Source organism: Poromitra crassiceps (genome assembly GCF_964638095.1).
Source record: "Poromitra crassiceps genome assembly, chromosome: 9".
NCBI lineage: Eukaryota > Metazoa > Chordata > Actinopteri > Beryciformes > Melamphaidae > Poromitra > Poromitra crassiceps.
The window spans coordinates 25,096,949-25,168,277 of NC_139630.1; the positions used below are offsets into that span (position 1 = coordinate 25,096,949).

A 71,329-nucleotide genomic window follows, 5' to 3' on the forward strand; every position below is an offset into this window, starting at 1 on the left:
CGTGACATCTTTCACACCTGGAGTGTTGCCGGCCCGCGACCTTGTGGGCGAGACAGGGGAGGTTTGAATGTGTCTCATTCCTCGCTCTCTTTTCTTTCCGCGCGTAACCCAACACCTCTACCAGTCCTATTGTCTTATCTCAGATTGAAGAGGGGGGAAAACTGGCAGGTGTTCTCGCCTTCGGGCTACAGACTTCACAAAATGAGCAAAATAGAGGGTGGGAGTTGGAATGAAAGGGAACACGCTTGCATGGGTGTATACACACACACACACACACACACACACACACACGGTGTGACACACACACACAACACCAACACACACAAGCACATACTTTGACACACACATGTCTGAGTGTGTCGCAAGATCACACAGCCCCGTGCTGTTACATGCAGTGTAAACATGTCTGAGGGTGTGTATTAAATAGTCATTACAGAGGACTGGGTAAGCTCTGGGAGAGACCGGGGGAGAAAACAAACAAACCCACAGGGTTTGCCGAGAGGGGGGCCGAGGAGGGGGGAGGGCCTCTCCCAGTGTGATTCAAGTTCAATAACTGACCCTTGACCTCCCTCTCACTCGGGTTACACCGTTTCTGGTGAGACAGATTATTAGGCACAGTTACCTCACAGCTGTGGATACTGATACACCTCTACAGAAGCTTGACACACGCACACACACGCACGCACGCACGCGCACGCACACACACACGCACACACGCGCACGCACACACGCGCATGCACGCACGCGCACGCAGACACACGTGCACGCTCACACACGCGCATGCACACACACACACACGCGCGCGCACGCATGCGCACACACACGCGCACACACACACACACACACACACACACACACACACACACACACACACACACACACACACACACACACACACACACACACACACCCAGCAGTACCAAAATGAAAAGACAAAGGTTGATTCCTAATGTCAATAATCAGCATGCTTGAATATCCAATAACAACATGGATGACAGGTTCCTCCTGATGTGACTGTGTGTGCTCCTGGTTATGATGTAAAGAAACTGCAGGACCACACAGAGCCCTTTCACTAGCAGGAAGAGGAAGACGACACTCACCTGTGCAGAGCTGCAGCTGGGCCGGTTTCACTGTGAGCTCATTACCTGCACGTCAGTCTGATCAGAGGAGGAAAAACATTGAGCCACTCCAAACCACTGACTGAACACACTGAGCCACTCCAAACCACTGACTGAACACACTGAGCCACTCCAAACCACTGACTGAACACACTGAGCCACTCCAAACCACTGACTGAATACACTGAGCCACTCCAAACCACTGACTGAATACACTGAGCCACTCCAAACCACTGACTGAACACACTGTGAACACACTGAGCCACTCCAAACCACAGACTGAACACACTGTGAAAACACTGAGCCACTCCAAACCACTGACTGAACACACTGTGAACACACTGAGCCACTCCAAACCACTGACTGAACACACTGTGAACACACTGAGCCACTCCAAACCACTGACTGAACACACTGTGAACACACTGAGCCACTCCAAACCACCGACTGAACACACTGAGCCACTCCAAACCACTGACTGAACACACTGAGCCACTCCAAACCACTGACTGAACACACTGAGCCACTCCAAACCACTGACTGAACACACTGAGCCACTCCAAACCACTGACTGAATACACTGAGCCACTCCAAACCACTGACTGAACACACTGAGCCACTCCAAACCACTGACTGAATACACTGAGCCACTCCAAACCACTGACTGAATACACTGAGCCACTCCAAACCACTGACTGAACACACTGTGAACACACTGAGCCACTCCAAACCACTGACTGAACACACTGTGAACACACTGAGCCACTCCAAACCACTGACTGAACACACTGTGAACACACTGAGCCACTCCAAACCACTGACTGAACACACTGTGAAAACACTGAGCCACTCCAAACCACTGACTGAACACACTGTGAAAACACTGAGCCACTCCAAACCACTGACTGAACACACTGCGATCGCTCATTTTTGCACTTTACGCAGACACGGAGCGACCGCAGGACATATCAGCGTGGCACTACTAGACGAACTCGTCGGCCGGCTATTCTGCAGAACAGATGAAACTTTGACCGTGCAAGAAGAAGTAGTGTGGCGGCGCTGCCTCACTTTCTGAGTGAACGGTTGGCCATTTTCACGTTGTCATTTCCGTGGCTAGCGCTCGGAAATATGGGGAAGTCCAAGAAATATGCAAATACCAAAACAATCACAAAAGCTGTATTATAAAATTGGACATGACTAACAGTCTTGTTACCAAAACAAAAGATTCCTGTTTTTCTGCGTTCAGGGGTTCATATTGACTTAGAGATATCCCTGCGCCACATGGATCCAGCTTCTCCAGCTTCCAGATGAGGCTGGTGGAAGGCTTTTGCACCAGATGCCACAGTTGTGGCCGCAGCCTAAAAATGGTTCCCATCCCTCCATGCTGTGTTAGCATAACCACGGTCACGTGTTTGAGGCAGAGAGAGGGAGCGAGCGAGCCGAGGAGGAAGCATGGAGCTGCTGAATGCTAGCTCTGTTTGCAGCGTTAACAACACATGACAAACGATAAGAGAAATGTCTGGCCAAAATCAGCCCTACACTTTCACCACTTTTTTTTTTTTTTTTCAGCGGGGGTTCCTATCTGGAGGAAACCCCCCAGGGGAGCACATGCAAACTCCACACAGAAGGGCCCTTTTTTTGACGAGCCCACCTGGGCCGTAGTAGGTGAGGCACTGAGGACACGGGAATGGGGACACACCATCGGCGCCCCCCCCCCCACACACACACAGCGTCCCGGGGCGGGAATCGAACCCAGGACCTTCTGGACAGTGCCACCGCTGTTCCACCGTGCCCCCACTTGAACCACTTCCCCCCCTTGTTGCTTATTGCTTTCGTTGGCAGATAAGAGGTTTGCCCCCAGACGTCTGCACCTCTGGCCATCTGTTGCTCCTATCGTGTTCCACAACAGTAGATGGGGCTGCAGGTCTGCAACACTACAACAGAGAGAGCGAGGCTATTTAACCCTATACTCTCTCTCTCTCTCTCTCTCTCTTCTCTTTTTCTTTCACCAGTCCCTACGGACATAATATTTATGGATGGGTGAAGCCAACAGGGAACGGAGGGAGTTGACCAACATATCAAGTGTCGAGTGTCAAGGTCTCGTCAGAACGGCCCTAAATGTGCATCATTACGACGCGTCCTCTGGGGAGCTGCATGGCGTTGGCTAATTCAAACCATCTCCACACAGCTGGAGGAGCAGAGGAGAAGAAGTGGCTTCTCTGACCGGGCGGCGGGGGGAGGAAATCAAATGTTTCATGTCTCCTCAGCAGCCATTTATTGTTTTCAGAGTTATAGCTTGCATATGACACCCCCCCCCCCCCCACCCCCTCCCCGTCATCTTTACACAATGTCCAATTGTCATTCATTAAAATAACAAAAAATGTCTTGAGAATCTTGAGACAAAGCAAAAGGCATCATTGTATCGAAATGAAAAGCAGGATTTATCAGACCCCTCCCCCACTGTGACTTTGCCATTTAGTGTGTTTGTTATGAGTAGATCTGCCAATCAGCGATGCACAAAGCGTCTATTGTCCACGGCAGCGCTATGGCACAGTTCCAGAGAGGGCGTAAAAACCCCTGTCTGCTCTGATAGCAATCTAGTAGCAAGCTAAAGCCCCTCTCCAAATCCCTACACGCTGCAACAACCCCGCTGCTGACTAAGCCCGGCCCGCGCGCTGAGATGCTGATCTCAGGTCAGTTTGGTCCCCCGCAAATGGTTTTAAGCACAAGATTAGGATGGAGGTAGGTGGATTAGGTGGAGGTAAGCCGGGCCATCGGTCCGCGCCTGAGGCCAGGTGGTGGAGGTCGGGGGATCTCAGGGCTCTGGTGCTGTGGTAGAGCCAGGTGGTGGAGGTCGGGGGATCTCAGGGCTCTGTGCTGTGGTAGAGCCGTTTCCCTTCAGCCCAAAATCCATTTAAGAAGGAAAATGTTGATGTTTACATCCTGGCTGTGACCCCCTCTTGGCCCCTCTCCTCTGCAGCATTCCTGTCAGAGCTGTGACATCTAGCTAAGCTTCAGGACACCAGGAGCACAGAGACAACAACACCACAGGGCACCTCCACCATGACAAAGCAACCCCTTAACCCCTCTGTGTGTGTGTGTGTGTGTGTGTGTGTGTGTGTTTGTGTGTGTTCCTTGGTGCATGTATATGTGTGTGCGTGTGTTTGTGTGTGTTCCTTGGTGCATGTATATGTGTGCATGTGTGTGTGTGTGTGTGTGTGTGTGTGTGTGTGTTTGTGTGTGTTCCTTGGTGCATGTATATGTGTGCGTGTGCGTGTGTGTGTGTGTGTGCGTGCGGCCGTGCGCGTGCGTGTTTGTGTGTGTTCCTTGGTGCATGTATCTATGTGGGTGTGTGTGTGTGTGTGTGTGTATGTGTGTGTGTGTGTTCCTTGGTGCATGTATGTATGCGTGTGTGTGCGTGTGTGTGTGCGTGTGTGTGTGTGTGTGTGCGCGTGCTATCTGAAACCACCCCTTAACCCGTGGATTCAGGGGCCACTGCATGTTAATTCATGTGTGTGTGTGTGTGTGTGTGTGTGTCACCTGCTTAAGAAACCCACTCAGATAATAGGGAGTAATTTCAGACATATTTACTGTCCACCAGGAGGGGGGATTCCCAACACTTGTTGATCTCATCTGCACTGAGCCCTGAGCGGAGCTGTCAAAAGCCACAACGCAGCCGAGGTCACGCGGCGGCCAACAAGTCACAGAGCCAGAGTCACCAGCAGGACGTCCAGTTGGGTTGATTAGCCTACTTGTAGGTTATTACATAGTCTTACCACTTGGGGGACAATAAAGACCAATATTGGTCATGTTCTTCTTCCAACGAAAACAAGCGCAAATTTGCAATAGCGGCGAGTCGGCGACCACATAATGTGAATTTCTGAAATGCAGGATGGCAGGGGCAGTCCACCCAGGATGGCAGAGGCAGTCCACCCTACTCCGCCTCTGCCACCCTGCATTTAGAACCCCCCCCCCCACCCACCCACCGCCCCCTTTTAGCTAATTGGCATGAACACAGACACACGCCTTTACACACACACTTGACCTCCATGCCAAATTTTTGCCTCCTAGGGTGAAAACTGTGGGTGGTGAACCTTTTGCGGACCAACCAACCAACCAACCGACCAACCGACCGACCAACCGACCGACCAACCGACCCGACCAACCAACCGACCAACCGACCAACCAACCGTCCATCCAACGAACCCATCTACCCACAAAGCAATCAAGTAAACCACTGAGACTTCAGTTTAATTAGTTGGTTAACAATGTTCTACCATAAAAAAAAATCAATTGAACAAATGAGCTCAAATCTAGACATGTGGGTGAATATCACTCCACCCATTCGCTGTCATCCTCTGTCAATGCATAGGAACGGAACAGTTGAGAGACAAATGTCTTCATGAGTGCGTTCAAGAGTCTAGTGAATCTTGTTTTGTTGGTGGCTGGCTGATGCTGCAAGGCAGGCAGGGCTCTGGCTGTGGACTGCTGAGCCTGAGGAGACAGGTCAACGCAGGTCAACCAAGTCCAGCTAAACAAACACGCGCTATCAAAGAGGAAATTTCCTGTCCAAATCTGCGAGCTTTTCCTTCACAGTCAGCGAACAACATTCACCCGTACGATCCCCCAGGGACGAGACGTGAGGTGGTGCGCTCAGTCCCACTCTCCATACTAAACAACACTCAACTATTGCTCATCTAATTATATATGTCCACGCTGGTCTCCAGAGAGCAACAATGTCAACAGCGAACAGAGCAAATTAAACACCTCAAAGCAAATCCAAAAGCCTCTCAACTTTGAATCCCAGTTTGCTGTTTTGAATGATACAGTTTAGACCACACCGTTGGTGTTGTTGAGACATTTTGCGTAGGGCAAAAAAACCATTTCGTAGATGCACAGTTTTATATTCAAAAATCTATGCAAATATAAAAAATAAAAAAAACGTATCACATTTTCATTTCATGCAAACCTACACAGAGCAAGAGCAAACTGTGGCTGTGTCCCATAGCAATTAAGCGCCAGTCAGGGTTTGGCTGAGGAGCCTCTTTGCAACGTTTCAAATTGCTTCCCAGCCATAATTCAACCATCCTCTCTGACTCAATTACCTGTCACCTCGGCAGACAAAGGACACACTATGGTGGGCTATTTCTTATGCACACATACACATGCATATATGCAAGCACTCAAAACTCTAACACACACACACACACACACACACATGCACGCGCACACACACACACACAGGAATAACACAATAGTTCTTGTGGTTGCTAGGCGCTGTAGTAATTTATGGCAGGATAGGGTTGCAGTCTTGATGCTGCGTCAATGTCTTCCAAGCGGGTGATGAGCGTTTGCTGACGAGGCGTTAATTCGCCTTCTAACCAACCAGAGGAGAGAGACTCAGGATAACACACGGCAGAGGAAAAGACACGTCAGGAGGATCATTCGCTGACCATTTTGAATATAAACAGGAAGCAATGAAATTTGATAAACAAGACAATGGCTAGTGTTTTTCCGCGCAGTCGGAGGCCACATTTTCGGGGCTAAGCCAGATTTTGAGTGGTATATATAATGGAAATGGCATGGAGAAGGTGCCAAATGAACTACAGCGCCTTAAATCCCCAAATTTAGCTCCATTCCAGAATTGACAGTAAACAGAGCTTGCCAACAGTATCACATATTTTTAGTGACTGTCAAAACTCAGACATGGTAGCTTTTTTCTTTTGTGCATAATTTTCAACTGTGCAAAAACAGACTTCCTCAATCTGTTCTGTATATAGAAGATACTAAAAGATGATCCTTTGAGGGTTTCTGTCAAACTTCATAACAGTGTGTGCAGTGGGTTTGATCAAATACTACTTGTCGTGAATCATTGTAGCTATAGTAATGGATAACATTTGTAAACTGCTGTTAAACCCGGCTGCTGCTATTTTTTTATGGCGTGGCCAAAGGCCAAGTCGTCTACAACAGGGTTTGTCTGTGTCTGTCTGTATGTCCCCACAAAAGTAGACCAATCACAGCTCACGCTGCTACGTGCAGCTGTATCCCGACGCCCCGATGTATGGGTCGGAGCTATTATGCGATTTTCAGCTGACTAGATGTTGCACTAGAGCAGCTGCATCAGACATAAACCAGATGCACGCTCAAAACCGAAGGCTAGGGAATGCTTTGCAACATGGGTAGCTGAGCTAACACTGCAAGTCCGTAAATGTCAATATCTTCGCAAAAAAAAACATCCAAGAATGACAAAAAAACAACATCTAAGGCCGTGTCCATCTAGCGTCTTTTTCCAACCGTTAAATGCTGGAAGTACGCTGGGGAGCGCTGATCTCAGCGCACACTATGCACGGAAGTAATCTGAAAGTAACGTTAGCTCAGTGCGGTAGCTAGCTTGATAGCTGACAGCTAACATTAGCTAACAACACACGTACAGTGATTTAGCTCAACACTCACCAGAAATATTAAGTGTCTAGCCAATCTGCTCCCACAATTGACCCTATCTGTCTCTGTTGCGATAGTTTCTCCATATGATTAGTTGCCAGAGAAGGAGCACCCGACACCAGCGTCTTTTTGAAAAGTTCAAATATTTTCAGGTGGAAGCGCTGGGAGTCGGGCGCACAAAAACGCCGGAGCGCTGTGAAAATAGACGCTGGGCGCAGCGCACTTTCTCTAGACGTCCGTGTGCGCCCGCATACGCTCGCTCCTCATTGGAAACAACTGAAAAAAGACACCGGAGCTGACGAAAAGACGCTAGGTCGACACAGGCCCTTAAATTAAACGTACATTCAAAGGAATATCGTTTAAAAGCAGCTCTTTATAACACATCAGAAAAATCGGTGGCCGCAGGCGCACAGATGACAGTCGCGCTGGGAGCAGCGTGGTTGCTCTCTAGCCGTCTCTCTTAGCTGCTTCCCGGGCTGAAGCTTCCCAGGCTGAAGCGTGAGATGGTGTTACAGCTTCCAGCCAGGCGGCCAGCCGGCCAGCCAGCCATGCGGCCAGCTATGCAGGCAGGCAGCGGCCGCAGCTCCACCCCACAGCCCCGGCTGAGAAGCAGCGAGCTCTGCCAGGCAGGGGGCGCACTGTCCCTGGTGAGAGCCGATGCCCTCGCTACTGCAGCTCTATTGAAATGTGTACATATTATAACGACACTCCTTTGCATCTACATTAAGCTAAGATATGTATTTTTTTCCCGTAATTTTTGCATGGTTATTTGTGAAGATTAGTTTATTTATAGACAAACGCGCGCGCGCGCGCAGGGGGGGTGCAGGAGGGACTCACATGAAGGCCACACACGCCACATGCATGAACGAGCGGACGGACGGACTGAACGGCTGAAAACGATGTACTTATGTTTAACATCGTGAAAACAATAAATACACTAAACGCTATACTTTCTCTGGCACTCAACCTGGTCAAATGAATATACAGTACATACAGTACGTCTTTAAAGGAGAATTTTCTTTTTTTTTTTAACCTGGAGCACTCTCCTCACATTAATTATTATAGTTAATTATTATATTATAGTTTTATTATATTATAGTTTATTATAGTCCCGCGAGACTTTCCTGCCGCTGGCCTGTGGACTGACTTGACGAGAGTTGTGTCTCACTGACCCGACAGGCGAAAATGGGATGCCTGTAACTACCGCTGAAAAGAGCCCGGGGGAGAATAGCAGTCTGATCGTTGTTTAGGGATCAGTTTATGACGATATGCGTCGAAAACGGGAATAAAACTGTCTATTTACATGGATGAAAAGCACGCTGCCACGTGGCCCCCACGGAGCTCCATTCTAGGACTGGCGGACAAAAATGCTGCGGAGATCACTGGGTGAGTCGTCAGATAATAATTAATGTGAGGAGAGGGCTCCAGGTAAAAAAAAACGAAATTCTCCTTTAAGCTGTCTATCACTGTGGAAGTGAAGAGATTGTATTGAGATTGTGTGCGTGTGCCCACGTGTGAAGCTAACTGCACCTAGTAACTTGCTATCAGTGTTGGGGGTAACTCATTACAAAAGTAACATATTGCATGTAATATATTACTTTTAGCAGTAACTCAGTAATATAACTTATTACTTTTAGGATTTCAGTAATATTATACCAGTTACTTTGTCAAGTAACACAAGTTACAAATTAAGTTACATTTTTTCCCCATCAAAGCACATAATAAAATAAAGATACAATCATTTCCTAATCAAATTGTGTGTTCTTATGCAAATAACCACTATACATGACAATAGCAAAGGAAAGGATAACATTTACAATTTTGGATTGTTTACACTGACTTCAAGACGGTTGAAATTATTTCTCAGGATGGTTCCGGGGCGGCGATGTCATTCTGCTACTGCTGTTGTTTTGGTGAAAGTAATGCAAAAGTAGTGTAATAAGTAACAAGTTACTCTACACAGACAGTAATATTGTAAAGTAACGTATTAGTTTCAAATGAAAGTAACTAGTAAAATGTAGTATATTACATTTTGAAAGTAACTTGCCCAACACTGCTTGCTATATGGCTAAAGATTGCACAAGGAAGCCACGCCGTTATTAGACTCTGTCTTTTCTTCTTCGTCTTCTTCTTTTTATGACACTATGAACCACAAATGTTGTCGTTACAACAAACATTTGGCAGGAATATGGAAAACAACTCAGGCGTATCAACATTGTTGTCAACATTGCTATTTCAGTGTGCAATCCCTTCTGCTCCAGCTGTGAAACACTACTCTTGTAAAAGTCAAACAATTCCTCCAGAGCGTGTGTATACTGCATGTGTGTGTGTGTGTGTGTGCACGCACGTGTGTGTGTTTGTGTGCGTAATGCTGTGTGTGTAGTGTAGCATATGTGCGAATGTCTTCATCCTGTCTCAATGTACGGCTGCATAATTGTATATATGTGTGCGGTGTGTGTGTGTGTGTGCGCATGTGCGTGTCTGCGTGCGTGCGTGTGTGTCACTGAGTGTGGACCTCCCCCGCCATACTGCAGAGATTTTTCATCACATGAAAGCCAACAGGGGGTGGTATGCACGCAGGGCGAGTCGCTTCCATCTTGCCCTGTCCACTTAAATTAGTGGGGCCTCGCATCCAGCAGCATCTGGTTCCAATATGGAGCCGGGCGGAAGGGTGGGTGCCTCAGTGTGCGGCGGAAAATACAGCCTACTGTACCTTTAAATAGCCCTCAGGAGGCGAGGGACGGATGCCGGGCCCTATCGGGCCGGTCCCGAGATTCTTTGTATCTGGCCTAACACTTCTTCTTCCCTTTGAAACGGGACAAATGTACAATTAGGCAGGAATGCCTGCAATGCTGTCTTCCAAGCGCGTGCGCGCGTGCGTGCGTGCGTGCGTGTGTGTGTGTGTGTGTTCACAGCGCCGGGCTCCAGCCAAAAAATGGCCGATCGGGACTGGTGGTGCGAGGCTACCCGACGACAAACCTCTCCCCGCTCCGCGGTGAGATGCACCGCCTGACCCGGGCCCGGTGCTGCTGCTGCTGGTCCGTGTTTGGGTTAGACTCTTGTTGTTCTGGTTCTTTAGTGTAGCTACGCTGACGACGAGCCAAGGTCTCCGTCAACACTCCTCCATGGCACAAGTCTGTGAAGATCCCCCCACCCCCCTGGACGAGAGGCACTACCGAGCTCACCCATAATTCAGAGGTTTCCATCATAATTCACACAGCGCACTGCCCTAACTAAAGGGGCTGTCTGTAGCTACGCTGATTGCATGTTTGTCGACCAAATTGTCAGTGCAGCAGACTCAGGAGGAGGAAGAGAGGAGAGCCAGGAACATGAGGATGATGACACGCTCACACAGAGGAACGTGCACCGTAGTGTCCTCTCAAGGCAGTGGTTCCCACACAGGGGGTATGCGTACCCCTAGGTAGGGGGTATGTGGAGGTGTAGGGGGTACTTGAGATAAAAGGGGGGGGGGGGGGTGGAAAAATGTAAGAATGAATCATGAAAATTTATGAAATGTTACAATAGATCTGCTCGGGAGGCACTAATTGCAACTCTTTCACTCCATTCCTTATTTTGTAATGTTATATATTATTCAAAAGGTGGGTTATCATTCATTCATTGCATCATTATGCTATAGTTTTCCTCTTGCAGTTTTCCAAGCAAAATGTTGTAGTTGGGTAAAGGGGGTACCTGGATTCAGAAATGAGGGAAAGGGGGGTACTGAAGCCAAAAGTGTTTGAGAAACACTGCTCTAAGCCTTATATTATATAAAGGAGGAGATAAGACACCAACGGACACACGCATACATGCACTGAAACGTCCTGTGTTTGCACAGAGAGACGGCAATCGAGGAGATGTTAGCTGCTGCAGGTTAGGTGGTAGTTCCAGTGTGAAGGAGGTTGAGGGAGGTCAAACTGGTCGTCAGGAAGGTCCAATCTTCCACACACCATACCATGAGGGGACCAGCTTTTTTTTTTTAAATATCATTACAATGTCGGCAGTATATGCAGATGGACAGTGTTGACCTCACCTCCACGTTTCCTGCACCGAGAAGATCCACGTTCCTCTGCTGGTTAATGTTCTCGATGTGATTCCCCCGTGGATGCGCACATACAAAATAAATCAAAGTAAAAGAAAAATCAGTAGTTTGAACAACAGCCCTCGAGCAGAATGTCTGTTCACTGCATCGCCAAATGACGTAAAATAATGTCATCTGGAGATGGAAGTGCCTGCGAATGAACTGGAATCTTCTCGGTGCCGGCTAGATCGAGGGAAGCTACATTGTTAAAGCAGCTACGAGCAACTTTTTCGATTGTTATTAAACAGTATAATTACAATATTGATGCATCACATCTTACCTATAATAGTAGCTGAGACCAAAGCCATGTGAATTGGAGATTGCTCCCTTGGATGATTATTAAGTCTGTGTCTGTCTAAACTCGCGTCAACAGGGGGCTCTCTCTCTCTCTCTCCTTACCGCCGGCCCGGCTACCCGGAAGTGAAACGCGGAAGTGAAACCCGGAAGAGAAACGCAGCTGCCTGCCTCGCCGTTCGCGCTGCCTAGCAACATAACATAAACAATGTGAACGCCACGCATACTCTCGCGAACATCTCTCGTTATATTCTAACAGGTTTTTTGGAAGTTATTTTGTGGTTATGGCCGAAGTGGCTGCTGCAAACCGTTTCATTTCACTTCCTGATCTTCCCTGGCCACAGACAGACTACACTGGCCGATTCACTCAGGGCTCAAGCGAGACTACTCTGTGTTGGTCTCGTCGACTATTAGAGGTAAGATGTGATGCATTGATATTAAATTTATACTGTTTAATAACAATTGAAAAAGTTGCTCGTAGCTGCTTTAATTTGCACATAATGGTGAATAGCCTGCATTTATATAGCGCTTTTATCCAAAGCGATTTACAATGAGTATGTACATTGATTCACCCATTCACATATTCATACACCGATGGCTGCGCCAGCTAGGTGCTGGCGCAGCCATCGGGGGCAATTTGGAGTTCAGTATCTCGCCCCGAGGACACTTCGTGCGGTGCTTTTTCATGCACAAGTGCGCAACGCAACAGCTGACTGTTAAAAGCTGTTAAATGCTAGAATGGATTGGCTGGAGGGATGGGAAGAGTGATGATTGGTTAGGTTTAGGCATGAGGAGTTGGTTCAGGCCAATCAGCCGATCCCATCGTAGCACCAACTTTCATAGAGACAGTCGGCATGTGTGGGAATGCCCACAAAATGTTATACGGCTGGCGCGCGAGTGGGGTAAAACCGCCCATATATCTCAATGGGCTGACTCACCAAAGGACTGTGCTGCGGCTCTGAACTACAGGTTTGGGGATTCTAGAGCAGAACACAAGATTTCTGCTCAGACGTGCGTTTACTGCGGTGGTTAAATCTCCGATCGTGTCTGCCTGGGCTGGGCTAGCAGCTAAATTCCAACTTTGCTGAATGGATAGAACAGGGGATTTACCCCACCCTGACCACGCCCCCAGCCAGGCTGAGCCAGCTAACCCAGCGTCTATGACGAGACATCGCCTCAACCTATAGGAGTTCGAGGCAGATGGGGGGGAATGGCAGCGCGGTCTGCAACTTTTGAGGGGTGGAGATATGCACATTACATCTCGGCCGAAGTAATGTAACAAGTAGTGTAACAAATTACTTACTCCATGGAGTAATTAAGTAAAGTAGGGCATTACTATTTTTAAGTCATAATGTAAATGTGTAATAAATAACCGATACATGTTTCAAAGGTTTACAGTTGTAGTCAACTAAGCAGATGAATTGCAGCCATTATCCATCCTTCTGCATCGTGTCTTCATATATTCTATTTACTGAAAATATAGTAAGAGTCTAACTCAAATAAAATAAAATCTAACTTGTCTACTTAACAGCTGAAACGTCTCTTCCTGTTCAAAGTGAATTGTTGAATAATGATTAAAGGTCCAGAAGGATAGCTTTGAAGTGAGAAATATGACATGACAAACACTACATACAGTATTGTGTTAACATGTGACAACATTGAGGTGGCCGCTGCCGCCACAGGACATGTCATATGTCATACTGTCATGTCTGTGACTTGGTGTCATGAGCACAAGGAATAATATAGAAATTAAGTCTGCCATCCAGAAAGCCACAAATTGTTTAAGAGGCCCTCTGGAGGCACTCCCTTGAATTTTCCCAAGTGCAGAGAGGCTCTGTGTTTCCATTAGCCGTGAGGGAGGAGAACACCATCAGATAAGAGAGATGACAAGGCAGAGAGAATCCATGACAAACCTCTGACAGCTTTGGCCCATGTCTCCAGACCCTGCCTGCTGAAATACAGATCGCCGCACGCACGCACGCACGCACGCACGCACGCGCGCGCACGCACGCACGCACGCACGCACGCACGCACGCACGCACGCACACACACACACACACACACACACGCACGCACGCACGTACGTACACACACACACAGGCACACACACACACACACACACACAGTGTAGATGTAGTGTAGTGTCTGCAGATATGTCTGTAACGGTGTAGAGTGACAATTTGGCCGAACCATAGGAACGCGTTATATTGCCCGTGTCAGAGCAAAATACCCAAATTATGTTGATTACTTGTTTTTCAAAGTGCTGGAATAATGTGAAATTAGACCTGGGTGATCATTCAATATTATTGTCTACCGTCTTTCAGTGGAATCTAGGGGTGTCACAATATATCGTCCCACGAAATTTCGCGATAGTAAAACGTCACGATATGTATCGTTGAGATGAAATATCATATCGCAAAAAAAAAAAAAAAAAAAAAAAAATTCAAAAAATAGACTACTCTCTGAAGAGACACATGAGAAGTTATACAGGAGAGAAACCATTCAATTGAGTTTCTGGCAAAACTGTTTACTTGACAGGAAAAACTGAAGATGCAAGTCTTGTTGTTTGAGTTTGAAGAAAAACTGAAGATGCATAATGAGAATTTATACTGCTGAGAAACCTTTTAGTTCAAAGTAAATCTAAGTGACGGTGTAACTCATTCTATTTCAAGATAAGCCTTATCTCCAATCTCATGTTTTTTCTAGTTGTTATTGTAATAACAATTTCCCACAACAGCATGTTTTGTATTTGTGCATTTCAAATAAAATACTACTTTTCCAGTCATATATTGTCATTATTCAAGTTTAAAAAAATATTGTTAAAATCGTATCGTTATCGTGAACCCAGTATCGTGATACGTATCGTATCGTGAACTGAGTGTATCGTGACACCCCTAATCACATCGTGATGATGCGAAGATATTTTAATATCGCGACTCACATTTCTGCCGTCTGAATTGACGACGACAAGCTAATTTGACTTAAAAACGGATCAGATGAGGGTATGGTAGTATAGGAACATTATTTGAATATTTCAGTTTTGTGTGACGTCACACCCGACGGTACCATTCAGTTCAATGAGAAGAACATTCATTTGATTATTTAAGGTGATTATCAATCATGATATTGATTTCAAACATATGGCCCCAGCTCCATGTGAAATATTACCTCCATGTATCTGATTCTTCACAGAAGTTCACACTCACTGACCTTTGACCTCGTGAGTTGGAGCAACAGAGCAACAATCAAAGGGCATAATCCAAAGCAGCAGGAAGTTCCACTATATCTGGTTGCTTCCCCTTTGTTTCCAAAAGCAGAGGCAAAGGCAATAAGTAACAAGTTCATATTAGAAAGTTCAAATTAAGAGATTGTGACTAACAACAAGCCGCCATGATCTCCTGCCCAGTGATTGTTCATGTAGTAGACAGTATGCCAGCCATTAGGGCTGCAACTAACGATTATTTTCAATTATTTTATCGATTAATCGATTCGTTGTTTGGTCTATAAAATGTCCGAAAATTGTGAAAAATGACGATCAGTGATATAGAACATTTTAATGACAGTAGCCTCACCCAAATATATTCCGTTTACTGTCATAGAGGAGTAAAGAAACCAGAAAATATTCATATTTAAGAAGCTGCAATCATAGAATTTATATATATATATATATATAAAATTTATTTATATATAAAATAAAAAAACTCAAAATGATGAATTGATTATCAGAGTAGCTTTAATAATTTTCTGTCAATCGATTCATGGTTGCAGCTCTAGTAGCAGCCAGACAGTTGCCACAGTGAAACGAGCGCTAACCTCCCAGGTCATTTTTATTAAGTTGCGACTTCCTTTTTCCCCTCTTTACATGGGGGGTTCAGAGGTCAAGAGGATCTGTCAACAGTGACAGAGAGGATTATGGGTGCAGGCATTCCATTGGCAGTCATTACTGCCCTCAGTCAGCACCCAATGCCCCCCCCCCCACCCACCCCTCCTCATCATCTCATGTCTGTCTGTCTCTTCCCTCTCTCTTCCCCCTGACAGACTAAGAAGCAATTACTGTCACATTAGCGATAACCAGAGCCTAATTCGTATTGATGCCAAAATCGCTACTCACGCACTTTTCCTCCAATAGACGGATCATTTGTTTGACTTGCTTGTAATTCATCTAAAACTCCTGTTTTAAAATCCACAACCCCCCCCCCCCCTCATCTCAATATGATGCATGGGGTCTCTCACACCAGCAGCTTATGACTACAGTCTATAACCACTGACAACAACGTTGAGACACTCTCTCAATGTTGTTGTCAGTGTGGCTATTCCCCCAGAACCACTACTTTGCATTCCGGCCGCGATTACGATCTCCTTGCCCAGATTTAATAGTGAAACCGAAGCGAAGACGAGCGTGAGCAGCAGCGATGTGAGGTTTTGGACCCCTGTGCTAAGAACCCCAGCCCAGTAGGATTCCGCACATTCCAGCCGGAGCTGGAGCTGGAGCATGGAGCATGGAGCATGGAGCTGGAGCTGGAGCGGGGGGGTAATGGATCCGAGCAGCAGCAGGGCCTGCTGGGCTCGGCGGCGCTGGCTGCATTGTGGGCCCGGTCCTCCAAACTCCTCAGCTTTCTGCTCTGGGGGACAAGACAGCTGAGAAGAACAGCCTCAGGTACTAACTACTCACGCTCCCTCCCCTCTGTCCTCAAACAGTACAGACGAATACATCTCTTCACCCTCCCCCCCCCCCCCCCCGCCATTTTTCTTTTTTCATCCTCCGTCAGTTCCCCTCATGCGAGTGTAACAGGATAGTGGGAGTGGACGTGACGGCAGAGCGGAGCGGAGCAGAGCAGAGCGAGGGGATGGCTGTTTTGACAGTAATGCAAAAAGGACACTTGTTTACCTAACCTCACGGGTCACAGTGCAGTTGAGCAGCGAATGAATGACTTCATTTTTTGTTAGGGGTTTAAATTAAAGGGTTCCTCCTCTCTTGAACTTAAAACAGATTTGTGCACGCTCTGGAATGAACAGAGTACTCGCTCGCTCGCTCGGTACGCAGAGCTCCTCCGGGGCCGTGTGACTGTAAAACAGAAACAGAGGCAAAGAATGACGGCGATGGCAAGAATGCGCTACTACAGTATAATTCTCCAGTTTGCGCACGAGTTTGCGTACAATTACGTACATTCCTGCCCGTCACTTTTGTTATCTTATACCTTGCTAATACATCTATTTTTTTTGGGGTGGGGGGGATGGGGGTCTTTCATTTGCTCTGACACGGTGTCAGTTTCTTCAACAGTTATTGGGCTACACCATATTTGGGGGTAAATTGCTACCTTATGCCGCCTTTAAAAAAACACAAAAAAACAGCGGGTTTTGAATGGGACCCTTTAAAAAAAAAGGGGGGGGGGGGTAGTGTTTCATTTAGACTTGGTGGTCATTCTGGCAACGTGGTTTTACCACCGGGGAGCCTTGAGGAACCATTTACACTCACACATGGCGTCAAGGCCCGCTGTGGTGGTGATCAAGTGCTTCTTCTGAGATGCCTGGACACCATGAGAAGACAAATTAAAGCCTCTCCATCTCTCCATGCTCCCCCCCCCCCCCCAACACACACACACACACACACACACACACACACACACACACACACACACACACACACACACACACACACACCAGAATGTTCAGAGCTACAGAAGAAGCACGCTCTCCCTCTCTCTCTCACTAGCCTTGAAGCACGCTCTCCCTCCCTCTCTCTCTCTCTCTCTCTCTCTCTCTCTCTCCCTCTCTCTCTCTCTCTCTCTCCCTCCCTCTCTCTCTCTCTCTCTCACTAGCCTTTCATGCCGCTCGCTCGTCAAAGGAGAATTGATTAAAGGCCTTTTTAAATGACTTCCTTTTCAGAGCTATTATTTCCCAATAACCAAAAGGAGAGCAGATTGAGATCAGTCGTCTAATCTGTTGTTTCCCTCCGCGCTCCTTCTTATTGGTGTTTTTTTGTTCGGGGCGAGAGAGAGCTCACCCCATTTTTCCCGTCCGTCATCGGGTTGTAATACCGGGAGGCTCCGCGGGCGTAACTTTAGACCCACTCGGGCCGCTCACTCGCGCACGGGCACTTTTTCACTCGCGCACGGGCCTTTTTTTCCAGCCAACACAGTGAAACAAGTCACTCCTGACAAATAACCCCACGCCACAAAGAGCCTGTAACTCTGCCGGGGCCAGGGAAAGAAATGCTTTGAAGCTGCGATAGAATGGAGGGCTTCTTCACTGTGGCCACGAGCAAAACGCAGCAGCAAAGTGACGTTTATGACAAGACAAGGTAATAGTGATCTTAAAAAAAAAACATAGGAGGTCCATGAAGTCGTTATCCTACAAAGCTAAAAAAAAAACACACACACAAAACAAAAACAGCTATTGACCTGGAGGTTATAGTGCTGTAGGCGCGACAACAGCAGCTATTTTGTTGTCACTGGTAGTATGAAAAGGCAAACGTCAGAATATGGTTGGAATGGCACACATGTTATATGCTTCCCTGGTGCCAAATTGAGTTGAAAAAGTCAAGTTTAGCTGTAAGAACACACGAAGAAGAAGAAATGAGAAGATTAGGAGGGTCGAGGACATTTTCGTTCCTTGTGTCAGCAGAAACACCGACTGTGTCTCTGGGCGAAACGTCTTCCTGGGGCGCTCTAATCGGAGCGCACCATCTCTCCACCTCACCTTCAAACACTCAGGTAAACACCTGCTTTTATCTGGCCTCTGCATCGGCGTGGGTAAATACCTCCCATTCTTCTGCACTTGTGTACAGACAAGAACCTCCTGCTAGGCTATATAGCTATACCTGTGGACAGTTATTTCTCCTGTAGCCATGCGTCACATCTCCTCTCGAGATGAAGACGTTTGCAGAGATGAAAAGCAGCAGACTTCCAGGTGGGGGGCGGGGGGGGGGGGCCCATTGTAAAAGAGGAGCGCACACACTCAGGTGAGAAATGTGCGGTTTTGGCAAACAAAAGTGACATTCATCCAGGTGGTCCCAGACGCCCTATCCAAACACAGCTCCTTTGCATTGAGCGGCAGCCAGATTGTGTAAAAACAATGTGTGCGCCTATCTCTCTCTCTCTTCTCACTTTAATGATTAATCTGATCGAGCCAACTTTCATCTGACGCCGCCGATGTTCCGGCAGCGCTTTGACGTGTCATCTGGACAAGTAATAACAAGAGTTGTTGTGTCTCGGAGCAGTCTGATGATCAACGCCACGAGCGCAGACGCCTACCGCTCAGACAGTTATGACATAATTATGGCATGAGATTAACGGCGGAATCGGCTTACATTAGATATGCCATTATGTTCCGCAGGATGATCGATTTAAAAGAGGGGGTACATTTTGATCAGGAAATCCCCTGTATTCTCATTCAGAAATCTATGATTTTTTTCTTTTTTCTTTCGATTTTTTTTGGGGGGGTGGGGGGGGTCTTTCATTTTCGCCTTTATTATATACGACAGTATAGGCAGACAGGAAAGGTTGGGAGAGAGAGACGGGATGATATGCGGCAAAGGACCAGGGGTCGGATTCGAACCCGGGTCGGCGCGCACGAAGCACTAAGCCTTTGTGGCACGCGTTCTACCAGGTGAGCCCCAGAAAATCAATGAGTTTAAAGTTTGTTGTGAGTCAACAAAGACGACAATTTCGAGCATTTCACCCAAACGTCCGAGAAGGTGCCTGTAACACTCTGCATTTTGAAACACACAAACACTCCTCCTCCTCCATTATGGCCCGGATTGGCGGCTTAGCACTCACTTCTCCCCCTGGTCCCCGTGCAGCAGCGTGCAGCAGCAGCAGGGCTCCGTGCCTCTGCTCTCGCTCACCTAGGCGGCCTGTTTCATGCAACTCTGCCTGACGTGGCCCCGCTGGCTACACCACCAGTCACCCATTGACCAAAATGTAAACGTCAACCCTTCAGCCCCCCCTCCCCCTCTGTGCCACTGAGGCGCGAGATGTGACTTTCTCTCCCCCCCTCCGAAAAAACGCCGCTTTCCAGCATCGATTCCAGCGTCAAAGCGCCGGCGTGTTTTTTGAACGCAGGAACCACAGATGACTTTTCTAAACGGCGAGACAAAGCGGGCTTTTGTGCCGCGGGTTCTGGGAGGCCGCGCGCTCTTGTCATGTACATGTGAAATTAATTAGGAGGAAATACTAAAACACTCGGGTGGAAATTGCTTTTCGCCAGATGGTCCACATATGAGGATCAATTTAGTATTCTTAGCGTAGCAAAATGACTATATAAGTTCATTGCTGGCCTCTTTGATGAAAGCCAATCTGTCAGTCAAGGCACATAAAAAGCAGCCCGGGCTTCTATGCTACTGTTTGTTCCACTTTATGGAGTCTTAGGTAATGTGATGACTTAACCAGGTTAGGAAAATACAATCTTTCATTCTTGGGTAAAAATTCGACGTACTGACAAGAGGCCCAGTGTTCCTCAACGATCCATGCATAAACCGAGCGAGTGGTCTTTTCCTTGTCCCCTGCCCCGCATACAGAGAGGCCAAATAATCAATCACAGATAAATCACTGTCGGATGTGAGATAGCCATCATAATAACAGAGGTGTTTAGGTAAGCCCGCTGACATCTTATGTATCGGTGTGTGTGTTTTTAGTGTGTTTTTGGAAAGGAACCATTCTTTTTTTGGAGCGCTGTGGCAAAAACTCAAGTAGCCTAGCGCAGGAATGAGTCCGGAAGACCTGGATGCTAGCACTTCCGGCTCTTACGTGGGGATTTTGGTTAAATGGTTGAAATAAGGTCTGTGGTTAACGAAGGTTTATGAAGTTTGTGTTCAGCAAGGATCATCTTCACAAACGAGGACCACACCTTTATGATTTCCGAGGCGTAAATGCCTTTTATGACACGATTTTCAGAAAACGCCTCAAAAGTAATAAAAGTGGTCCTCATTTGTGGAGATTGTCTTGCTGAAATTCCCATACAAAAATCCAATTGACTTTTTACACGTAAGAACCAGGAAGTGCAGAGAATTCTGAGTAAAGGCGCTGACAAGGTTCTGAGCAGCCTCGACTTGGAGCCTCGCCGCCGAGCTGCGACAGCGAGACTGTGCATACTCGAACGTAACTCGGCGCGTTGACTGCGGTACACGTCCAAAACGTTATCGTGTCGTTTACCAAGAACTTGCAATAATGTCGGTGGGGGGACATTTTATTGTCCCTCCATTTCAAAATTCACTCCGGTGAGCCTGCAGAAGGCTTTGCTATATGAGGGACAAGCACTGTTAAATGAGGAAATGGCATTTCCTCATTCAACAAGGAGTTGACGCCGCGGAGTCACATTTTCGAGGAGCTGCACGCCCCCTCCGCCGAGCTGCGCCGATAGGACGCCCAGCTGCGGTGACCCCCTCGGCGCAGTCAGCGCCGGCGATTTCGCTCGAGCATAATTTGCGCTTAAGCCTACAAAAATACGCCATCCCTGCGGTACTCCGCTGATACGAAAAGATCAAGAGCACAGCGTGGAATCACGAGGCATGCGGCGGGATGGATCGGGAGATCGTCTGAAAGTCTCGTTTCTTTCGCCCGGCCCGTTTACTTTTGCGCCGCTCCGCTGCACAATGTCAAAGATGTGTGAAGGATAAGGAAACGGCATTGATACAGCTCACTACACTGCCAGCCTGTCCAATTCAAACAGCAAGGGGTCGTGCAGAAATAACACCAAAAAAAGTCTCAATACGGGTGCATATGTTCCAACTGAGCCCAGTGTGCTCTGCTGTGCTCTGAAAGCATGTACAAAACGCATACTTGACTCCGATCCCCAAACTATATATATATATATATATATATTTTTTTAATCGCGGTCATCATTTCCTTGTCTCACATTATGAGACGTGAGTGGTTTTGTGCGTTGGACTCTTCGGGACATGATTTGCCAGCCGTTGCAAAAGAACCGGCCCGGCTGTCTGAGCCATACAAGACTACACAGTGAAATACAGCAGCAGCTCTCTCCCCCATAGCTTCTGTTGCTCTGTGTATATTCAAGAGAATCCAAGCCATCTGGACTCTGTTTATTGTATTACAAATGACACATAATGGTAATCTGGCATGTGATGAGAGAACGTGAATTACAGACAGGGGGCATGAGACGGGTATTAACCTTCATTTGATTTCCTTTAAGGAGGACTTTTAATTTAAGGCTACATTTTTATCTACCTGATTATTCATTACGCTAAGCTAAGCTCGCCCATAACCATATGAAACAGGATAAACAGAGGAAACCGCCAATTAAATCGCATTCCAGGGAAGATTGGGGGGCTTACTGTATACAGAACAGTTAGTTTAGTGACATAAATATTTACACAAACTGCCACGAATTAAGACTAATGTTACCAGGAAATAGGCTACATTGTGAGGGGCCAGTACAAGGGTTTGTCTACATTTATTGGCCTCTGTTGAGTCCCAAATTTTGCAAAACTTCTTCTTCTTCGCCAAATGAATGAAACAAGGCAACTGTCTCAGCAGTATGCGAGTCACCACAGTAGATCATCCTGCCAAGCTGATTCTCCAACAACACAACGTGCTCCGCTATCAAATGTTGAACGTTTAATGTGATGTGAACTTCCATTTTCCAGTGACATTTACAGCAAATACTAACATGGATCATGTATCTCAAGCAGACAGAGCGAGGGAGGGGGAGAGAGAAAGAAAGAGAGAGAAAGAGAGAGAAAGAGAGAGAGAGAAATGGGCGGGGATATGAATAGTTGCATGAGATTGGTCGTAGTTGAAGTTTAAAGATACATACTGCATGCCCAGGGAGGGGGATGTCAGTTAAATGTTTATACAGCTGCTCTGAAGATTATTATTATCATGAAACCACACGGCTATAATGTCACTGTGTGGATGCCAGAGTACAATCAGGTCCTCCCTATAGCCTTACTAGCTACCTCTCTCCTTCAGTCACAAAACTTACTACCTCTCTCCCCCAGTCACAAAACTTACTAGCTACCTCTCTCCCCCAGTCACAAAACCTTACTAGCTACCTCTCTCCCCCAGTCACAAAACTTACTAGCTACCTCTCTCCCCCAGTCACAAAACCTTACTAGCTACCTCTCTCCCCCAGTCACAAAACTTACTAGCTACCTCTCTCCCCCAGTCACAAAACCCTTACTAGCTACCTCTCTCCCCCAGTCACAAAACCTTACTAGCTACATCTCTCCCCCAGTCACAAAACCTTACTAGCTACCTCTCTCCCCCAGTCACAAAACCTTACTAGCTACCTCTCTCCCCCAGTCACAAAAACCTTACTAGCTACCTCTCTCCCCGTCACAAAACTTACTAGCCACCTCTCTCCCCCAGTCACAAAACTTACTACCTCTCTCCCCCAGTCACAAAACTTACTAGCTACCTCTCTCCCCCAGTCACAAAACCCTTACTAGCTACCTCTCTCCCCCAGTCACAAAACCTTACTAGCTACCTCTCTCCCCCAGTCACAAAACCCTTACTAGCTACCTCTCTCCCCCAGTCACAAAACTTACTAGCTGCCTCTCTCCCCCAGTCACAAAACCCTTACTAGCTACCTCTCTCCCCCAGTCACAAAACCCTTACTAGCTACCTCTCTCCCCCAGTCACAAAACCCTTACTAGCTACCTCTCTCCCCCAGTCACAAAACTTACTAGCTACCTCTCTCCCCCAGTCACAAAACCCTTACTAGCTACCTCTCTCCCCCAGTCACAAAACCCTTACTAGCTACCTCTCTCCCCCAGTCACAAAACCTTACTAGCTACCTCTCTCCCCCAGTCACAAAACCTTACTAGCTACCTCTCTCCCCCAGTCACCACACAGCTATAATGTCACTGTGTGGATGCCAGAGTACAATCAGGTCCTCCCTATAGCCTTACTAGCTACCTCTCTCCTTCAGTCACAAAACTTACTACCTCTCTCCCCCAGTCACAAAACTTACTAGCTACCTCTCTCCCCCAGTCACAAAACCTTACTAGCTACCTCTCTCCCCCAGTCACACAACCCTTACTAGCTACCTCTCTCCCCCAGTCACAAAAACCTTACTAGCTACCTCTCTCCCCCAGTCACAAAACTTACTAGCTACCTCTCTCCCCCAGTCACAAAACCCTTACTAGCTACCTCTCTCCCCCAGTCACAAAAACCTTACTAGCTACCTCTCTCCCCCAGTCACAAAACCTTACTAGCTACCTCTCTCCCCCAGTCACAAAACCTTACTAGCTACCTCTCTCCCCCAGTCACAAAACCTTACTAGCTACCTCTCTCCCCAGTCACAAAACTTACTAGCTACCTCTCTCCCCCAGTCACAAAACCCTTACTAGCTACCTCTCTCCCCCAGTCACAAAACCCTTACTAGCTACCTCTCTCCCCCAGTCACAAAACCTTACTAGCTACCTCTCTCCCCCAGTCACAAAACCTTACTAGCTACCTCTCTCCCCCAGTCACAAAACCTTACTAGCTACCTCTCTCCCCCAGTCACAAAAACCTTACTAGCTACCTCTCTCCCCGTCACAAAACTTACTAGCCACCTCTCTCCCCCAGTCACAAAACTTACTACCTCTCTCCCCCAGTCACAAAACCTACTAGCCACCTCTCTCCCCCAGTCACAAAACTTACTACCTCTCTCCCCCAGTCACAAAACTTACTAGCTACCTCTCTCCCCCAGTCACAAAACCCTTACTAGCTACCTCTCTCCCCCAGTCACAAAACCTTACTAGCTACCTCTCACCCCCAGTCACAAAACCCTTACTAGCTACCTCTCTCCCCCAGTCACAAAACTTACTAGCTACCTCTCTCCCCCAGTCACAAAACCCTTACTAGCTACCTCTCTCCCCCAGTCACAAAACCCTTACTAGCTACCTCTCTCCCCCAGTCACAAAACCCTTACTAGCTACCTCTCTCCCCCAGTCACAAAACTTACTAGCTACCTCTCTCCCCCAGTCACAAAACCCTTACTAGCTACCTCTCTCCCCCAGTCACAAAACCCTTACTAGCTACCTCTCTCCCCCAGTCACAAAACCTTACTAGGTACCTCTCTCCCCCAGTCACAAAACCTTACTAGCTACCTCTCTCCCCCAGTCACCACACAGCTATAATGTCACTGTGTGGATGCCAGAGTACAATCAGGTCCTCCCTATAGCCTTACTAGCTACCTCTCTCCTTCAGTCACAAAACTTACTACCTCTCTCCCCCAGTCACAAAACTTACTAGCTACCTCTCTCCCCCAGTCACAAAACCTTACTAGCTACCTCTCTCCCCCAGTCACAAAACCCTTACTAGCTACCTCTCTCCCCCAGTCACAAAACTTACTAGCTACCTCTCTCCCCCAGTCACAAAACCCTTACTAGCTACCTCTCTCCCCCAGTCACAAAAACCTTACTAGCTACCTCTCTCCCCCAGTCACAAAACCTTACTAGCTACCTCTCTCCCCCAGTCACAAAACCTTACTAGCTACCTCTCTCCCCCAGTCACAAAACCTTACTAGCTACCTCTCTCCCCCAGTCACAAAACCTTACTAGCTACCTCTCTCCCCCAGTCACAAAACCCTTACTAGCTACCTCTCTCCCCCAGTCACAAAACTTACTAGCTACCTATCTCCCCCAGTCACAAAACTTACTAGCTACCTCTCTCCCCCAGTCACAAAACTTACTACCTCTCTCCCCCAGTCACAAAACTTACTAGCTACCTCTCTCCCCCAGTCACAAAACCCTTACTAGCTACCTCTCTCCCCCAGTCACAAAACCCTTAATAGCTACCTCTCTCCCCCAGTCACAAAACCTTACTATCTACCTCTCTCCCCCAGTCACAAAACTTACTAGCTACCTCTCTCCCCCAGTCACAAACCCCTTACTAGCTACCTCTCTCCCCCAGTCACAAAACCCTTACTAGCTACCTCTCTCCCCCAGTCACAAAACCTTACTAGCTACCTCTCTCCCCCAGTCACAAAACTTACTAGCTACCTCTCTCCCCCAGTCACAAAACCTTACTAGCTACCTCTCTCCCCGAGTCACAAAACCCTTACTAGCTACCTCTCTCCCCCAGTCACAAAACCCTTACTAGCTACCTCTCTCCCCGAGTCACAAAACCTTACTAGCTACCTCTCTCCCCCAGTCACAAAACCCTTACTAGCTACCTCTCTCCCCCAGTCACAAAACCCTTACTAGCTACCTCTCTCCCCCAGTCACAAAACCTTACTAGCTACCTCTCTCCCCCAGTCACAAAACTTACTAGCTACCTCTCTCCCCCAGTCACAAAACCTTACTAGTTACCTCTCTCCCCGAGTCACAAAACCCTTACTAGCTACCTCTCTCCCCCAGTCACAAAACTTACTAGCTACCTCTCTCCCCCAGTCACAAAACTTACTAGCTACCTCTCTCTCCCAGTCACAAAAGCCTTACTAGCTACCTCTCTCCCCGAGTCACAAAACCTTACTAGCTACCTCTCTCCCCCAGTCACAAAACCCTTACTAGCTACCTCTCTCCCCCAGTCACAAAACCCTTACTAGCTACCTCTCTCCCCCAGTCACAAAACCCTTACTAGCTACCTCTCTCCCCCAGTCACAAAACCTTACTAGCTACCTCTCTCCCCCAGTCACAAAACCTTACTAGCTACCTCTCTCCCCCAGTCACAAAACCTTACTAGCTACCTCTCTCCCCCAGTCACAAAACCTTACTAGCTACCTCTCTCCCCCAGTCACAAAACCTTACTAGCTACCTCTCTCCCCCAGTCACAAAACCCTTCAATCACACTCAACCTGACAATGTGACAATCAAATGGGTTTATTCCAGACTAACTTCCAGCCTGCGAATGCCAGTGTGTTGCGTCGACTGTCTATAAATCAATAGGTTATCATTCTTGATTTGAACACAGCTGCAACGCACAGAAATGCAACGCTATGTTCTAATAAATGAGACGTATCCAGATGTGAAATGCAAACTGAATGGTGAGCAGAGGTGTGAGGCAAAAAAATAAAAATCTAAGTGAGTGAAGATTCATTACCACCAACAACCACATTGTTGTTATTAGAAAATGGACGCAACAACCCTGCCTTCATATTCTATTTAATACGAGATGCTCGCACGTATCTCACACAGCCTGGGTGAAGAAACACCCACGGACAGATCCCGTCGTGTCACGCAGGCAGCGCTGTCATCTCATTTAGTGGAGTTGAAATGGCCTTTTGTCCCAAGTGGAAAACATCTGATCCTGGTGTGTTATTGCTTTCTGTTATAGCCCGTGTCAAGGAAAATGAAATCTATGAAATGTTGCTCCTTCATCTTGTCCGGTGACTGATTGAAAATGCTGTCAGTCTGTGTGTTTGCCTATGCGTGCGTGTGTGTGTGTGTGTGCGCGTGCGTGTGTGTGTGTGTGTGTGTGTGTGTCTCCGTGTGTGAAGGTCACAACACTTCTATCAGGATGTTTCTATTTGGGGCCCCTGAAGTTTCCAGAACCTTTCCAGCACCTGCAAAGCCATTCGGAGGAAACAATCTCAACATCTTTTCCCGTAACCTTTTAGATTTAAATCTGTGAATCACCACGCAGGAATGATACACAACCCGCTGCGATCCAGAAGCGGTAGCTTAGAAAAATCAACTCGACTTAATACCATCCGCATTAGTAACACATTAGCTAGTATTAACGCAAAACATCCGTGCTGAAGGAGGGCTGGAGGAGCGGCCTCGCTCGCTCTCTCTCTCGCCCAACATCTCGTGTAACTGTATAGATGCTCGCTAAGTGTTTTCCTTCCTCCTCGAGGCCTGTAAACAGCTGCTTCTGCTTAAGCGGTAAAATGTAAATCTCGATGCTGGCTGTTTACGTAGCCCAAGCTTCTAATCATGCAGACGTATAATTGAGTGACGCGTGGTGTCTTTATGAGTGGAGCTCCATTCAAAGGGTAGATCCCTGTATTTATGTCTCTCTCTCCCTCTCTCTCTCTCTCTCTCTCTCTCAACTGGAAGTGGCTGCCTCTCGTCCCTTACTAGCTCTGCTAAATGGAGCGTGCGTTTATACGATTCCTTTTGTAAAGTTGTTAAGCGCGCGAGGGTCCGACGCAGCGGAGCTCAAAGCTTCATGTTTCATCCTCGCTAAAAGCGGAGATCTTCATAGGCGTCTGCTGTTATCATTGTAAATAGGTACAAAGGGGGAATATCGGGAGCGCGCTCCTCCCTGCAGGGCCATCAAAGGATCTTTCCACATCATTGAGCATGTGTAAGAACATGCAATAAGGACTTCAAAAGAAACACGTGTCTCATAAAGGACGAGCAATGGGCGCGATTTTTATGATACAAAACAAATTGACGCAAAACTTAACCACTCAAAGGTGGAATTTCCCTCTTTTTTGGGGCGAAACAAAAGCCAACCAAGAGCGGTTTTTATAATATGATCACTATGAGTTAAGGGAAATAATACTGATGACGATTACAAAGTGCAGATTTGGATGAAGAAGGAACCCCCCGCTCAGAGTTCCCCCCGTCCCCCCCCATCATTCTCCAGGTGTGGGGGATTAAAAAAAGAATAACACGCCAAATGAGCCACAGCTTCCAGTCAACAACCCGACCTCAATATTTGAAACATGCAAAGCACGGTTTGGAGCGTCTCTTGTGATCTCCACAGAGCCCGTATCATCTGGAGGTGGACTTGTTGCTCAAATTAGTGGGTAGCGAAGTGCGCCACATGTTCAGTATCCATAAATATTGACTCTGGCTTTGGAGCTGGCCGTCTCTGACCTCGGTGGGTTTCCATTTCGGGACCAACCTATATGAAATGTGTCCCGTTTTGCCCACAATTCCTTTCAAGCAGCACGTGCGACGCGCTCGGCACGGCCCGGCAGTCGTGCTTCTCCTGTCAAACACATGTCAACCGATCGAGTGGAACCGCTCTCCCGACTGTTTCGAAAAAGACCAACTTTTTGCGTGCGCGCGCGCGACTGCTGAATCTGGGGCCCGCCGAAACGCAGCAGCAACAAATTGCTCGATGGTTCCACCGACGCAACATCTCTGAAGCTGATCTCCTCCGTAGGCGATGTGAGCATGTGTGAAGGTCTACATCTGTCTCTCCAGGCGGGTAGGAATGCAGGGCCCAGCGTCCGGCCAAGTTGCTGTTAACAGCAGGTGAAAGGCTAATGGTTGGATCTGCAGTGTCATCTCTGAGCTTTTGTCTCCTGGAATGTACGCGATGACAAGCTGGAGACCGCGGCGTCCACATCCAGCACAACGCGAACACGCATAGTACATGTACACACACATGCACGCACACGCACACGCACACACACACGCGCGCGCGCACACGCACATACTGTACATACACAGTGGCATGCAAGGAAAACGAGCATGTACAGGACCCCGGTGAACACAAGACAATAATGTCTTCTTCTCGTCCATGAAAACAACAAAATTCTATAGTCAACCCCCTCAAATAGCCTCAGATATTTCCCCGTCATGAAAAGATGTATTATACCGTCCATTATGTACTATGTATTACACATTGTTCTCCCTTCAGGGGCTTTCCATACAGGTAAAAGAGACATCTATTAGCTGATGCAAGAGGGCATATATGTGAATGATGTTGGTGTTTTCTGATTGTTCTCGTTATCTTCTCATCATCGAGGGCAAGCGAAGGACATGCGTGGGATGTAGTATACCGGTGAGGGGGAAATTAGTTTCAGACCGTTAGAAGAAGTATATGAGATGCTTTACTTTGAAGGTTGAGAGCAGACCACGGTATATATGAGATGCTTTACTTTGAAGGTTGAGAGCAGACCACGGTATATATGAGATGCTTTACTTTGAAGGTTGAGAGCAGACCATGGTATATATGAGATGCTTTACTTTGAAGGTTGAGAGCAGACCATGGTATATATGAGATGCTTTACTTTGAAGGTTGAGAGCAGACCATGGTATATATGAGATGCTTTACTTTGAAGGTTGAGAGCAGACCATGGTATATATGAGATGCTTTACTTTGAAGGTTGAGAGCAGACCACGGTATATATGAGATGCTTTACTTTGAAGGTTGAGAGCAGACCATGGTATATATGAGATGCTTTACTTTGAAGGTTGAGAGCAGACCACGGTATATATGAGATGCTTTACTTTGAAGGTTGAGAGCAGACCACGGTATATATGAGATGCTTTACTTTGAAGGTTGAGAGCAGACCACGGTATATGAGATGCTTTACTTTGAAGGTTGAGAGCAGACCACGGTATATGAGATGCTTTACTTTGAAGGTTGAGAGCAGACCACGGGTCACTTTAAATGTCAGGAGTGACGTGAGCTCGGGTCAGCACCTGCGTGTTTGACGACACAGCCCTGAGTGTGGTGCCGGTGCCCCGCTGACCTGGACTTTAGACCGACCTGTTGTCCTTTGGCTGCTGCAGAGAGGCAGAATACATTCAAATGACACGGGTCACTTCAAGACACTTGACATCAGGTTGGTTCTTACTGTTGGGGACAAAGGATTTGAAAGCACAGAGTGAACAAAAACCCTCCTGATACGCATCAGTCATGGATTTCCAGCCACTCACATCGATTTCAGGGGGCGGGGGTACTTGCCTTGACAGACAAACTCCTTTCAGCCAATCAGCGTCGCCAAATCCAATTCAAATCCACTCGGACGAACGGCAAAAATCTCTTCTCCACCGATAAACTCGACTGGCGCCTACACTTGTTCTTGTTTGATTGTTGTTATTGAGTCTACTTTCTGCAATAACTGCACTTAGGCTTGTGTTTATTCCACTAACATTAACGCACGTTGCTTTGCGCAGCCCTAAGCATCATTTCTTTTTGTTTGTTTATTGAAGTTGGTGTCGTTTCCCGTGCGACTCCTCCCCCTTTTGTTACTTCCTTGAGTCGGGTTGGAACATATGAGGGAAGTCATACGCCAAAGTAAAAGAGACAGAATCATTGATTAACTAGGGGAAATAGCTCGACTCCATTAAACACACAAACGGAACAAAAGGTGCATCAGGGAGGAGGGAGAGAGGCTGAACGCTCTGAAGGTCTTCCAAAGACCTGAGTGCACCGCGTCCAGGTGCACCCAATCAGCCTAACAACGACGCCGACACCAGGGTGACCTGCAGGACCGGGCCAGGAGAGTGGGAGGGTCGTCACACTTTGAGATGTTTCATCACAGAAAGTGTATGAGCAAAATAGACATATATTTTCTGTTATTGTGTTACTGGTTGGGATTCTAGTGAAAATAAAGTATTTAGCCCCTTCAAGGACCACCCTGGGGGTCCCTGGACCTCACTTTGAGAAGCGCTGCTGTAGGTAACCTACATGTACAGCAACACACAATAACGTTAAGTGTAACCCAGGTTATTTTCTGTTACGACAAATTACAGATGTCCCCTGAACGCCTCAATGCATCTGCCATTTACCACGCTCCTTAAAGGAACACTCTGCCCATTTTCAACCAGCTTTGTATCATTAGAACATCAGTAGTATATCAGAAAACTGTAAACTGTTTTGAAGTCTGTCGTTTAATTTGACAGTTATTGAGTGTTAAAGTGTGGACCAGTGACATCACTGGTCCACACTAACTCAAATTAATAACTCATTAACTCCAATCAACTCTCAATAACTGTCAAACTAGATGAATGATGAATAGTTTGACAGTTATTGAGAGTTGATTTTAATTAATGAGTTATTAATTTGAGTTAGTGTGGACCAGTGATGTCACTGGTCCACACTTTAACACTCAATAACTGTCAAATTAAATGACAGACTTCAAAACAGTTTACAGTTTTCTGATATACTACTGATGTTCTAATGATACAAAGCTGGTTGAAAATGGGCGGAGTGTTCCTTTAAACGCCTCAGGCTGCTACTGATATTGCTTTTGCTGCTCTCAACGCGGGTCTACAGAGTGAATTAAACACTGTGCATTAAACTGACTGGTTTCTCCCTCTCAGTTTCATTACTAATGAACTGTTCATGTTAACGTACGCTACACATATATTTACGGGGGTGGGGGAGGAGTCTCGTGCTACGCTGTTGATGTCCAGCGTGATGACGAGTGTTGGGGCTAACTCGTTACAAAAGTAACATATGACATGTAATATTACTTTTAGCAGTAACTCAGTAATATAACTTATTACTTATAGGATTTCAGTAATATTATACCAGTTACTTTGTCAAGTAACGCAAGTTACAAAAACTGAGTTATTATTTTTTAAATCAAAGCACATATTTAAAAAAAGATACAATCATTTCCTAATCAAACTGTGTTTTTATGCAAATAACCACTATAGAGATGACAATAACAAAGGAAAAGAATAACATTTAGAATTTTGGACTGTTTACACTGACTTCAAGGAGGTTGAAATTATTTTTCGGAATGGTTCCGGGGCGGCGATGTCATTCTGCTACTGCTGTTATTACGGTGAAAGTAATGCAAAAGTAGTGTAATATAAGAAGTTACTCTACACAGACAGTAATATTGTAAAGTAACGTATTACTTTCAAATGAAAGTAACTAGTAATATGTAGTATATTACATTTTGAAAGTAATTTGCCCAACACTGGTGATGACTGAGGGAAAGGTGAGTTAGTTTATTCGCTGCGTTGCATGTAGAGGAAATCCTTACCTTCCTTTTGGGCACCACGGCCAGTTCAAAACAGCTCGTTAATTTGAAACGGGGCATTGCAGCCACACTCCAGGGCATCCCTATAGGGCACTGGCTGTTTGAGAGGGGATGACATGCGGCAAAGGACCTCGGGTCGGATTCGAACCCACGTCGGCCACGCGAATGACCGAGCCTCCGTCGTACGCGTGCTACCAGGTGTCAGCCACCGGGACGCACCAACTTGAGTTTTACATTGCAACATTCAAAGGCTATATTATTATTATATATATAATAATATAATATATAATATATATATATTATTCACCACGACCACAAATGGACAAATGTCCGTTAGAAGGAAATATCGACGGCAGCAATGCTGATGGCTGTCTGGCCGAGTGGCAGATGAACTTCGCAGATCCCTCATCGCCCGGGAGGCGTTCCTTTCTGCTTCTGATAGGATATCTCTCTACCTGCCCTCTCTCTGACGTTGTTGCCCTTTCAATCAGTGCGTGTAATTGGATCATCGGCTGTGATTAGATAAGCGCGATGTCTCTGGCTCAAAACAATGACATTATATCAGGTGGAGAAGAGCCCACAGAGCTGGTCTGATCTCCCCAGCCCCACTCTGGCCATCGCTGATCATCAAGTCCCTCAACACAGCCCTGCTGGGTGCACACATTCCTCCAGCACAGGCCTCACACAAGCCGTGCCAACACACACACATGTGCGTGCACACACACACATAAAACACACACATCTTCACATGCCCACTCGCACCCACACACACATATACAGAGAGAGAGAGAGTGGTGGGGGGAGAGATAGAGCGAGAAAGCATGTGATAAAGCCCCCTCGTTCTAATCCTCTCACTAGATACTCACAGCTTACTGTGTGAGGCCTTATCCCCCCCCAATCTAAAGCATCCAAATGCCGAGCAGCTTTTACAGTACCTGAGCAGCTTTTACCTGAGCAGCTTTTACCTGAGCAGCTTTTACCTGGGCTTTGGGTTTAGAGCACCAGGTTCACCAAGTGGTGTTTTGGCAACAGCAGAGACCCAACTGTCACTGCCAATAGATGAACACTAGAATCCAGAAAATGCATAGAATCAATTAGCATGCCATCCCATATCCTGACTTTGTGAATGAATGAATGAATGAATGGATGGATGTAGGGCAGCAGGGAAGGAGAGCAAAGATACTGTTGTCAGGGGGAGAGTGTATGTGTATATATATATATATATATATATATATATATATATATATATATATATATATATATATATATATATACACACATACATACATACATACACACTACGCTAGATAGAGGCTAACCATAGAGGGCTGCAGGAATGAGTCTGAAAACCCAGAAATGAGGTAGCATGGGCTCCCTCATCAGAAATGAGGTAGCATGAGCTCCCTGGTTTTTCTGAATGGGCTTTTGGTGAGATGCCTGAAATAAGGTCTCTGGTTCACAAAAGTTTATGATATTTAGATCTAGCGAGATCATTAATCTTCACACCGCTTTTACGATTTCCGAAGTGTTTTCGATTTCCGGCGGTCACATGCTTCAAAAATCCTAAAAGTGGTGTTGGTTTGTGGAGATGATCTTTGCTGAACACAAACAAAGTTCTATAAGTCTCGTGAAGTTGTGCTACCTTATTTCAGGCATCTAACCAAAAACCCATTCAACCCCGTTGACTTCCGAGGCGAGGGAACCCTGCAGCGCGACGCCAACTTCCGGGTTGGCCTACAAGAAGATGTCATCCCTGCGGCACTCCACTGGACCTTTTAAACCAAATGAAAGCTAATCAATCTGGAAAAGGAAAAGGAAAAGGAACAACAACAAAAAAAGTGGACAAGATGAAAAGTGCTCGGGTCACGCAGGAGGAAAGAGCGAGGTTGCAGAGCACAGTGCCACTCAGGTGAAGGTATTCACCCCAAAGGCTTCTTCTTCTATTTTAATTGCCACTGTTAAGTGGATGATCCAGGATGATCCCTCATAAAATGTTATTGTCCTGGAAGTAGACAAAGATATCTTGTGATCTCAGTGGGATTTAATCTATTGCAATCTCTCCAAAGAAAACAGGCCTGTCGCTTTGGCCAAAACACAGCCGCCTGCATGCCCTCCCTCCATCATCACCTCATGGAAGTCACTCCAGAGAATCAATGGGAGCTTTTCTTATGGAGATAGGGGGGGGGGGGCAAACATGATTGCTGCTGACTAAACCCCACAGGGTAATATAACAATGCAAAGATCTCCTTCTCCTCTCCCCACAAGCTGCTGACCGCACTACACCAACGCAGCAGGTACTCTCCGAAAGATAGGCGAGTCTCGGAAAAGAAACGCCAATGAAAAACGTACATTTAAAGTAAGATGCACACACAGCCTTGTACAGACACGGGATTTCGTGTGAGCGCAGAGTTTCAGAATGTGGGGTTCCACCTAAACTAAGTGAAAGATTATTACCTTCTGGGGGGGGGGGGGGGGGGGGGGTTTCGCTGGGGTTTCACTCGGGCGCTGCATGTGTCACTTGGCTCTCAGCCAGCACAGTATTGTAGATATGAGACATATACAGTATGTACACGCTGCTCAACAACATGACTTGCCCATCATGTATTGATAAGCTGTTATGAATTGAAATCAATAGAAAAGATGGATGCAGCCAGTATGGAAGTATGCATGAATCAACTACGGTGACAGACGCACAAGTGCGCGCGCGTGCGAGCGCACACACACACACACACACACACACACACACACACACACACACACACACACACACACACAGAAGTTCAACAGGAGGATAGTCCATCTGTAGGTTTTAATCCTTTAAACTACAAAGGCAACACAATGTGAAGCCATTGTCAATTAGCCTAATCCAGTATTAACACCTCTATTAACACCCCTTGATCAATCACTGGGGGCTATGCATGCAGAGGTATAGGAATAGATGTCTGCTCTCCTCTGTGTGGTTAAATTCACAAGAATATGACATTACATGGACATGTGACAAGACAGTTTGATGTTATTCAAAAAGCCACACAAGCAAATAGACCATTTCTATTCCTATGTAAGGAAAATCACCCAAAATAAACAGCGCGAGCGCAACGGTATGGTTTTTAATTGTTTACTTTACAACTATATTTATAGAGTGAATTTCCAGCAAATGTAAAGATGCGGCAGAAGAAGAAGAAAACGTTTGGGATAGGGCGACAGCATTTTTATATATAGAAGTGTCTCAAGGTGGGGTCTCTGGGGACACAGCAGGGGTCCCTGAGAAGGGGGGGGGGGAGGGGCTCCAGCAGGGGGTCACCAGCAAAATGAGGAATAGTTTATTTCCACTATAATTTAATTCGCTAGAAATACCCCCAATTAGAGAATGTATGAGAATGATTATACTAATCATAGGTTTCACTCTCACCACTGCAACCCCACCCCCCACAGTGTAAACTACAAGTCACAACGTCGATACTAAATTAACAGCAGCAAAATCTTCCCCATATGGGGGGAATTCCTGGGGCAAAGTCTTATCAAATGAACGTGTGTTGTTTATTTAAGCGCCTCTGACATGAAAAAGTGTGGGAGCCCCACAGCACGCAGGAGGTGCTTTATAGAATGGGCAAATGCTCGACAGCCTTGCCTTGGTGACATCACTGTACGACAAAAAGAGTCGCTGGGGGAAGCGAAGGCACCAATCAATTGAACCACTGCGCCGTGGCGCACAGAGGAGAGGCGACGCGCTCCCCGACGCAGCAAACAAGGTCCAAGGAGCGACACTTCAGTGCGCTTTATCTCTCCAAAAAAAAACGCTCCGCTCAACTTTGATCTCCGCGAACTGTTGGGCTTTTTGAAGATGTTCAACCAAGATGCGTTATACTTAGATCGGTCCTGCCTACGCGAACCCGCTTCCTCGTAGACTTTAACATTTTTCCCCCACCTTTCTTTCCGTATATTGACCAAAGACCTAACCCGATTTGCAGCTGGTGAGAATATGTGCGAGAGGCGATCGGTGCAGTGCATGGGCTGTCTTGGGTCCGCCGAGGAAACGCAGCGTGGATTAAACACGAATTAATGTGGAATTTATCGGAGCCCAAAGGTGGAACCGGACACAGCGCTTCCTCATCAGGTAAAATAACAGGGATGGATGTGTGTTGTTGTTGTTGCACTGTTTCAGTTTTCCTTAGAAGAAAAACTCCTTTCAATCGTAATCATGTAAATGGGTGTCAAATGAGGTGGTTCTCGAAGAAAGATGTATTTTCCCTTTGCGAATTGACACTTCTTCCACTATAAGCTTATATCGGGTGTGTGCGTAAAAGTTGCGCATTTCCATTTTGAACCTCGGAGGGGGGGGGGAGAAAATCTGTGGGGAAAAACTTGCGCTAGTAAAAACTTATTTCTCTCTCGAATGTGCTATTCAGAAGACGTTTTACTTTTTGATGTATGTCTTTTTTGATGTGCTGTCCCGGGCTACATCTGGCCCTGGTACGCACGTCAGATCTAACACCTGCGAGCCTCTTGAAGTAACCCTATCCCTTATGATTATAGTCATACATGACCGTCAAAGCCTCTGCAAATAGACGCTTGTTGCACCGTCTGACTTGCCTCTCTTGGGCTGTATTTTGAACGCTTTTTTCCACTGACATTATTTCATGCTTCCTGTGATCTTTCGAGCTACACACACACACACACACACACACACACACACACACACACACACACACACACACACACACACACACACACACACACACACTTATATTTCTCTTCTTTTATTTATATCCATTCACTAAACATCTTTTCTTATCTCTTCTAATTGGGGACTTTTTTTTTTGTCTGCGGTCTCCCCCCTCAGCTTCTTTGATTTCTCTCTTTCCTGTGCCACCCCCCCCCCCCCCCCCCACACACACCCACACACACACACACACACTTTTTTTGTAGTACTCTTTCATAACTTCCTCGCCTTGATATCTTCATGTTTTAGTTTGCCTCTATAATGTTAAGATCAATCTCCTATTTCAGATAGAAGCACCGTATAGCCCACTGGGGTGTTATTCCCAGCCCTTTTTTGTTCCACTTCAAAGTGAAGACGGTGTCTCCCCCCTTTTTTTAACCTGCTCTCCCCCTTCAATAATTCCTATTGTGTGGAGGGAGGGAGTAGCTCCACACAGCTGGGGGGAACGCTGCAGTGAAGCCCCCGATGTCTCCCGCTCATGTCGATACCTCAGCCTGCCCCTGTGTGTGTGTGTATTGACAGAAACCCCAACTTTCTCCCCCACACAGGGACTGACTGATCATGGTCGCCGTGGTCCGCTCTCTCATGGTACTGCTGCTCGCTCAGGTGTTGCTGGAAGGTGCCGCGGGACTGATCCCCGAGGTGGGCCGCAGGAAATACATCAGCGAATCCGGGAAGCAGACCCCGGAGCAGTCGGAGGGCGTCCTCAACGAGTTCGAGCTCCGGCTCCTCAACATGTTCGGACTGAGGCGCCGGCCCACGCCGAGCAGGCAGGCCGTGGTGCCGCAGTACATGGTGGACCTTTACCGCATGCACTCGGCCAATGGGGACCACAGCGCCAAGCGGCCCAAGAGCATGGGGAGACACGCAGAGAGGGCCGCCAGCAAGGCCAACACGATTAGAAGCTTCCATCACGAAGGTATGTATTAGTGACATACCTTTAACCTGTCAGCCTGGAGAGCTCCTTCGGCTCTACTCAGACGAGCCAAACCTATATTTAAACATGACTCAGTGCGCCGGGACTGAACTTCAAGAGTCTTTGCTGTTTTATGGGGACGTTAGTCATCGAAAGGGTGACACGCATTCCGAGTCATTTTGCGTTTCATTAATAAGCGAATAATGACTTGAAATCTCTACCGACAACGATTTACAGACGAGCAACTGATGCGCAATAAAGCTCCCTCTAATTCCGTGTGAGTATTATGTGATGCAACCTTTGAGCAGACATTCCACAGGTGGCGCAGCCACAGTGGTGGTGGTATCTCCCTGCATGGGGTAATTTGTTTCTTAATAATTGATGCTGTTTGCGTGGGCTCTGAAAACAGTTTTTCCAGACACGCACCACAGGAGCAGGATAAAGGCTGGTGTGCCTGCCTGCCTGCCTGCCTGCCTGTGCGCAGGTGATAGTCATCGTCCTGTTACTTCAATAACACACACGACATGACATTATTACCAACACACATTATGACAGAGAGTCATCGCGTCCGACTGAATTCAGAGTCATTTTTGAGCGGGACTGAAACGAGTCCTCCTCCTCGGTAAACGGGGGAAGGGGCGGGCTGTGCGCAAATCGCTCTCTCTCTCTCATGCGCGCGCTGTGCGCCATTACGCACGTTCCAATAATATAACAGCTTAATTGCATACCGCTAGGCTACTTTAGTTTATAACCTGGATATGTGCCGATTGTTGAATTTCAATTTAATCCCATTTCCCTCCCCGGAAACATATGTTTGTCAGATGATTGTGCTCGTCGGTTCATACAGTAAAAGTTCATAGCCCCCGCCGGCTAAAGTGCATTAGTTCACCACGCGTAACGCGCTTATCCGGTTATTGATGCAAAGGCTCGCTTATAAAACTGGACTGGATTTGGATACGATATTAATAGTCACCCTACAACGTCCAAATATAAACAAACGGTGCTGCTAATATTTATTTGCTTATTCAATTTAAGCGGCAGAGTGGTGCACTTGGTCATCATATTCAAAACGCCTTCAAAATGTATGAAAATGGATCGCAAACCTTAATGGTTCCAAATATCTTAGCGAGCAAATACTTAATATACATTTCAAATTCCTATGGCGCACACGTGCACGTTTTTACAATATAACAAGCCACTGAGTCCATAGGTTGTTGTGTGTTTTTTTACACAGAGTCCTTATACAGAGTGGTAAGTGTTTTGAGTGGGGAAGTTTCCACCAGGGGTGAGTCAGAGAGGGGTGGTTGAGTGGTTGCTTGGGTGTTCTCCAGAGGCCTCAGTGCGATGACACCCAGTGGCTACACTGACACATTACAAACAACCCCTGGCCCCAGGCGGCCGGGGGCGGGGGGGGGGGGGGGGGGGTGAGTGACTGCTCCCAACCCACGACTGGAAACCTCTGCAGCGCCGGGGCCAGCCAGCGCACACCTTGACACCAGCGAGCGGCCATTAGACGTGTGCTCAGGACTGTGTTTACATACACTCCCCATGGGCGTTTCATCCTATGCTCACAGAGTTTTTGCAGGGGCTGTTAAGTCTTCCCATGTCAAGAGGCATGGAATTGATGGCCACCTAACAAGCATGTATACTACAGACGTTAAGCCCGGCGACATCAAAGCGAGCCGGCTTCCCAAATCATCCATCTACATCTGCTCGCCGATATTAATTTCAGCGGGGTAATTCGTTTCTAGGCCCCTATCGCTTTTCAAAAATAACCGTTCTCCACGCCAAATAGAACGTTTCCACTATTACGCGGGGAAGCGGCTGCCCCGGGGACGGGTCGGTGATGAATGGCCCCGACGTTAGTTAGCCCCGTTATCTTTCGCTTTGGCACGCGGCGCAAAAAAAGAAATCAGGAATGTTGATACACTCATATCTGTGGTTCACAAGTTTTCTGACAAGCCACGACTTGTTCACACAGCGGCTCCTCCGACGAGAGAGAGAGAGGGAGAACTGAAAGAAAGAGAGGAAGAAAGACACAGAGAGAGAGAGAGAGAGAGAGAGAGAGAGGAAAGAGGATTTGGGGCTAAGAGGAACAGGGGGCGAGGGGGATTTGGGACTGGGGAGCGAGGAGAGGGAATGAGAGACAAGGGGGTTTCCCACATCAAATGAGGAGTGATAGGCCTAATTGAGGTCTTTGTGCCTCTGGAGGGAGGTTTAGGATGAGAAGGTTTAGGATGAGAAGGTGGAATTTCCTAAATGTCTCCTTTGAAAAAAAAGCAGCAGAGTTCAAAGTTTGTGTTGATTTGACCACACCAAACAGATTCAAACCTATGTATATATATATGCATCGTCTTGTGATCTTCGTCAAGTAAAAGTTCAAAGGAGGACTTACGAGGGTAGAAAATTGACGCTTTTATAAACATTTCGTGTCATTTATTGTACACTTTAAAGGGGAGTAGCAGTGAAATTGAGTATACAGATATGATTTTCATAATGATGCCCCCGGGACAGTTATAACCGTTGTCTTAACGACACGTTCACCGTCGTATCTTTCAGCCAGAAACAACAAAGAAGAGTTTGATGTCGCTCCACACTGGACTGTGATTGATAGAGGTGGCAGTGGTGCCAGACGATGAGGTTCTGGCAATACATAATGGGGATATTGGGTTTTGATGACATATTCCCAGGTTCAGAACTGTGAGCACATCAGCTTTACAAATAGAACTCAGTTGGCTGTAAAATGTCAAACAAACATTCTCATCATTCCCATTCACTTGTGGATGGATTGCCTCCAGGGCTCCACATACTAAATGGGATGTTCAGATAAGAGAGTCTGGTTCTCTTAGCGTCTGGCTTTTGAGAAAGACTTGCTCGCATTCATTTTGAAAAAACCTTCATATTCCCTGTAATGAATCATATATAATTTCAGAGCTGGCACAGTTCTGCAAAAGGTTAACACAAATGGTTGGCATTTGAAAGACATTAACATTTTGGCGTTCATCTGATAAATGCCATATTGACTTCCCTGTTATTGTTAAGGATTTGGCTTTGATGATGCTTAGATATATGGTGCAGCCCCTTTTTCCATACGTGCGCTAATAGTGGGGATTGCACGGAGCAGCCAATTTGTAAAGGGCAGATATCCTTCCTCCTAGCACGCACAACAGAAGATGCTATCGCTGCTCCTCTGCCTGATCTTATCAGAACATGGCTTTGATCTTCTGACATTTTAGCCCCGCTAAATTTACGAGCATCACACTAATGATGCCATTAGATCACCGCAAGCATTTGCCTGCTATTAACTGAGTCATACGTACAAACTGAGCCTTCAGGTGTCTGACGTGACGCCTGTGTGTGTGACAATGACCCACCACACCCACTCACTACAACCACCACGTGGCAGCACGCATGATGCAGCCAGGAGGAACGCTCTTCAGCTGTGTGTGTGTGCGTGCATGGACTGTTTGTGTGTGTGTGTGTGTGTGTGTGTGTGTGTGTGTGTGCGTGTGCGTGGACTGTTTGTGTGTGTGTGTGTGTGTGTGTGGACTGTTTGTGTGTGTGTGTGTGTGTGTGTGTGTGTGTGCATGGACTGTTTGTGTGTGTGTGTGTGTGTGTGCGTGGACTGTGTGTGTGTGTGTGTGGACTGTTTGTGTGTGTGTGTGTGTGTGTGTGTACGTGCATGGACTGTTTGTGTGCGTGTGTGTGTGTGTGTGTGGACTGTTTGTGTGTGTGTTTGTGTGTGTGTGCGTGCATGAACTGTTTGTGTGTGTGTGTGTGTGTACGTGCGTGGACTGTTTGTGTGTGTGTGTGTGTGTGTGCGTGGACTGTTTGTGTGTGTGTGTGTGTGTGTGTGTGTGTATGTGTGTGTGTGTGAGAAAAAGAGAGAGAGAGAGAGAGAGAGAGAGAGCAAAGTAAACTATGTGAGAAACCAGCATTGGGGAAGTCTTTCCCGGATCCACGAAGCCAACTAGGTTTAATCATAGATTGTGTTTCTCGTTCCCCATGCCTAAATGTTAACCTCTTTATTCCAGCCTTGGCGTGCATCTCAGACCCCTAACCCCCTGACTCTATGTTTACCTCTGTGTGCTATCTTCTGCCTGCAGAGTCCATGGAGGCCCTGGCCAGCCTGAAGGGCAGAACCACCCAGCAGTTCTACTTCAACCTCACTTCTGTCCCTGGAGGGGAGCTCATCACCTCTGCGGAGCTGCGTATCTTCAGGGATCAGGTCATGGGAGCCGGAGCTGTGGCCGCCCGCAACAGCTCCAGCAACAGCAGCAGCACCATCAACAACAGTGCCCCCCCCGCTGGTGGCCTCCATCGCATCAACATACACGAGATATTCGGAGCCCCCGCCGCCCACGGCGGGGAACCGCTGACACGCCTGCTGGACACTCGGCTCGTGCAGGACTCTCTGAGCCGCTGGGAGAGCTTTGACGTCAGCCCCGCCGTGTCCCAGTGGACCTCCGGGGGGCGCCGCAACCACGGCTTCATGGTGGAGGTGCTTCACCCCGGGCAGAGGGAGGGGCGCGGGGGGGAGCACAGCCAGAGACAGAGCAGGCATGTCAGGGTGAGCCGGTCCCTGCACCAGGACCAGGACTCGTGGCCCCAGGCCCGCCCCCTGCTGGTGACCTACGGCCACGACGGCCGCGGGGACTCTGTCCTGCACACGCGGGAGAAGCGTCAGGCGGCCCTCCGCAAACAGCGCAGGAAGCACCAGCACAAGGCCAGCTGCAGGAGGCACGCCCTGTACGTGGACTTCAGCGATGTCGGGTGGAACGAGTGGATAGTGGCGCCCCCTGGCTACCACGCCTTTTACTGCCACGGGGAGTGTCCCTTCCCCCTGGCGGACCACCTCAACTCTACCAACCACGCCATCGTGCAGACGCTGGTCAACTCGGTCAACTCGAACATCCCCAGAGCCTGCTGCGTGCCCACCGAGCTCAGCCCCATCTCCCTGCTCTACCTGGACGAATACGAGAAGGTCATCCTGAAAAACTACCAGGACATGGTGGTGGAGGGGTGCGGCTGCCGGTGAGAGAGGGACAGCGGGACGGACAGAGAGAGGGACGGGGGCGAGAGACACTAAGAGAAAGAGACTTATAAGAGGTTATCATGGACACCCGGTTTCCCAATGAAGACGTTTATTTATATGAAAGAAAAGACACAAAACAGAGCTATTGTGGAAGAAGAAGAAAAAACTATATATGAATATATTTATGTCTACGTAAAAGTTGGGAAAAAAATAAATATTTTAATCAGAGGAATATTCCTTTACTGGTTTTGAAAATGTATTTCCGATGTACATTTCGAAATGGGTGCAATACCACATGAAGTACAATGCTCAGATTTTTATTTTGTATTTATTTCTATTATAACCACTTTATTTGTAAATAAACCATGTGTATTTATCGTGAGAAAAACGTGGTCGCTCCAGTTTTCCCCCCCGAGTTTTCCGAGATCAGCTCTCGTGAAACACCGGCGTTGCTGTTGACGTATATTCTTGTCAGACTGGGTCGACGTGTGTGGCTGCTGACTCCATAACATGAATAACACCGTTTCAAAACGCAGGAGCAGAAGCTCACACCCGGGCGCTGACTGCAAACCATGCTCAGTGTAACTGGAAACCAACAACAATAGAAGTTTAGAGAGGAAAGTGACAGGGTGCAATGGCGTAATGGACGGCAGTCGGGTGTAGGGTCACAGGAGGGGAGTGACAGGCTACGAGCCGACAAAATGTGATAGACTCCCATGGGAGGATTAGCAAAACAACAGAACATGTTTTCCTGCGTGACATGTCATTGCAACGATCCCTGGGAAGGCTCTCCCTAAAAAAAAAAGCCCCCCATGTTTTTTTGGGAGATGGAAAAAAAGGTAATCTGTAAAAAGTCGCAGCCCGAAGAAAGTCTGCGAGTTTATTTATACAGTAGCACGACTTGACAAATTGCTAACTCTGCAGCGGGACACACCGACAAGCCCCTTAGCAAGAAAAGAGTCTCCTGCAAGTTAATTAATAATAAAGACAAACAAACACACACACACAGTACACACACACACACACCTGTACCTGCCCCCGTACTGCACACGCTCAGACAGATTCTTCCCTGCATCTCGCTGGGAGTTTGGCTGCCTTCCGTTTGCCCGTCTCTGAGTCACAAAAGGTCTCTGATGTGTTTCTGGCACTGAAAGAAAAGAAAAAAACAACGCCGCCCGCCGGTTGGCCATGAGGGACGTTTCAGAAAACGTGTTAGCAGCAGCGAGATAATGAACTGCAACACAAACAATACCACACACTGACAACACACCGAGAGAACAGCTTAAGCGTCATGTTTTATTCACAGAGACAGCGGTGTTGTTGGCTGGAGCTGGCAAAAAAAAACACAAAACGTATCGGATGTCCCGGCACGAACGTCAGGAGTGAAATATCTTAATACTGCCTATGTTCTCGGTGCAAAGAGCAAACGCGCTATCTATACTAAGACCAAACACGATTGAGTCAAAACGTTCCAGAAAGAGACAAGATGAAAACTCATACTGCAGCCACAATAGCAGCAGATGAGATAATGAGAGAGAAACGGAGAGAGAGTTTTGACTGACTGCGTGTTTCTGCTGTGTTTGCATTAGAAAGGCTTTGGAAGGGAACACAAGGCAGCTGAAAATCCTCTAAATAGACTGTTTTTTATGTGCGCGCACATTGGAACCGTGGAATGTTGGTTTTCAATCTCAGACACATGCATACGCTTGCATGGAAAACCAACGGCGGTTGTTTTTTCAATCATCTATTCAAGGGTTTCCTGGTGGGCTTTTTTCTCTTGAAAAACAAAAATGTGCGCGTGGAACAAAGATACGCTTGTTACTCGTATAGGAATTGTAAATCAAAACATTTTAGAACGGAGCCGTGACTTTGATTCACGGGGGAGGGGGGGGGGAGTAAAAATATTGAATTGTCAAATTCTTTTTATGTTCCCCGGGATCGCGTCGACCTCGTACTATACTAAACACACACACACACACACACACGCAGCGTTTGCCTCGCCAAACTGCTTTTCATTGTATCTTATTGACACAGACATTGGTTAGGCAATAACAGATGTCAAAATAGCCATTCTTATCCTCTATGGGTGTAGAGCACCCATCTACTGTCGATGATGCAAGGAACCAGTCATTTTGTGTTCTATCACCCTCCCCCATCTCAACACCCACACAAACACACACGTACGTACACACACACACACACACACACACACACACACACACGTACACACACACACCTCCTCCTTCCCACCACATTTCAGTTTCAATCTTCTGCATGTGTTATTTTATTTTACCTTGCATCCGCTCCCCCCCCTCTCTTATCCCATCTGGTGTCCATTTCTCCTGTGTGGACCCCACCACACCGCAGCGCAGCACATGGGCTCCCCCATCGCCCTGCCAGTAGCAGCAGCAGCAGCAGCAGCAGCGGCGCCTGAAAACACCCCTGCACACCATTTTAATGGACTTGGGGAGGAAGTCACTTGGCTGGGTTAATAAACTTAATGAACATTTTGATCCAAATCAACACACACGCAAAAAAATGTAACCTCCAAAAAAAGAAAAACGGTTGCTGCCAAAAGTTTTCGGGGGTGAGCTCAAGAGTGGGGAGTGGGGGGGTGGGTGGTGGGGGGGCGGGGGGGAAGAAAAATGCGCGTGTTAAAAAAGTGTTAGATTTAGTGGTTTGCCTTTATAGCTCGAGTCCATAAACCTTTCATTGGGTCGGGTGGAAATACTGCTCCCAGGGTGGGTGACACATGGGTAGCGCTCCCGACGCGCCCCGCCTTGCCCTGCGCCCCCGTCCCACTGTGAGCGGGTGTTCCAGTGTTCCTCCGCTCCGCCCCCCCCTCTGGGGAGTTCTGGTTTTAGAGCCGGGTTAGTATCAAGACGGCTCCTCTGGGGACCACTCCTAAACCTCTCACTAAGAACAGGGGGTCAAAGGTCAAAGTAATAAGGACCTATTATCTCTGCCATTACTGACAGGCTTCTAGGCTCATCACGTCAACATGGACTACTAGTGGCTCAAAGTGCGCCCGGCCCAGTGGCAGGGACTGAGAACACGCGTATGTTCCAGGTTTCATCCGGGTTTTTTTTTTTACTGCTTGTCTACAATTGCACGGACTATAAAATCATCTCTTTTATAGTATACCGGATTTGACGTAGAACACTTTTTTTTCTCTTTTTTTTTTTGACTCTGCGCGCGACTGTGTATGTATTCCATGTGATTTAGCTATAAAAGCATAACTATGAGATATGCCTTCTTGGCAAGATCCTCTTCACCTGCTACACAGACCTCTGCAAAGTCACTCTCTGAGAGCACATTTTCCTCTTCTTTCTCCCTGCACAGCTGCTAAATCACTTGAAGGTGTCCTGCGCGCTCTCTCGTGTTTACGCACAAACACACAACAGAGCGGCCGCACCCCGCCGACGAGCACAACACCGCTCGTTACTGGCGTGGTGGCTATAGGGCTCGTTCGCTTTGCACGGTGGCAGCAAACCACACCAAAAATATCTTGCCAGCGCCCCCCCCCCCAAAAAAAACAACCCAAATCATAAGGGCTATCAAATCAGATTTTCCAGATTTGGAAAAAGTATGCGGCGTTGTGCCGTGCACCTTTTGATGAAGCGGAGCGAGCGCTCCGTCGCTGGGGGAGATGATCTCGCCTGGCCTCGCGCCAGGGTGGGACACGGAAACGGTCAGAGGAGTGGAGTGAGAGAGAGAGAGAGATTGAGAGAGAGAGAGAGAGACAGCGGCCACTTTTTTTTCAGCCTTTTCTTTCTCCGGGTTTCTTCCTTCATGCGCCGCAGCAGCAGCAGCAGCAGCACACGCTAATTTTAGAGGTGGTGCACATGGTGTTTTCCGAGAACAGCCCCGGCGAGATGACGTCCAGGCAGCATAGCTGAGGACTGTGGCATCTGCGCTGCAGCTCTGTGAACACATCAAACAGGAACGGGGCGTCCGCAGATTCGGGAGCGGAGCAAAAAAAAATATGGAAATGACTTTTCCAGATTGACTACAGGGGGATGATAGTACTTTTGCATATATACACAAGCCTCAGCCTTTCATTCAGGGCCTGTGTGTATTTGTGTGCTCACGCAAGCGTGCATGCGTGCAAGACACAGTGCATCTGTGGGGTGGTGGTGGGTGCATACTGACCAAACACACAAATAACGTAGTCCGTCTTTGCCGGCTTCTTCTAATGCGTTACAACTCTGCGTAACAAGGCGGGCATGGGAAACGACGGCTGACACATGACTAAAAAGCGATCGCTAACTTGCTCCTGAAATATGTTCTGCTACCGCCATTACTGTAAGAGCTAATCGTGCATGAAAAATCACAGCGCGGCGTTTGGGCCTGGAGTGACATGCTGGAATCATTACCTCTGGCTGGGACCCGATGGGAAGACAAGAGGAGACCATTATAAAGCCTTATACTCATGGCAGTATAGTGTAGTAGTTAAAGGCTATAAGGCAGCGTTAGAGGCTCTCTCTCTGCTGTTATGATACTCCAGAGAACAAGGCAATGAAACCGTAGAGGATGGACGTGACCCCGTGCCAGAGAGTTTACACGTGCGGCCTGCGGGGGGCAGCAGCGGGACCAAACGGGCTCGTTAACATCCGGAGCTGTGCTCTGTCTCTCGTCCCGAGGACCGCGAACGACGCCTTTCTCGTCGAGTCTGGACACTGTGTGTGTGATACTCTCTCTCCCTCTCTCGCTTGGAGAAAATGAAAATACCGTATGTGGCGTGTGTAGAGAGAAAGAGACGTTAGGGTGCTTTCTGATTACATAATCGGTGAGACGCGGAATGAATTTGCGATTTAGCTATTTTCTAATAAGCATCTTGTGATATGACGAAAGACTTTTTTCACCTCAGGCTAAAGCAAAAATCCTTAGGTTTGTTCAAAACAAATGAACATGGCCTTCTTTTATCGAATGAGTGTGGCTTTTGAGGATGTGCACCTTTGCACAGTCGAGTCTTTTCCACAAAGAGGACACAGGAAGGAGTTCCATATGGACCACATATGGACTTCTAAAACAGGCTGGAGGATGGATTTGCCTCTAGACACTGATCTGAGGTCAGTGTTGTGTTTACTCCTCTGATGGTTTACAGTTGGGTTTGGGGGGGGGGGTGTGGGGAGGGTGAACTCAACTGATCCTGGAACCTCGCCGAAGGGCGTCTCCTACACACCGAGCTTGAAAGGGGCGAGTGTGGTTACGGGAGCGTCCTCCATCTTTGTAGCAGGAAGTGAAGAGATCAATCAAAGGGGAGCTGACATGACATCCCCCAGCATGCCTGTTAAATAAATGTCAATCTCAGACACAGTAAATCTCACGATTACCACGCGTACAACTTCAAGTCGGCCGATGTTCCCATTCAGAGCTGGCGATAAAAAAGGAAGCTCAGATCTCATCTCTTTGGTCCGATGACAGATAATAGACGAGGCTCATAATATAGACGCCGTGCCGAGAAAACACAGATCACTACGACACGAACCGGTTTATGAAACTGAACACACCACGTCTCCACCGTTGGTACAAATTCATTTTCACCGCAGCTCATGATGAGTTTCACTTCATTCGTTTGCAAAAACATTGTGTCTTTAACTTATTTTAACACCAGAAATAACAAAGAAAACGACCTCGCTGTGTCTCAAAGAGAGAGCAGCTCTGGAACTGTCGGATGCTATACTCTCAGACCCATCGCTGCAGAATCATAATCCATCCATTATATTATCTTCCCGATAATATAAATGTATTTATATATTATTTAAGATATATTTATTGAAATATTTGATGAGCATGTGTGGCCTTTCATCCGTCCTGTAGCCAGTAGATGGCAACAACCCATCTGCTCCGCTGTCTTCCTGCACCACAAACGCCTCTCATCTCCCCCCTCTGCTCTGTCTGCTGGCAGCAACAGCGACAGCCCAGATAATGAAGGAGTTAGGATTGACAGCGAGGTATCACATGTCATCTGTTCCAGCCTTCCAGAAAAGGTTTGCACCGTTTTGAGGGGGACTTCTTTATGATCACATTCCAGCCCTCTTCAGTGTAGGATTACAGAATACCAACACTGCTATCATTGTCACGGAGCTGCAAAAGTGTCAATACGGCACCTTGAGGAGCTCCAGGCCTGGAACCCAGTCCCTACCAAACATCAAGTTGATCCCCGGCTATGAAAGGAGACCTGTTCTGGAGTTCGGGGGTCTCACTCGGGTGGTCTATGAGAACAAGCTGGTGCTGAACCTTTTGTACTTAGAGCAGATTACCCCGGGAGGCTGCTTCCAGATGCAGTGCGCCAGCAGGGGGAAACGCGTTCTCTTTCCCTGGGTGGTATGAGGGGACGAATCCGCTCCCCCCACACTTTTCTCATTAGCGTAATAAGCTTTGTATAAACCGCCGGGGCTGCCATCGTCAAGGACACACGCATCATCTCATCCATCCATCTCATCCATCTGTCAATCCAGGCAGGTCCAGCAGCACGGCTCCCCGCTCCCGGCTCCTCTGTCTTTCATTACGATGGAACGCTGTCACACCTCTCGCGCTGGAGGGCAGAATAGGAATCAAACGTTTAACGTGAACTTTGTCCAACCTTACGGGGTCCTTGTTGCCCCCTGAGCGTGTGTGTGCCGTGTAGGAGTTCAAGAATATACTTTGCGATTCGCGCTTGATTAGAACCTGCTGATCGAACGCCGTCTGGCCCATCTGCGTACAGAGTACAGACATCACCGGCTGTGTTTATAAAATCGCACTGGCCGCCCGGGCTACAACTCCTGAACCCTCCCTGAGGAAATCCATACCAGTATTATGTCGGCCAGAAACTGTTGGTGCAGCGGTGCATGATGGGAACATCTCTGCCTGCGCCAGTCACTTCTGTTGAGGGCAGGCGTTCATCAACCTGATTGTGTGGAGGGGAGATGAGAGGGAGCCTGTTTATGTAAAGAGCAGGTCCCCCAACCTGAGGCCTCCTGGACCAGCTCAGCATCATGAGGTGTAATTCACACTCCTTCACCCCCGCTCTCCCACAGCCTGTCAGTGGCTACGGCAAAGTCTGCCTCACCACCACCACGCTTCCTGTGACTCACTTCCTGTCCCGGCCCTGCACCTGCACTCCCCCCCTGGCTGATGTCATGGCAGGTTTTCCTCTTGGAGTCGCACTATACCGAGCACACTCCCCGTCTGGCATACTGTGTGTGTGTGTGTGTGTGTGCGTCTGTGTGTGTGCGTGTGTGTGTGTGTGCGTGCGTGTGTGTGCATCCTTCAGTGCGTCTGGCTCAGACATCAGTCAGCGGCGCTGCGGTGAATGTGGCCCTTCATGGCTTTAGCGATGACCTCCTCCGTGAGGCAAAGGCTGCTGGGAGAAGAAAGGCACATCAAACAGACACAGGGGCGAGGAAGAGGAGAGCAAGTTGTAGGTGGAACATGGACGCCGTCCCAAAGCTGTGTTTATTGTGCCATTTATTCTTCTTCTCCTCTCGTACGTCCTCCCTTCTCAAAGATGAGCCAATGAGTCTCTCTCTTTGCGTCTGTGTTGCTCGATGACTCGTGGAAGGAATCTCCTCGCGGTCCTTTATTGAGCTTCACCTGTTTGGAGACGTGACCTTTACGCGAAGGCAAACCGGCTTTTCCATCCAATGGGGAGAAACAACCTCTAGATGTCCTCAATATCTGTGAGAATAATTATAGTCGGCTTCTCTCTACCATTGGTGACCGCAGTGAAAATGATAGATTGAGGGGAACGTACTACTCGGAGGGGCCCATGAGTAAATGGAAATATTGTATGAGAATGAGTGCATCGTTTTTTCCCTTATCCCAGGCCGTAAGAAGTAAAAAAAAAAAAAAAAATCGAGACGACTTTTCTTTTGCACATTTTTCTTTTCTCCTTCAAATTTGGAGAGTATGAGCGTGAGCGGGCAGGAAATGCCTCACAGCTCCCGTCAGCAGAGGAGAAACCCGTTAGAGGTCAAGGGTCGCAGGAGGAAGGCAGCGAGCATATATCAATATTCATTTCCGTCTCTGGCACGTTCACAGACCTCTCGCCAGCATCGCTGTTTCTCTCCTCTCTTCACTGTGTTACGGGTCATTACTTTCTTGCTAGCTGCATGTTGACAATGTTAGCAGCTGTAATGGTCTTCTGTGGGAAAGTTGGCGCGGTTTCCTACCTTTGTGTGTGTGTGTGTGTGTGTGTGTGTGTGTCTCACATCCATCTTCTGAGAGATGGTATAGTCCACAGGCAGGCCGGTGTGTGTGTGTGTGTCTCACATCCATCTTCTGAGAGATGGTATAGTCCAGAGGCAGGCCGGTGTGTGTGTGTGTGTGTGTGTGTGTCTCACATCCATCTTCTGAGAGATGGTATAGTCCAGAGGCAGGCCGTTGAGAGGGAGAAGGAGGATTTTGGCACCACTGTTTCTCTTTGACTTCCACATGATTTCCTTATAACTGGGCTCATAACAGGCTAAAGTGTCTCATTCCAATCCGTCCCACAGTGTCCACGACACGGCAGTCTTGAGGAAAAACAAAATTGTGATACATGCTTATAAAATATCACCAATTGTGCCTGGCAAATGTGATCAAATATACTGAGAAACTCCTTTTCCTCATTAGAATGAGCAGCATTTAGAGGCCCAGAGTTGACCAACATTGGACTGAATCTACGGTACTGTCACTGTGCAAACAGCGGGCGGGTTCTGTTGACTGGGATATCAAATAGTGCTGTTGGGTTTTGGGTTTCCAGAGCGGGATCAGGGCTGCAGTATATTGAGTCCATGTGGGGAGTGCGTTTTTAATCTGAGCCTTACCCACACTCCTTCCTGTTTCTAATTTGGCGCTGCAGCGGTTTTGTCCCCGGGCCAAGACCTCTCTTCCACAGAGTGTCTATTTCCTCTGAAGTGAATAGTAGCAGGTGTGCTGGCCAGAGATCCCTTGGAGAAGTCTGCTTATGAATGGCCCACATCTCTCTCTCTCTTTCTTTGTTTTCTTTTTTCTTCTTCCTTTCATTCTTATTTTTCATTCTCTCACACACACACACACACACACACACGTCTCACACGTCACACACACACACACACACACGTCTCTCACACACACACACACACACACACACACACACACACACACACACACACACATCTCACACGTCACACACACACACACAGACACACACACACACATTCTTCCTCTCTTTCTCACATACTTTCTGCCCCTTTGTTTGCCGTTATGTCTTCGCCACCCTGTGGTCACTCCTTTGTCTCCGTCATCTCGTCTGATTTTCTTTCATTCCTCCTCTGTGCTCTTTCACGATCAAAGTGTCGCACGTCGATCAGTCACAAACCGGTTTCAGGATCAAGGTGTCGCAGCACGTCGATAAGTCCTAAAGCACTTTCAGGATCAAGGTGTCGCAGCACGTCGATAAGTCGTAAAGCAGTTTCAGGATCAAGGTGTCGCACATGGATAAGTCGCAAAGCACTTTCAGGATCAAGGTGTCGTAACGTCGCTAAGTCGTAAAGCACTTTCAGGATCAAGGTGTAGCACGTCGATAAGTCGTAAAGCACTTTCAGGATCAAGGTGTTGTAACATCGATAAGTCGTAAAGCGCTTTCAGAATCAAGGTGTCGTAACGTCGTTAAGTCGTAAAGCGCTTTCAGGATCAAGGTGTCGCACGTCGATAAGTCGTAAAGTACTTTCAGGACCAAGGTGTCGCACGTCGATAAGTCGCACGTCATAAAGCGGTTTCAGGATCAAGGTGTCGTAACGTTGATAAGTCGTAAAGCGCTTTCAGGATCAAGGTGTCGCACGTCGATAAGTCGTAAAGCACTTTCAGGATCAAGGTGTCGTAACGTCGATAAGTCGTAAAGCACTTTCAGGATCAAGGTGTCGTAACATCGATAAGTCGTAAAGCACTTTCCGGATCAAGGTGTCGCACGTCGATAGTCGTAAAGCAGTTTCAGGATCAAGGTGTCGCACGTCGGTAAGCAGTTTCAGGATCAAGGTGTTGCGCGTCGATAAGTCGTAAAGCACTTTCAGGATCAAGGTGTCGTACATCGATAAGTCGCAAAGCACTTTCAGGATCAAAGTGTCGTAATGTCGATAAGTCGTAAAGCAGTTTCAGGATCAATGTGTCGTAACGTCGATAAGTCGTAAAGCGCTTTCAGAATCAAGGTGTCGTAACGTTGATAAGTCGTAAAGCGCTTTCAGGATCAAGGTGTCGTAATGTCAATACGTTGTAAAGCAGTTTCAGGATCAGGGTGTCGTAACGTTGATATAAGTCGTAAAGCACTTTCAGGATCAAGGTGTTGTAACGTCGATAAGTCATAAAGTGGTTTCAGGATCAAGGTGTTGTAACGTCGATAAGTCGTAAAGCGCTTTCAGGATCAAGGTGTCGCACGTCGATAAGTCGTAAAGCACTTTCAGGATCAAGGTGTCGCACGTCGATAAGTCGTAAAGCACTTTCAGGATCAAGTTGTCGCACGTCGATAAGTCGTAAAGCACTTTCAGGATCAAGGTGTCGCACGTCGATAAGTCGTAAAGCACTTTCAGGATCAAGGTGTCGCACGTCGATAAGTCGTAAAGCACTTTCAGGATCAAGGTGTCACACGTCGATAAGTCGTAAAGCAGTTTCAGGATCAATGTGTCGTAACGTCGATAAGTCGTAAAGCGCTTTCAGAATCAAGGTGTCGTAACGTTGATAAGTCGTAAAGCGCTTTCAGGATCAAGGTGTCGTAATGTCAATACGTTGTAAAGCAGTTTCAGGATCAGGGTGTCGTAACGTTGATATAAGTCGTAAAGCACTTTCAGGATCAAGGTGTTGTAACGTCGATAAGTCATAAAGTGGTTTCAGGATCAAGGTGTTGTAACGTCGATAAGTCGTAAAGCGCTTTCAGGATCAAGGTGTCGCACGTCGATAAGTCGTAAAGCACTTTCAGGATCAAGGTGTCGCACGTCGATAAGTCGTAAAGCACTTTCAGGATCAAGGTGTCGCACGTCGATAAGTCGTAAAGCACTTTCAGGATCAAGGTGTCGCACGTCGATAAGTCGTAAAGTACTGTCAGGACCAAGGTGTCGCACGTCGATAAGTCGTAAAGCAGTTTCAGGATCAGGGTGTCGTAACGTTGATATAAGTCGTAAAGCACTTTCAGGATCAAGGTGTCGCACGTCGATAAGTCGTAAAAGCGGCTGCTTGTGCTGATGAAAACACTAAAAGACAACGGCCAGAACAAGGGCAGCACAAGCACACGTCAACCCTGCCAGACATCAGATATAATAAATCACTTCAACAGTCAAACTGTCAAAACATCGGAAATTAGCTTTAGAATTAGGTTTGTTGGAATTGCCTTTGTTGTGGCAGACATGGTAAAACAAATGCATGTGTACAGTCTCTCTCTCCACCACATAGTTAGAACCCTGAAATGAGCCAATAAACTGAAGCACAAATGTACACACAGATATATAGTACAACCACACGCAATAATGAATGAATACATACATACATGCAGAGAGGGAGAGCCTGAGGGGGGAGAGAGAGACAGAGAGAGAGAGAGAGAGAGTGTGTGTGTGTGTGTGTTTGTGCGTGTAAATCAATCCTGCACACGTTGTCATCGGGCCAGCCTGATCACTGAGAACTCATCCAATCTGTGAGCAGAGGAGACATGCTGTCATGCTGCTTCAAGGAGGCACCGCGATTGGAATTAACCTCCGGTGACCTTCAGCGCTCCTCCACCCCCTCCCCAAAACACACTCCTTAATGAGTTGTGCTGGAAGGGGTGCGGGGGGGGGGGGGGGGGGGGGGGGGGGGGGTTGGGGGTGGCCTTTGCTGCGAGGCCACGCAAGTAAATCCTCTCAAGGCAAAGTCATATTCTCACTTATCTCTGAGGCGAAAAGGGAGAAGAAGAAAACAATGTTGGTTGCAGATGATTTGTGACTTTACACTGGGGTGAAATACCGCTGCAAAGCCATGAAGGAAATGAGCGTCTAACCGAAGGGGTTGTTTAACTGGGACACGTGAACTTTTTAACGATGTTTGTGTTTACTCAATTTTGCCTTCACATCGTTTGCCAAAGTAGCATTTGGTTGAAAGGTTATGATGAGGGGAGGTTGCAGATTCTGTTCCCAGAGGTTGTACGTCTAGTAAGACTTAAGCATATATGGGGTATTCTGGGTAATGATAATAATAATAATAATGTAATTCAAGAAGTTCTTACAATTTGTGGGCTGCTGATGTATCTGTTGATGATCAAAACGGCAGAACTTCTTCTCCAGCCTCCATGTCAGCCATCATCAATCCCCCTCCATCTCAGTGTACTCGTTTGCGGCGCAGGAAGTCGCCCGTGACCCTCTTGAGCAACAATGGACGTTCTCCAGCCTCTGTTCAGGCCACATGCTCCCTTCAAGCTCTTCTGATTCGCTGCCAAAGTCAACCGCGGGCATTTACGTTTCCAGCCGTGGCGTTTCCGGCATCTGCACACGCTTGTGTTTACACAGGATGTTCAAAACTTGATGCAGATTAAACAAATCCAATTTGGAAGGCTGAGTTCAATCACCTCCTTTATTTCAACATGAAGACGATGAAGCTGGGGGCCAGATCGGATCGGGTGAGGGGCGCAGGATGTCTGAGGGGAACGAGCTGTGCACCAATAATTCCAGAGAGTATTTTGAGAGCGTTTATATGCGGATGGATGTCATCCTGCTACTTCCCACAGGCTTGCATGTGGTTGGATTTGCTCAGTGTGGTGGTGGGGTGTTTTTTCAAACATCTCCAGCTCTCCCTGGCAGAGCATTGTGGGCCTTCTGAGGGCTCATGGGTAGTTTGGCATTGGTTCTGTTCCCACACTTATGGTGCAAACGGAGGACTGGCTTTGTGCTCACATGCCCCGACCAGGCACACACGTAGCACAATTCAATCTAATGGACATATAATTTTGGGAGGGCTTTTTTTCAAATCCCGCATCAGATAATCACTGATTACTTAAACTCAGGAAGTACAGTATAGGTCAGACGCCAATCGTGCCAAGTTCACTTTCTCATATGGGAGAATAGAGAGCTTCCAAGTTTAACTGAGGGCGGTTCTACATGCTTGCGGGCCCAATCCTCTGAAGGAGCCAAGCTTCAGCTCCATGGGGTTCAGACTCGGGGTGAGAAATGCCGCAGAAGGCTGGATGGTCTCCGACCTTTTCACAACTACAAAAAGACCTTCTTTGTGTCCAGAAGAGCAGTCATTTGTTCAACAGGATTTTTAATTGCCACTCACTCCAGATAAAGGCCCACGTTTGGATGGTGTCTGTGTCCTCACCTGGGTCCTCTCTTTCTGGTATGGGAGGGGGCGTCTGTGTCCTCACCTGGGTCAACTCTTTCTGGTATGGGAGGGGTGTCTGTGTCCTCACCTGGGTCAACTCTTTCTGGTATGGGAGGGGCGTCTGTGTCCTCACCTGGGTCCTCTCTTTCTGGTATGGGAGGGGGCGTCTGTGTCCTCACCTGGGTCCTCTCTTTCTGGTATGGGAGGGGCGTCTGTGTCCTCACCTGGGTCCTCTCTTTCTGGTATGGGAGGGGCGTCTGTGTCCTCACCTGGGTCCTCTCTTTCTGGTATGGGAGGGGTGTATGTGTCCTCACCTGGGTCCTCTCTTTCTGGTATGGGAGGGGTGTCTGTGTCCTCACCTGGGTCCTCTCTTTCTGGTATGGGAGGGGCGTCTGTGTCCTTACCTGGGTCAACTCTTTCTGGTATGGGAGGGGTTTGGACCGTCCCTGGCACCTGTTTGGCCAGTGTCCGGCTGCCCACCTGCTCCTGGCTAATGCAGCCAGCCCGCTTCTAGGCAAACTCCATTCAGGATGGCGAGCTGTCCGCCTAATTGTATCACATTCTACAGGCTTTGTCCTGGCATTCCCTCGCCGGCAAAAGGTTGCCGAAATCTCATCCGCCACATCAGAGGGGCCCTATTAACCCCTGACCCCTGGTCGGTGTGTGTGGACAGGGTCGCTCCTCACACCCAGCGCCCGGCCCATTAACACGTCGCCCCGCAGCAGAAAAACTATTTTGACGGGCTGTAATTGGCGCTAAGTGACGGCGGACAAAGGCCCCCTCTGTGCTGCCCGCTGGACCGGGCGGTACTGACCACTCTCGGAGCTTCACGCTTGACATTTCCTTTCTGAGTCCAATGTGAGAAGAGAGGAACTGGGGGAAGCCCCCTTCCTGCAGCGCCACCTTCCTCCGTTTCTCCATCTCTTCACCCCCTTCTGCTATGTGCCACGGCGCGTCCTTTGAACATGTGAGATAATGAGCTTCTCGTGGGGGAGAGCTGGCCAGAGCAGAACTGCGCATGGTCCAGATCCGTGGAGGCTGATGAATCCATTGGCGGCGGGGCCATTCCTTTCAGAGCCAGCCTAATTAGTTTATGTTAGCTGGAGAAGGTCAGGGGCCGCGTTTGGCTGAGGCCTTTTCTTCAAATGCCACAATGGTGTGATGATCTGCGGATGCAGGTGCGGCAAAATCTGCTGCCGCTTCAAAAGTTGCCAAGCTGCATCGGGAACGTGGTTTGTACGGTTCAGTTGCAAACAGACAGAGACAATGAGGCCTTTTTAGTTTGGAGTGTGTGACATTTTCAAACCGGTGTCCAGCCATCTAAGTTGACTTGGCCGAGTTCATTAGTCACAAATTCAAAATGTTATAATAATGCTGTCAATGTAAGTGGGGGAAAATCCCTCCGTATTGTAAGTGGGTAGTGGTTATAAAATGGTAAAGGTGGTAAGCCAGGCGTTCCAAACAAGCAAAGATGATAATATGGATGATGATTTTACTGGCAGCTTTGGCCAGCATTATTGTATTGCTGATCCTGAATGATAAACCATGAGACGAGTCAGTATGTTATATGGATGATACTCCTACCTTCAATCTTATCACCGTTTAACTTGACTCAATTCATATTTATGGCAGATGCAAATCCCTGTAATGATTGACTATATATAATCCCAAATGCCCCCCCTCCCTCTTATTGTATACAGCGGGTCTCCTTAGCAACTTTGCAAGGGAACTCCGCCAGGCTTCTCTGACACAGAGCTGTATATTTAAGACAGGTCTAACTCTGCCAGGCTTCTCTGACACAGCGCTGTATATTTAAGACAGGCCTAACTCCGCCAGGCTTCTCTGACACACAGAGCTGTATATTTAAGACAGGTCTAACTCCCTTCCCCATAGGCCATGCCATGCTCTCATCCCCGTATTTAACAGGCTGACGTCAGGCAGGAGCAGAGGAGACTTTCAGACTAAATCTCTCCCCCTGTCATTACCGGCCTGTGCGACCGCCTATCAGAGGCCCTTGAGTGATGTGGGAAACCCGGGGCCCTGTCCTCCCTAACCCGGTTCTGTTCTGTCCAAAACCAAACTGAAAACTACAGGACAGGGCCCGGCTCGGGGTTGACATCACTGAGGCGCCGGGCTCGTTATGCCCACTCTGCGGTCAGGAGGAGAGAAGCCTGGATATTAATCTCTCTCGCTCTCTCTCTCTCCGTTAGTCGTGTGCTTCTCCCCCCCCTCCTTCTCACCACGCCGGCCATATTTCTGGGTTCTCCTTCACATTAAGGCTAAATCAAACGATGGCAGACTGTTGCTGTTTGATTGCTGCACAGTTTGGAGGAAGCATCCTCTCTCGCACACTAAACCCGGCGGACGGGAGGGAGGGAGGGCGGGAGGGAAACGGATGATCCGGTCCAAGCCCGGTTCTGTAGTGATGGATAGTAGCAGCAGCTCGAGCTGAGGTCTGGCTTGTTTTCTATGTTAATCTTTCCATTAATGATGAGCCCTGGACTGTTTTGCTTTAACCTGAATAAGTCGACCGCACCTTCCCCCCGACACTTTGTCAAGACGGCTGAACGCGCGACCACATCCTTGTTGACTCCACACACAGCTGACTGACGCGTAACCGTACCATAAACCCTCGGCGGCATTACACCGACGGACATGCTTGTTTGACATAATGACAATAATAAAAAACTATTCCTTCGTTATTCATTCATTCGGTCATTATCACCACTACCAATTACACCGGTGTTATACCGAGCATTAACGCGACAGGAAACGCAATCTCCCGTTTCCCCCTTGCACGTCATTATTGTCCCGAGTTTACCAACACCTGTGGCGAGGGGAAAAAAACAACCCGAGTAGTAAAAAAAACACACCCCCGCCCGCCCCGGGCCGGTCAGTCAGTCCACCAGAACCATGTGATGTGTGGGTCTGTGTGAGCGGAACACCTGCTCTGCTGTGAAAAGCCTCTGAACCGGAGGGCCAGACCCAGGTTTGGCCCCGCAACGCCTTACTATCACTCCAGTCGACGGGGCTGCCTTTGGCCTTGCTAACTGTTCCATGAAATGGGCTCCGGGAAACAGTGCAAAAACCTCCCAGAGAGACAGGCCGCTCACTGTTAGCCAACAGTGCTGCCTTTGTGTGGGAATTGTCAAAGCTGGCCCTCTTCTGCGCCCGGTCCTCCCTTTCTTTTGAGCCTCAGCTGTGAGCAAACAAAGCTGGCTGCGAGCTTTTGCACGGCGCGTTAGCTGAGCTAGCTGGCTAGCCGTGTTAGCGCTCATGTCAGCGAGAGCAATGGCGTTTGTGTTGCCCGCGTTGTGCAGGTGGGCCTTCAATGCCTAATGAGAGAGAGGGAGGCCGTCAATGCCCCACTGATAAGGGCCTCGTAAAAAGCAGCAAACCCTCGGTTTCCGTGGTTTAGCGAACACAGGGGCTAATTCAAGGATCCATAAGTGTGCTCCAAATCAAACAAGACTCCAGGCCTTAGTGGTCCTTATGATTATTATTCGTTTACGTGTTCAAAGCCAGCAAGTACGCTGGAGGCCTCCCAGAAATATCTTTGCTCTTGATAGTTTGGATTTCCTGTAATCCACAGAAGGAATGAAAGTGACTTGGAAATGTGTTTATTGCTCTACAATAACTTCAAGTAGAGGAGAGAAAATGATTACATTGACAGACGTCTAAATCATCCGCTATTGATTTCACAACAGAAGCAGACACGCTCGCTGTTAATCTGAAAATATATTTATGGGTTAGTCGGAGGCGGCGCGTACCGTTTTTGGAAGACACAAAATAGCTAATATTAAATCCTCCATGGTTATGAGGTGTTATCTTTGGTTGTAGTGGAGCATCGACTCACCACAGCTGGGTTGTTCAGAGCGGCGGGGCTGCGACACACTAAACGACACCACAACACTAACATGGAAATGAATTCCACAGAAGATCGAGTTACATTTCTGAGGAGCGTGAACACCAATAAGCTATACAGCACTACAAAAATGAACTATAGCTACACCTGCAGCTGCCAAGACAAAGATAAACGCTTAACCATATTTATTTAGGCCGATAGACTTTGCTAATGCTGATTTTTCCTTTTTTTTCCCCCACCCCCCTTTTGGATGGAAAGGAAAAGCAGTAGCACTTGGTTTAACCGCGTTTCACTTTGCATAATTGTTCCCAAGGTTGCCGTTTTTTTTATTTCGAGGCTTTCGGGTGCCAATATCATTCAATTTCTGTGGCCAAGCCAAATATTTGCAGCATGGCCGACACTTCTAAACTGAGCTGTCGTTTTGGGGCAAAAAAGAAGCGCCTTTGCCAGCATTCCTGCATGGACAAGGCAGTAAACAGATCAGGAACAGAACAACAACTTAAATTCTGATCACGCAACTCATGCTGCTGTGCAACATGTTCTGCAGTGAGTGACCAGCTCAACAAACCCATCACCCCAGGGCACTGAAGATCTCATGTCACTTGAATCCACACAGAGCTACGTGCCGGTGTTGGACGGTTTGATGGTAAACCGACTGTTTACTACTGCTTAGGAACAGATGACACAAACTGAAGGGAGTCAGAGTCATTTACAGTTAGTCCACTTCCCCGCTGAGAGGCCCTGCTGCTGCTGCTGCTGCTAACTGCTTCTTCCACAGAACTTTGCTGCTGGGAAATATTTGCAATGGTTTCCATCCAGATTTGGGTCACTCGGTTCCACGGTTTCAGCGCACAGGTGAGCTGGAGCAGGTTTGTTTGGCATCGGTCACTGGCTGTCCTTTCCTTTCCACAGGGCCGGGAGAGCAGCACCACAAACAGCTCGCGACAACAACACACGCTTTTGTCCGTAGCTTAGCGTGGCGAAATGACACCGCTAAGCCTGCCCCGCTGCCAATGTGTGTCCAGGTCAGTCCCCGCGATGTTGTCCAGGTCTCCCAGGACACAGTCCCCGCAATGTTGTCCAGGTCTCCCAGGACAGTCCCCGCGATGTTGTCCAGGTCTCCCAGGACAGTCCCCGCAATGTTGTCCAGGTCCTCCCAGGACAGTCCCCGCGATGTTGTCCAGGTCTCCCAGGACACAGTCCCCGCAATGTTGTCCAGGTCTCCCAGGACAGTCCCCGCGATGTTGTCCAGGTCTCCCAGGACAGTCCCCGCAATGTTGTCCAGGTCCTCCCAGGACAGTCCCCGCAATGTTGTCCAGGTCTCCCAGGACAGTCCCCGCAATGTTGTCCAGGTCTCTCCCAGGACAGTCCCCGCGATGTTGTCCAGGTCTCCCAGGACAGTCCCCGCGATGTTGTCCAGGTCTCCCAGGACAGTCCCCGCGATGTTGTCCAGGTCTCCCAGGACAGTCCCCGCGATGTTGTCCAAGGTCTCCCAGGACAGTCCCCGCAATGTTGTCCAGGTCCTCCCAGGACAGTCCCCGCAATGTTGTCCAGGTCTCCCAGGACACAGTCCCCGCAATGTTGTCCAGGTCTCCCAGGACAGTCCCCGCGATGTTGTCCAGGTCTCCCAGGACAGTCCCTGCAATGTTGTCCAGGTCCTCCCAGGACAGTCCCCGCAATGTTGTCCAGGTCTCCCAGGACAGTCCACCGCAATGTTGTCCGGGTCTCCCAGGACAGTCCCCGAGGGGGTTCGAAAGCCGCTGCCGGCCAGCTCGGCAGACGCAGGAGGAGAGCGGGAGCCCTCAGGAGGATAGGTAACTCTGTCGGGCCAGTCGTGCTGCTGCTGCTGCTGCAGCGCGCGGATGAAAACAGCCTCTTTCACATGGAGTGTGTTTTGGCTTCCAAGGCTATAATCATGGAAGATTAGCCTAAGAACTCAATCCCAGAGCCCAGACTATTCCTTATTCCTGTCACACTGTCACAAATGATATCTGCCAACCCCCCCCCCACTGTCCCGGGACATAAGGTGAGGCTTGATTGATCAATGCAAATCTGGCGAGTGTGTGATGTTGATTTTAATATGAAATCACGACCTCACTTCAGAATGTGACTTCATCGCGGTTACATTCAGATGATCACAGGATAGGTTTCGACGTTGTTCAAGTTGAAACCTATATCAGCCATTTCTAGTGTGCCTGGCACATTACATACATGACGTCATTTGGCAGGCGCTTTTATCCAAAGCGACTTACAATATCACGTCACATGTCAACAGTAGAGAAATCAACTATGCAACACAATCTATGACAGCTACAACTTTTTGAAGGACTAGAGTGGCGCTTGTGTTTGAGAGATGTTAGTTCAAGGAGGGCCCAGGTGGAGGCGGAAAAGGTGTGTTTTTAGTCTTTGCCGAGAGATGGGTGGTGATTCGATCGCCCGTCCTGACCGAAGGGAGGAGCTTGTTCCACCATTGTGGTGCCAGAGACGAGAAGAGTCGCGATCGGGGATGAGCGACTTTTGAGCCCACGTAGCGGAACCCCTCGCCTTATTATAGTAGTGAGATAATAACATAATACTATTCTTATGCTTTGGTATGTACTTTCTGGGAAATAAATGACTCATAAAATAACCATCTGTAAATGCTTAGGACATTTACCTGCCCCCCCCCCCCCCCCACACACACACACAGAAAAGAAGAAGTGTGCACTTTATTACAGTTTACCGAATTATGATGGCAAAAGTTATTAAAAAAAAATAAAGTTTCTAGCTTGAAATGTTGTCCTGCAGACTAATTTATTGACCTCTTGGGACACGTTACTTATTCAACACCGAGGATATACTGCATGTTACTTCTTTTTTTTCCCTCTCTCAAAACGACATGGTGCATCAACACAAAACAGCCGTCGCTGGCTTCCCATTGGTTCATGAATCAAGCGTTGGTGACACGTTACGAGGATTGATGTCACCCACGGCCAGATCATCACCCCATAACAGGTGCAGCCGCCTCTCTCTTCCCTCCTCTCGTCCTCATCTCCGAGCAGCTTGTTTTTCCTCCCGCATGTGGAAAACATCTGTATAGGTGGTCCTCTCTCTCTCTCTCTCTCTCTCTCTCTCTCTCTCTCTCTCTCTCTCTCTCTCCAACTGTTTTTCTCCCTCTCTTCCTGGTTTTCTCCCTCTCTCTCTTACCCCCCCCCCCCCGCCAGTGTTGGGCAGTAGCTTGCTACAAGTAGCGAAGCTACATAGCTTAACTACATTTCTCAGTAGCTTGGTGGTAGCTTCACTACTTTTGAACCAAGTAGCTTTTTCAGTAGCTAAGCTATTTATAGACCCAAGTAGCTTGTAGCTTCCCGCAAAAGCTACAAGCTACTCGCCAGAGAAAATCCATGAGCAAAGCACGCAGTCGAGATTTCTGCTGCGGTTTGGATTATCAAAATTCGATTTTTTTGCCTGCCTATTTGTTTGGTGGAAAGTTGTTCTTTGACATGAAGTTGATTCAATGTGAACAAAAAAGTAGCTTTGATGTAGCAAGCTGCTTTTGTCATGTTGCTCGTAGCTTAGCTTGCTACATTTCTCTGGGGATAGCTTCAATGTAGTTTAGCTATATTTAATCGAGAGTAACTGATAGCTTAGCTTACTACATTTTCCAAGTAGCTTGCCCATCACTGCCCCCCGCCCATTCTCTCTCTCTCTCTCTCTCTCTCTCTGAAAGGAAAGGAAGAAGTGCTGATTGTAAATAAGGAGAGGCGTCAGTGCCAGAAGAAACGAGGGCTGCGTATTTCTGGATCCAAGCTTGAGAGGTTTTTACCCAAACGTATTTTTATCATGAAAAGCCAACATGGAGCAGGCCGGCCATGCAGCAGCAGCAGCAGCAGCAGCAGCAGCAGCAGCTGCTGCTCTAATTTGCTCTAAGCATGTACAAATAGGACGTCCCACACAGACCATAAAAGTGGAGTGGAGGTTTTGCTCAACGCGGCACTTTTGTCTGACCAGAGGGACAGCGATGGCTTCCAAAGAACAAACAGATCACAAAAGAAGGAGAAGAGGAAGAAAACACACACACACAGGCGCACTCCCATCCTCGCTTGTAAGACAGTGAGATATGAACTCCTACGTGCTGCTTCGGTGTGTTCCAGACGCAAACAGTCTTTTGAGCGCTGGTTAATACCGTCGACCATCTTGCCATAGAGCCACATTGACATGATCGACGTACATTCATTGTTCGCCATTCTGGGTGGGTGCCTAACTGCTGAATTGTAAAAAGGGGAGTCCCGCACAATTAATTTATTTTGTGACGTTTCGGTTCACCGACCTTTTTCAAAACAAAATCTAACCTAACTGCCTAACTGAATTGCCAAAAATATAAGCGTAATATAAGCAGAATGTTTCACATTTCTAACGTCCTACTGCTCCTCACACCATCCCCTGTATTTACTGAGCCAAGGTCAGCGTCTGTCAGAGCGTATATTTCAAACCCATATGTATATATTTTTTCAACAAATTCTCAAGGTTGTTTCCCACCTTCAAGACCTGCGCGCCAATGTCTCCCCTGTTCTTGCCCCCATACATTTTATTGCGCCATGGAAAGTTTTATTTGCTCCTGAGCAATTTGCTCTGGAAACCCCCCTGTAGATCCCTATGAGTAGTGTACATTTTGCACGCGTATATGGACACACACACACGCACGCACTCACACGCACACACAGAGACACACGCGCGCGCGCGTTTACATACGTCTGAACGGGGTTCCCCTTTAGACAGCGGATAAATAACTAACTTCAAACAGTAAACTAGGTGCTAATGAAGCGGGTCCTGACAGACTTTTGCTTTCCGCGAGCGGAGACCCGCCTCCACAATGGATCCATTCACAGGATCTCAGCCGTGGAAAGTGTTGGTAAAGTAATCCCGCTAGAGTTTATGCGACCTTTTCTAACTCTCAGTACGTCTTTTCTCCCCTCAGGCCTTTACGGGCCGGCCAAGAACAACACTGACCGGCATCAGCTGATACAGGCAGAGAGGCTACCCGCATTTGCATGTTTCAAAATGGCACCCATTCACAAACCCGTTGGCAAATTGATGCGGGGAGGAAAGGAACACAACGCCCCCCCCCCCCCCGCGCTTCCTCTTACGCGTGCGCTACCCGTGTGAGATCTGTCACGGCCACTTCAAGGCCAGGGCGTGGAGGTCAGCGTCGCTCTGCTGCAGCACAGGACCAGGCAGCGCGGGATGGCATCCAGACGCTTTTGTGCATAACATGCAGGACAGATCAGCAAAACTTCCTCTGCAGGCAGTACCTGCAAGCAGGCCCGTAGAACTACCATCGAGGACACCGAGGTCATGACCTTGTTTTTTTTTTTTTTTTTTTTTAGAAAAATAGCCCTGGCCCCCAGATCTATTCATCTGTCGTTGATGTTTTAATGCCCTCATAAATAACATGATATATGACATATTTGATGAGAAATGCTTCCTCTCTGTGTGCTATATAGAAGGATGAGACATAACTCTCAACACAATGTTCAAATTTTGCATTGGGGCTAGATTGGGGCTAGACTTTGGGGACAGTTCTATTGAAGTGAATGGGTAAGTAACTCCCCTGTAAGTGATGTTTGTGTAGATGGGCCATTGTATTTAATTGAGCAGTATTATGCCATGTGACCTGTATGCAGAATATAAATTATATTATATGGGGAGACATTTATTTTTTGTATCATTTTAAAGCAACAGCACAGTAAAGAGGATATTAATCTAACATGATGTGTGTAGTTCTTTATAGATCTAGCCTCTTAATGTTGCTCTCAAAGTGCACCAGATTGAAGCATTTTACTTTAAAATGGACACAAAAAATTAAGCGCGGGGGGGGGGGGGGCACAGTGCCCCCTGGACCCCCCATGCCGTGCTAAAATGACCTGTATTTCTCAAACCCTGGCTACGGCCATGCCTGCAAGACAAGGTGTTATTTTCAGACAACAGAATATGGGCAGTGTTCCCACTCAAAGACTGTATAAGAAATATGGACGTAGATACCGTGATGTCACCCACTGCGTTGTGGACTCTCATTTTGAATCCTCGGGGGTTGGCATTTTCAAGGTCGCCATCTTGGTTATTTGGAGCCATCTTGGTCATTTGGAGCCATCTTGGAGCCATCTTGGTTATTTGGAGCCATCTTGGAGCCATCTTGGTCATTTGGAGCCATCTTGGAGCCATCTTGGTTATTTGGAGCCATCTTGGTCATTTGGAGCCGGAAGAGATGTAAATTTGGAGCCGGAAGAGCCGCCGCATCGCCTGCCATTAGTCCGCGATCAGTGAGGTGCGCGATCACTGGACAGGCAACGTGTCGAACACGCCCTCAACGCATAGCCTGCTTGATCGTCTATTTTACTTGAAATGGGACCAATGGGACCATAGTTTATAAAATTAACATCGTGCCGTATTGAAGACGACTTGAAACTAGCGATTGAGGCCATAAACTCCTTAGGAATGCATTTACTGAGGTCATAAATCAAGTGAGAAGTAGGGTCATTTTCCCATTGACTTCTATACAATCGAATTTATTTCTTGGAGCCAGTGGAGTCGCCCGCCCCTGCTGGCCATCAGGAAGAATGCAGGTTTAAGGTACTTCCACATTGGCTGCCTTCATTTTTCACGAACGGATCTACCCCCATGGTGTGTGTGCACTGACAAACCCAACACAAGTCCCTGCCCTGCATATGACTACACACTTCAACATATGGCACTGTTCTCTAATTGATATGCATAAGGCCAACGGAGATGTCAGCAGATTGAAACTTTCACGCACATCTGCTGAAATGGACCAAAAAGAAGGACAGAGAAAGTCAGATGTAAGCAGCACTCACTCGTCCAACAGGGACTACTCTGCCGCTCACAGACAGTGAACCCATTGAGTTTAATCTGTGAAATACAGAAATCTATCCGTCTCCATCTCTTTCTTTCTATTTTTAGCTAGTAGAGTATAACTGCATTTGCTGCCACTGGAAAGGTTTGAATGATGGCCATCTATCCATATGGCTATGTTCACCCATATCTTTTATGTTCCTGGCCTCCAAAAGGGATGAGTTACTGCCGGGTGACAGGTAAAGCGATACTCTGTAATGGAAGTTGTTTTACAGTAGCCACTTTTCACAAAGACGTGCAATATTTAAACATGCGATATCCCGTTCCAAACCGCGGTTCAGACCCGCCTGCAGTCTGGACGCGAGGGGTCGGCCTGGGCCGAGCCCGGGGCCGCGCTGCACTGACAAGCCTGTATTTATGGCTATCTGACCTGACACCATGACAAGTTTTATTTCCATCAGATGTTTCCACGCAAACGAGAGGTGAACAGAGGAAGGGATATCGGACTTGGCCGCGCCGCACGGAAAGTTAAAAATCTAATTGAAAATGCATGAACCTTGCTGTCTGTTATTATTTCGCTCGTTTTTTTTTTCCTCCTGAAAACTTTTTTTTTTTTGTGTTCTTAGCATTTTTATAGCACGGGGCTTTGGCTTGGTAACATTTTTATAAGCTTCAATGGAAACATCCACAAGCAGAGACATGGGACGCCTTTTACCAAAGCACCTATGGCTCCACCCATATAAATAAACAATTAATTTTAGAAATAAAGGAGTCTTTATACTCGGGCTATACTGCAGTGCGGGGATTACACAGAGTGTATCTGAGGAAAGCTCTGTCACACTGAGGCAAATACAGGGACTTTTATCAACATGTATAGCCTATATTTAGTCAATCACTCTGCCCCGGGACACAGATCCTCTCTTGACCATCACACCTGCGTTTGCTTAACTCTCACCACCGCAGCATTTTCACATAACACTGACATTTGGTAAAACAAATAACCTGCCAGGTGCGTGCCGTCGGTTTTTTCTTCCCCTTCTTCTTCTTCTTCTTCTTTAGTTTCTATTTTTCAACGTCAAGTTGAGCTGGAGCTGCTTTATAGCTTTGCAGCTACGCAGCTCATTGGCTGGAGAAATAGATCCACTTACATTAGAGAAGGAGAGAGTGAGCAAACGAGCGAGGAGAGATATTCCACAGCCTACGTTGCAGCAGCAGGCCGTAGTAGCCTTGCTCGGATGTTCCCCCGGGGGGCGCCGCTGAGCTGCCAGGAGCCCTCTCTCTCCTCCGGTGCCGTTTCTCAGGCCTCCCGACCCCCATCCCCCCCATCCCCCCCCCCGCGCTCTGACTCCCACAGGCAGGCCAGAGGATAAGGCCGGCGGTTGTGTTGGGTGGTGGAGGTGGGAGAGTCCGAGGGGATGTTGGGTGGTGGAGGTGGGAGAGTCCGAGGGGATGCGGGGGCTGTGGTGAGGGGGATGTGGGGAAGGCCGAGGGGTGAGCGGCGGTCGGTAACCTTATGAAAACACCACCTTTTGAACGGTGTTTACCCGCGAACCCGTATTAAGTCATGAATCGGGAGGCCTCCGCTGACACGTCAAAAGGTGGTGAGGTAAGTTCAGTTTCTTGCTGCATTCATTTCTCTCTCTCTCTCTCTCTGTCTCTCTTTCTCTCTCTCTCTCTCTGATCCCCAACTCCCAGCTACATCCCTAAAAGAACGCGCAACCCCGTCCCCCCCCCCGCCCCCCATCTCGTCAGCATGAATGGGGCATTGTGATGCGTCTCCGTCACGCCAGTGAATGTTTTCACTTGCATTTGATCCGTCGGCGAGGCTGCTAATTGGGTAAGCGTGTTCCCAGGTCACCGGGAGGTTTCTCTTTCCATCAATACAGAAGAGCCTACAGAAGGCTTCTACAGATGTTGTTTCCCACCCGCTTCCAAGTAGGTTCAGACCAGCTTCAGGCAGTAGATGTAATTTATTGTGTCTAAAACCACAGTCCAAGATTCCCCCCCTCTCTCTCTCTCTCTCTCTCTCTCCTCATCCCTCTCTAAACAATTGTGTATCTTTCTCCCAGACCCTCTGTATTAGAGCTACGTTGATATTTGTCCTGTCCTTTTAGCCAATACTGTGTGTGTACGCCGGGTCTCCTTTTAAAAGGCCCAGGTGCGACGATGACATGGACGTGGTGTTACTTGTGTCTACTCTGTACTGCGTCCAGCCCAGTCCAGGCCCGCCTGACAGGTCCAAAATGATGTTATTTTCCATGTCACTGTCCACCAATGACACCATTTATGAGGCTCAGAGCTTATTTGTTTGTTTTTTTGTCATGGAATTTACATTTCCTGTCTTACACGAGGACTTGGAGACGACCTCATCTGCCAGCACAGCGCTGCTGCTGAACACTCCGCTCGCTGCAACAGAGAGCTTAGACAGGCTCACACGCATATTATTTTGCCTCACTTTAATCTGTTGGGTGTGGTTCAAAATGGTTCTGGTGGTCAGAGAAACGGTCCTCAGACTGGAGAACCCCGGGTTCCAAGCCCGGTGACGGCAGGCGTCCGCCTGGCCCCAAGTGTCCTGGAATCCACTGTAGCCGAGCCTGACCTCTGACCTCCCTACTTGATTTGAGATGGATGTGGACGTTCCTGACAAAAGCATCACATTTGCCCCCCCAAAAAATGCTTTCCCTTTTTGATAGGATCCACACCCACATTGCGCCGTTTGTCCCGATTTGCAAGCAGCTTTTTTCTCTCCCCGCGTGTTCAGCTGACCTTGCTCTACAAATTTGCCTCAAGGACCCTCGAGGTCCGCCTGGCACGTTTGTGAGATATTTTGAAAGTTTTTGGAAAACACATTTTTGAAATCGCCTCCTAGCCCCGTTTGACCAATCTCCACCAACATCGCTATGTAGCATCTATGGAGGACCAAGCGCTACAAGTTGTCTCATAGGATTTTTTAAATCTCCTTTCGTTTTGAAGATATTAACTCTTTAAAGTTGCGAGAGTGCGTGGCCAGCTAAATTGTCATAACCTCATGGCCGATTATCGAATCATCACGAAACTTTGGGAACATGTTCAGAGATATCACCAATGACCATGGGTACCGAATTTTGTGCGTTTCGACCAAAAGGGGGCACCGCAAACACCAGAAACTTGGGTGGCCTAACACAAAAAGGCTGTTAACGCCACATCCGTTTGTTCAATGATCACAAAACTTGGCAGATATATCCAGGGATATATTTGGACTGTGTCCTCCTGAGAACCTCAGACACCTCTTTGAGACCTCAGTACTGTTCAGAAAAGGCCTGAACCCCTGTCATGGCCGCTTGCGGCTACATCCATTTGCTAAGTTGCTGACTGTTAATATCTTCAAAACGAAAGGAGACTTAAAAAATACAAAAAAGACAACTTGTTGAGTTTGATCCAGAGATGCAACATAGCGATGTTGGTGGAGATCGGTCAAATGGGCTCGGAGGAGATGTCAAAAATGTGTTTTCAAAATCTCTCAGAAACTTTCCAGGCGGACCTCGAGGGTCCTTGGGCAAATTGGCAGAGCAAGCTCAGCTGAACACGTGGAACAAAGTTGCTTGCAAATCGGGCAAACGGCGTCCTTTCAAAGTTTGAAGTTATTTTTTATTTTTTGAAGTGGATCCTATCAAAAATTGAAAGCTAAGGGAAATGAATGGGGAATTGTCAGTAAGTGGGGGGGGGGGGGGGATGTGTGCTTTTGTCAGGAACGCCCACATCCATTTGCTAAGCTGCCTGACTATTAACCTACTCTATCAATAAAGTATCACATAGAAAAAGAGGCACCACTCCAGCATGAAGACCCCCCCCCCCCCCCAATGACAGTGGCCCTGTGATGGTTTGTGGTGCTCTTTCTGACATGGGTTTGGCAAACACACCAGTCAGGTCAGCGTTAGGACAGCATTAAATACTAGGGGTGGGAATCACCAGATGCCCACGATACGATACTAAAACGATACTTGAGTCACGATACGATAGTATTGCGACATCGCCGATATTGCGATATATTGAATATTGCGATATATTGAATATTGCGATATATTGAATATTGCGATATTTCGATATAATGCGATTTCTTACTTTTTCAACTGCAAATTATGTCACCAAAGGAATACTTTGTCAACATCTGGTTTA

General features: G+C 47.8%; 1 protein-coding gene across 1 annotated transcript; it reads left to right on the plus strand.

Moving 5' to 3' along the window:
* The first annotated feature begins 36,237 nt into the window (after positions 1 to 36,237).
* On the plus strand, positions 36,238 to 43,475 carry bmp2b (bone morphogenetic protein 2b). Its single transcript, XM_083643170.1, has 3 exons — positions 36,238 to 36,619; positions 37,774 to 38,144; positions 42,248 to 43,475. Exons 2-3 carry the CDS (start codon positions 37,787 to 37,789, stop codon positions 43,177 to 43,179), a joined length of 1,290 nt encoding a protein of 429 aa, XP_083499296.1. The 5' UTR covers positions 36,238 to 36,619; positions 37,774 to 37,786; the 3' UTR covers positions 43,180 to 43,475.
* Positions 43,476 to 71,329: the final 27,854 nt, after the last annotated feature.

What these genes read in the sequence shown, in the direction of transcription:
- bmp2b (XM_083643170.1), top strand. Translation starts at nt 37,787, where the DNA reads ATGGTCGCCGTGGTCCGCTCTCTCATGGTACTGCTGCTCGCTCAGGTG. An exon ending in TAGAAGCTTCCATCACGAAG is followed by an intron (nt 38,145 to 42,247) that starts GTATGTATTAGT and finishes TTCTGCCTGCAG; the next exon opens with AGTCCATGGAGGCCCTGGCC.